Source organism: Spea bombifrons, chromosome 10, assembly GCF_027358695.1.
Source record: "Spea bombifrons isolate aSpeBom1 chromosome 10, aSpeBom1.2.pri, whole genome shotgun sequence".
NCBI classification, from domain to species: Eukaryota; Metazoa; Chordata; class Amphibia; order Anura; family Pelobatidae; genus Spea; species Spea bombifrons.
The window spans coordinates 35,087,280-35,159,368 of record NC_071096.1 but is presented as its reverse complement, the minus strand read 5'-3'; the positions used below and the strand labels follow the sequence as shown (position 1 = coordinate 35,159,368).

The 72,089-nt window shown below is 43.5% G+C and overlaps 2 protein-coding genes and 1 long non-coding RNA gene across 4 annotated transcripts; 1 reads left to right on the top strand and 2 right to left on the bottom strand.

Annotated features, from left to right (window-relative positions):
- Nucleotides 1–18,690: 18,690 nt before the first annotated feature.
- Nucleotides 18,691–24,946, top strand: ZDHHC7 (zinc finger DHHC-type palmitoyltransferase 7). Its single transcript, XM_053449203.1, has 8 exons — nt 18,691–18,792; nt 21,555–21,632; nt 22,365–22,685; nt 22,953–23,077; nt 23,746–23,842; nt 24,044–24,125; nt 24,244–24,374; nt 24,632–24,946. The coding sequence occupies exons 3-8, from the start codon at nt 22,380–22,382 to the stop codon at nt 24,803–24,805; spliced, it is 915 nt and encodes a 304-aa protein (XP_053305178.1). The 5' UTR covers nt 18,691–18,792; nt 21,555–21,632; nt 22,365–22,379; the 3' UTR covers nt 24,806–24,946.
- Nucleotides 24,947–30,240: 5,294 nt separating this feature from the next.
- On the bottom strand, nt 30,241–45,695 carry LOC128467811 (hepatocyte nuclear factor 4-beta). Of its 2 annotated transcripts, none has more exons than XM_053449538.1 (13): nt 45,516–45,695; nt 44,244–44,317; nt 43,570–43,757; nt 42,825–43,024; nt 37,266–37,437; nt 36,211–36,305; nt 33,603–33,709; nt 32,779–32,934; nt 32,437–32,524; nt 31,936–32,088; nt 31,446–31,682; nt 31,121–31,243; nt 30,241–30,694 (listed from the first exon to the last, which is right to left on the bottom strand). In XM_053449538.1, the coding sequence occupies exons 4-13, from the start codon at nt 42,937–42,939 to the stop codon at nt 30,567–30,569; spliced, it is 1,374 nt and encodes a 457-aa protein (XP_053305513.1). In that variant the 5' UTR covers nt 42,940–43,024; nt 43,570–43,757; nt 44,244–44,317; nt 45,516–45,695; the 3' UTR covers nt 30,241–30,566. The 2 variants fall into 2 exon arrangements, with proteins under 2 accessions (XP_053305513.1, XP_053305514.1); XM_053449539.1 differs by having other exon boundaries at nt 33,612–33,709.
- Nucleotides 45,696–47,795: 2,100 nt separating this feature from the next.
- LOC128467809 (uncharacterized) lies at nt 47,796–59,512 on the bottom strand. The gene is made up of 5 exons (XR_008345754.1): nt 59,424–59,512; nt 56,436–56,490; nt 54,765–54,820; nt 50,541–50,622; nt 47,796–47,903 (listed from the first exon to the last, which is right to left on the bottom strand). It is a non-coding gene; the product is annotated as an uncharacterized LOC128467809 (long non-coding RNA).
- Nucleotides 59,513–72,089: the final 12,577 nt, after the last annotated feature.

The following is a 72,089-nucleotide window of genomic DNA, read 5'->3' as shown; positions in this document are numbered from 1 at the left end:
CTGGAGCACAAATGTTCCCAATTCAAGGCCTTCTGTAACGGTGGCCTCCTATATGGGCGACGTAAAGAATGGCACATTGTCATTCACATCTGCAATATAAACAAGTCCGGCTTCACATTTGCTGTTCTAGCAGCGCAGGCACAGAATTGATATCCGGAGATTCTACCTGTAATGTTAATGTACACCGTAGTGAAGGCAGCCAATGGCACAGCAGCAACGGTCTGAGCTCGGATCTTCAGGATAAAAGTCCTGGTTGTTTCATAATCTAAGAGTTCAGCTACAAGAACGGAGGCAGAGCCTTCTTCTCGATTTACCGTCAGGTAGAAACAAATGGGCATGATAGTCTCCGGGACCAATCCTTCCTCTAAATTGTACGTCACACAAGGGTCTCCCAGCAGTGAGGAAGCTTTAACGGTCTGTAGGAATGGCAGAACATTGTGTAATTAACAGTAAATTACAGTAAAAAGAAGCCCTCAACAGCAGGAAGTCCACTCGGAAATGACAGACATTAGAAGGGTGATTAAGGCTCCTTAGAGGTGATGTCTCCATACCCCGTTCCCTCTCACTAGCTTCATATCAGGCCTAACGGGAAGCAGATGTCTCGATGGGTATGATTCCTGGTAGCCAGGCATGAGGGAGAAATCCATATTCAAATGAGATCATACACTAATGGGCGGAATCCTTCTATCACTCCTACCAATCGCTGGAAGCACTGTAAGGTGCCCAACCAATGGCTGGAAGCATTGTACAGTTCCCACCGACGGGTGGAAAAATTCCACTGGTTTCCAGGTCAGAGGTCACGTCATACCACAACAGGCGTATCTCTCATGGTATTTTCCGGAATCCCCAGGTCATATCTTTCTTTTTCCCAGACCGGAGGCTGATTCTGAGCATCTGTGATTCGAACGGCTACTTCCACCTGCGTGCTTCTATTTCTTCCGTCCGCGGCCGTGACCTCTAGTGTTTTTAATGATTTCTGATGGGAAAAAAAGGTTAAGACAAAAAAATTAATTACATTCACTTAAACCTTCTCCATTCAGCAACCTCCCCGACAAAAAAAACAAACCCAAAAATGCTCTCCCAATTGATTTAAAAGCTGTGAGTGATGGTTGAGGAGTTTCATGCACCACTCACATACTCTGGTACTTAGTGTTATTTAGTTGTATGGTACTTTTTCTAGAGGGTTTTTCATTCTATCGCCCAACCGATTTCCAATTACAGAGCTAACCAGAGGCACGTATCAAAAAAAAACAAACAAACAAACAAGAACAAAAAAAGACAGTGGACGATTCCCAGCAAACAGCTGGCTTTCTGCAATGGAGAGTCTCATTTAGCGGTAACCTCGGGGACTCACACGGGGGCCTTCCAATCAGTGTCCAGATGTCATCGTCTGGCCGTAGAGACTTTTGATTTCAGAAAAAGCAAACATGACAGCTTGACAACCCCTTAATACTATCCAAAAAGCCCCGTTACGTCCCCACTTAAAAAGCCACCAGCTGTGTTTGCAAAGCATAAAGTTGAAATATCCAAACACAAAGCTACTCGCTGTCATAAGAGATACATTGTAGTTTTGCAATATGTACATTAAACCGGTTACTTAATATTAGGAACAAAAGAGAGATACATGTGGGCCATATCTTATTATTGCATTATATATATAGCGGCTTACAATCCTACTATAAGTCATATTGTATAAAAGGGGTCTGGGGTCAGAAGGTGACCCCGCGATATTTTCATTTAAGAGTACTATCACTTGTTGAAATGTAAGGTTCTCTAAACACGGCATGTAAACGCTTGCTACGTTACCCGAGATATTGGCTGGCGAACATAAAGCCACCCCGTAGAGGTGTTAATGCTGAAGGCCACTGGTTCCTCTCCAGACACGGAGTACGCGATCGTTCCATTCACGCCATAATCGTCATCACTGGCCGCAACGCAGAGGAAGCTGGTTCCCACGGCAGCATCTTCTCTCAGGAAATCTGGGACAAGAATGAAAACATTTGAATTCTATGTTGTCCACCGGGGTCCCAAATACCCCATGGGCGAGCCGGCCAAGCTCTTGTGGACCAGCAGATCTAGGAAGACTCTTAACGCTGAATTCCACTTAAAGCTATAATTAGAATTGTCAGTTACATCGCCTCCGTGCTTTCTTTAACACGTTTCCCACGCAGGAGTCCTGACAACCCTTCAGAGCTTTGATCGGGAGAAGCAGAAAGAGTTCCCCGTCAACAGAAGAACATGATGGGGACTTGGTGCTTGTAGAGATCTCATACTCTACCCACGGAGACTCAATTACATTCGCAGTGGTTGTTCTCAAAGCTGGGGTCGTTGTCATTTTGGTCCTGGATCTGTATGTTGACCTGGCACAGCCCTATGAGAGGCTCAGCCGCCTGGTCTGTGGCTTTGATGGTGACGGGGAACTCTTTCTGCTTCTCCCGATCAAAGCTCTGAAGGGTTGTCAGGACTCCTGCGTGGGAAACGTGTTAAAGAAAGCACGGAGGCGATGTGACTGGCAATTCCTGCTATAACACGTGAAGAACATTTTCTCATAAGCTTTTGAGAAAAAAAGCTTGGCTGATTAACCTGACCTACAACCATGGTTAAAACCTGCATCGCCGAGCCTATCTGACCCACTGGTTTTAACAGAATCAAATGAAGCTCCATGATGTCACCTCTGGCTGTTGACCCTGGGGTAGAAGGGTAGAAGCGTATTCACCAATCCAGCAAAAAGCATATTAAAAACCTAGAACACAAATACACCGGGAGGAAAGTGTGTCCTCTGTCACCGTGCCGCAGCCCGTCTCTCCATACAATGTTTAAAGGGCTTTAAGGTATAGGAGGCGGTGGCACCTGTGTCCGGATGGATGCTGAATGCAGGAAGAGAGCCCTCGCGATGAACGATCCCGTACTCCACTTGACCGTTGACGCCAACGTTTGCGTCTTTCGCCTCCACCTGCAGCACAAACGTTCCTGGGGGCCGGTTCTCCAGGACTACGGCGTGGTGACGGTACTGGGCACACTGGAAATAATGTTAAATCCACACATTTCTTTTAGGATCTGGCTACATCTTGGAGCCAAGGACAGTTCTAACGCGGCTTTAGTTCATTGGCGTTCAGTAAGGGATTATTCTCCTAAGCGGTTTTCTGGAGTTAATGTACGAGGTACCTGATGGAAGACAGGCTTGTTCTGGTTGACGTCATCGACTCTCACGACAACCATAGTCGTGCTGGTGAGGCTGTGAGAACCCCCCGAAGCGTTGTCATGGGTGGCGGTCACATACAGAACATACTCGGCTCCATGATGCTTTGGAAGCAGGTTAGAACCAAGACGGATTATTCCTGTTAAATGGTTTGAGGATAAATCAGTCCCATTGTTACAAATCCTTTAAAAATGGCTTTAAAACGTATCGCGCTCCAAAGAATCGCGGCGGTTACAGACATGTCATCGTTAATAACAGGTTGAAAAAGAAAAATTGCATGAATTTGTGCAAGCGGAAGAAATATGAAATGAGAAAACCCTGAATGAGAAAAAAGGGTAACCAACGGCCATTACGCAGAGACGTCTGCTCTGTCCGGATCACACGGCTGCAAATTGAAGGAGACTGGAGAGGAGATTATTTGTGAATCCCTCGTTTAATGCACCAGGCTGGAGGGACGCTAACGCCGATCGGCAACAAATTATAGCCCAAGGCCCCTGTCTTTGCCTCCGGTCTAACGAGCAAATTGATTTTAGCTTTGACAGTTTTAAAGCTATAAAGTGATGAGCGGGAGAGAGATGGGAGTTTGGAATACTTCGCGGGAAGGTCTCGCAAGACAAAGGAGGCTTTAAAGAATAAAAGTAGGGCAACGATGTATCAGTTACAGAAGGTGCAAGTTTGTGATGGGGAGAAGAAGGGAGAGAAGAAAGATTCCGGCAATACACCGAGATGCGTTAATGGACAAAACAAAACAAACTTTGGCCCCCTCGAGACGCCTCTCTTTAAACGACCACCTCACGCTCAATAAACTGACTAGCAATCATTCTGACAATCAGGGCTATACACGGCACCCCGGGTAGAGCGAGTGCAACATACAGGACAACAGAAACGGCATTTCATAAGCCTCGCGGAGCGCGTGCACCATTACCCCGGCCTGTGGGGGGCAGTATAGATCACACATTGCTGAACGGGAATGACATTCAGGGTGGCTGTTAATTACCTGACAACACTATCCCTCTTCTAAAATGATCACCTAGCATTGTATTGTCCTCCCCTTTGGAAGCGAAGCTTAGAAAATTGCCCAATGTTTAACAATTAATCTTTGGGAAAGATTGCCCAAAACTCTCAAGTTTGAATCTGTTTTGCATCCATTACTTCCACGCTGTGAAGGGGAAAGGTTTGTCACCTACATGTCGGCCCTACCCTAACTAAGAAGAGTCTCGTGAGCTGCACCTACGTGGTTTGAGAGAACTCCGGAGCTTCATCGCTCACGTTGGAGACACGGACGGTGGCTGTCCCGGTGTTTGGGTCTTCTCCGTGGTCTATCGCCAGAACCACAAACTCGTAAAGATGGTTGGGCCTCTCGTAATCCAACTCCCGGACGGGGCTGATAACGCCCTCCTCGGAGATGCCAAAATCGGGGCTCAAAGATTAATAGGAAACCTCGCCATTCAAACCGGAGTCCCAGTCGGTGGCTGTCACTGGTTAGAAGCAAACATAACAACAATAAGCATGCGCGGCGCTCTGATACACCATATCATTACACATCAATACAGTTGGCAGCTGAAACAGCCCTATAGTAGGACAATCGTACGGTTTTGGGGATTACGGCTGAAATTGAGTCTGCGGCTGATCGCTCGACGTTCACTTTCTTTATTCCCAGATATCACTGGGTGAAAATTATTTTGAAGCCTTAAAGGGAAAATGACATTTTACCCAATACATTTATACACTTATACACACACATACATACACACGCACGCACACATACATAAATATATATACACACACACACACATACATACATATATATACACACACATACATACATAAATATATATACACACATACATACACACACATACATATACATACACAGACACACACACATACATACATACACACATGTATACACACACATACATACACACACACAAACATATACATACTCTGAGTATCTCACCGCATGGGTGACATCTTTCAGACTGATGCAGAAAGCTATATTATATTATACTATATATTATACCATACATTATACCATATACTATACTATATATTATACCATATATTATACCATACATTATACCATATATTATACTATATATTATACCATATACTATACTATATATTATACTATATAAATATGACAAAGTCTTAAAAAATGAGAGTTTTCCAATCCCAGAACGGTCAGTCTCGGTTTCTTAACGAATAATAAAATTCTACCTCCTACAGTAATTAACAAATAGATCCTCTTCTCAGCCGCTATCTCCTAATATACTAAGAAGTGAGAGTTATCACCTGAAAAGTGCATTCTATCTCGTGGGGCGTACGGGTAGAGAGCTATAAGACCCCCCCACTCCAGCAAGGACTATCACATTCTTCAATGAGAAAAACATTCAATCTGCATAACATAGCAACGCATCCAAATGTATATCACGCGGCCGAAGACATCTCAAGCCACTAAACGTCTCCTGCCGGGGTGCGTTCTCCCCAAACGCGTGCGTCAGCATTGCACGTCCCGGCACACGAGCCGACATCTTTCTGATATTCATAAATTCCACTATTTTATCTTTCATTAACTCCAGACTGATCGCGATCTAGTGCGCAGCGAAGGCTGCGATGTCACCCAGCTGATAACGCATCATTCCCCTCATCTCTGAGAGGAGCCAGTCAATACCAACGCACTTAAAACTGATAGAAGCGGGTCTTGCCAGGATCACTCATTATACGTTACCACCCGTGTTGGGAGTTTACGCCAGCACCCACTACTTTACACTGGATAGTGCAGGTAACTCTTGCCAGCTAGCCGATGAAGATTGGGAAGTTATAATTCACATTTATTTTGAGAAAGGTTAAAGTAAGAGGGGCTCCTGGTATTTAACCCTTACAGTCTCCTAACACATTGAGAAGCACATAGAGTTAATACACCCATAGAGTTAAGACAACCAAAGAGTTAATACACCCAAAGAGTTAATACACCCAAAGAGTTAATACACCCAGAGTTAATACACCCAAAGAGTTAATACACCCAAAGAGTTAATAACCCAAAGAGTTAATAAATCACTCAGATAAGTGAAGATCACCAGAAAGGAAACCCCGACCCTCATATAACTGCATTACCCCGATACCCCTCACAATGAAATATACATTAACACCCCCACAGCATCACTCCAAGCAGAGAGAGAGGGAAAGGGGGAAAGAGAGAGACAGCGAGAAGGGAGAAAGGGGGAGACAGGGAGAAAGGGGGAGACAGAGAGAAAGGGGGAGACAGAGAGAAAGGGGGAGACAGAGAGAAAGGGGGAGACAGAGAGAAAGGGGGAAACCAGAGTTCTGAATGGACCCCTTACCGGTGCCGTCCAGCACTCTGAAGAGACAGCGGTGCTTGGTGACGGACTCTCTGTCCAGGGTCCTGAAGGGGGTCACGGCGCCGCTCTCCCAGTTCACCCCAATGGGACAGTCCCCGGGGGAGACTGGCTGGAATGTGGAGCCATTGAGTTCTCCCGGTTCCAGGGCGCTCACAGCAGAGCCCGGGGCGGCGTCTTCTGCTATGGAGATGGCATAGAACGCCTGGGGCACGGGGGATGCCCTCTTCCGCCTGAAAATGCCCGGAGATGCCTCCTCTTTACTGGGCACCGAAAATGTCTTGGCCCTGGGGCAGATCCGCAACTGTAGGGGGGCGCTGCGCAGCGGGGGCTGGCCGTGGTCCTGGGCATACACAGTCAGGTTGAGGGGCTTCTTGACGTTGAGAAGGGACCCCATCAGGACCACCTGGCTGGTCTTCGGGACGATGAAGAAGTCGTCGCTGGTGGGCTCGGCGAAGAACACCAGCTCGGCGTTGGTCCCTTGATCCGGATCGTGGGCAGAGACTCTGAAAACCACGGACCTCAGCCCCACCGTCTCATCCAGGCTGATCGTGGAGCGGTTCGCGGGGGCAAACCGGGGACCATTATCATTCTCATCCAACACGTGCACGGTGAGCACGGCCAGCTCGCTGACGGTATGCCCCGGAGAGGAGCACCGCTGGCAGCACAGCCCCAGCCTGAACACATACCGGGAGCTCTCCTCCCTGTCCAGCATCTGGGTGGTCTTCAGAGACAGCTGGGCATACCTGTGGTGGAAATAGACCTCAAACAGAGACCCCCTGTTCCCAAGCAGCTCCAGATGGAGCCGGCAACCTGTTACCCTGGAGCACCAAGGCTGGGGGCTGATCCTGTTCAGGGGGATGTTTAACCCATTCACTTTAGTCCCTATGGGCCAGTTCTCGTGCACCGACCCAGAGAAGACAGGTCTTCTGAGTTTAGGTCCTTCATCAGTCCAGGTGGCCAGAGACACCAGAGCCCACCTGGAAAGGAGGATGCAGAGCAGGCAGCCCCTGAGCCGGGTCCTCATCACCCCCAGCAGGCTAGGAAAAGGGGATTCAATGGAAACGAGAAGATACAAAACCCAGCAACATCTGCGATCCTCCTGGAGCTGAAGGCAGTTTGATGCAGAAAGCCAGAGATTTGGTCAAGTTGGAGGCGTTTAGGGCACCACCTATGGGTGGAGAAGGAGACCTTCAGCCTGCTCTGTGTGTGTGGCAGAGACATCAAGGGGTCTGCTAGGATGTGATGGGAAGGGAGAGGAGGGGGCATTTCAGTTACCAAAACAAGCCTTTGATATACTAAGCGATGCGTGAGACGGGGTACGAAGAACGTTCAGAATTACCATAGAACAAGGCAAAGAACGGCGGAATTGAGATTCATCCTGTAATTAAATCAGCGAGCTTTCCATTGGGGACAATATACGATGTGTTAACTCTCGGTGTGCCAGCGCCGGTCTTTTTGCTACTTGGGTAAACAAGGTTAAATCGGAGAATGTCCCCCTTTCTCTATATTTACGTGTATCAGTGATATTATCGCAAGTCCTCAAACCAGAAAGTCATCAAAAATTTTGGGGGGGAGACCTAAAAAAAATGCCCATCCAAAAAAAAAATATTTTTCTGCCTGTAACGTGAAAAAGGGAACTTGAGGCTTTTCTTTAGTTCTAGAACGTTTTTAAAATGTTACACGTCAGGTTTTTTTTCTTTAAGACCATTTTTTCCCCCCAGGAACATTTTTATTCTTCAAGTGACCTTTGGAAACATTAGCAGATATTTCTACGCAGAAACCTAATGGACACAACATTTTTTTTCCATTAAAATTATCAAAGGAAAGATCTGGAGGCCGGCTCCTAAAACTGTCAGTGTGAAAGATTCCGAGGAAGAGTGACATAGCCCGTCTGCTTCTATAGGAGCTTAACAAGATCTGTGAGCGTTCGGCTAAATAATGTGTGGCAAACGTAATGACTCGTAGAGCCGGAAGCCGCTTGAGTTATTCTCAAGTACTATTTATTGAGGGGCATTACAGTTTATCACCTCTCCGAATGGGCTACACATTGAGATTGGCTGCCAGCTTTTAGACCACAAATCAGGCTTTAGATAACCCTCATCTTTCCTCTGCGTGCAAATAGATCCGATGATATCTACGGCAATGAAATCTACAATCCCACTCGGCGAAGTCAACGTGGGGTATCCATAAAGACCTCAGAGCGCATGCAAACTCAAGCAGAACTGTCCGTCATCAACCATCCTCTTTGTAAAGCTCATAACTGCTGCAGATCCTGAGAAACGCGACTTGTAGTCCACTGCCGCGCCATCAACATCTTAGCTTCCAAAGAAGATCTGCAGCAGCTGTAGGGTTTGTCTGGTAAATCATTACAAACTCAACAGCCAGCAGGATAAATGCTTTAGAACCCAACATGTATGCGGTGGAACAATAGGAACCCTTAAGAACCCAACCTTGTAGCCCACTGCTGCCATCAACCTCTTAGCTTCCAAAGAAGATCTGCAGCAGCTGTAGGGTTTGTCTACATCATTCACATAATCTCACCAGCCAACAGGATAAATGCTTTAGAACCCAACATGTACCCTTTTGCTGCCATCAACATCTTAGCTTCCAAAGAAGATCCACAGCAGCTGTAGGGTTTGTCTACATCATTCACATAATCTCACCAGCCAACAGGCTAGATGCTGTAGGACAATAAGAACCATTTGAAACCCAACTTGTACCCTATTGCTGCCATCAACATGTTGGCTTCTAAAGAAGATCTGCAGCAGCTGTAGGGGTTGTCTGGTTTGTGTAAACCATCACAATTTCATCACTATGAGACTAGTGGGAACCCTTAAGAACCCAACTTGTACCCTACTGCTGCCATCGACACCTTAGCTTCCAAATAACATCTACAGCACCCATAGGGTTTGTCTGCATCATTCACACAGTCTTACCAGCCAACAGGCTGAATGCTTTAGAACAATAGGAACCCTTTAGAACCCTACAGCTGCCATCGACACCTTAGCTTCCAAAGAAGATCCGCAGCAGCCGTAGGGTTTGTCTATTTTTCTTTGTACATCATCACAACCCCAGCGGCCAACAGGTTCCATCACACTGGCTCTTGCTCTGTCCCATTAAGATCACACAGGCTGATGAATGGTTCTCCTGGGCAATTTTCTTGTTTTTGGAGTGGGTTTCTGACTTTGCACATCCGAGGGCATCTCTGAAACCGAAGCAGTATTTCTGTAACTCATTATATGAAACTTAGACAACAGATTGCGGCAGAAATAGGAGTTCATTTATAATGTGCGCGGTGCTTATTCTCATTGTGACGGAGAGAACATAAAAATGATCTTAACTATTAGACTACGCAAATAGAACAGGGAAGCCGTAGCCAAAAATATGCTGCTATCCCCAGGGTATCGTTGCTACAAAGTGACTTTTATTACTACGGGGACAATTTAATGTAAACTTTACACCATTAATACTAATCAGAGAGAAGGCGCAGAGCATACACCGTGAGGCTCTGTACTTCATGCAGAAGGCTAATGCACAGAAAAAATCCCCATATATTCAAGTGAACTGAGGAATGAGATGGTAGGGGGCTAAAAGAATCCAAAATTACATTTAAAGTGCCAGGGAACCATTAAGGAGGAATTGATGATTATGGGTGGAGAATGGGTTTGTCGCATTTAAATGCGAGTAGGTCGCTAATCTATTATGGTGAGGGCAGCAGGCCTTGAGCTGGAACATCATTGCAGTATGATCCATGAAGTAAGCCGGCGCGTTCCACTGCTGCCAAGTGCATAGTTTGTTGTTTAATGGCTCTCCTAAAGTCAATGGAAACGGCTCTCATAGACAGTTTACTATCGAGCAGGGAGAAGAGCATCAGAGACAGTCATCAACGCATGGATGGCCTGTAGCCTAATTTAGGACCCTCTTGGATTGCCCCGTCTTCCCGTCAGTTATTTATGCAATATACTATCTTGTTACATTTGGGAACGGGATGTGAAATGTTACTCTAAATACTTTCAGAGATGGGCCAGCTCAGGCTCACATACAGCAAATACTGAAATCAAGAGAAATGGATCTCGGATTCATCTGCTATAGAATCACATGCAAGCGCAATCTCCAAAAATCCCCACCTTCTGGCGCAATCACCAAGAAACACCACCTTCCAGCGTAATCACCAAGAAACACCACCTTCCAGCGCAATCACCAAGAAACACCACCTTCTAGCTCAATCACCAAGAAGCGCCACCTTCCAGCAGAATCACCAAGAAGCGCCACCTTCCAGCGCAATCACCAAGAAGCGCCACCTTCCAGCGCAATCACCAAGAAACACCACCTTCCAGCGCAATCACCAAGAAGCGCCACCTTCCAGCAGAATCACCAAGAAGCGCCACCTTCCTGCAGAATCACCAAGAAGTGCCACCTTCCAGCGCAATCACCAAGAAGCGCCACCTTCCAGCGCAATCACCAAGAAGCGCAACCTTCCAGCGCAATCACCAAGAAGCGCCACCTTCCAGCAGAATCACCAAGAAACACCACCTTCTAGCTCAATCACCAAGAAGCGCCACCTTCCAGCAGAATCACCAAGAAGCGCCACCTTCCTGCAGAATCACCAAGAAGTGCCACCTTCCAGCGCAATCACCAAGAAGCGCCACCTTCCAGCGCAATCACCAAGAAGCGCAACCTTCCAGCAGAATCACCAAGAAGTGCCACCTTCCAGCGCAATCACCAAGAGGCGCCACCTTCCAGCGCAATCACCAAGAAGCGCCACCTTCCAGCGCAATCACCAAGAAACACCACCTTCCAGCGCAATCACCAAGAAGCGCCACCTTCCAGCGCAATCACCAAGAAGCGCCACCTTTCAGCGCAATCACCAAGAAACACCACCTTCCAGCGCAATCACCAAGAAATGCCACCTTCCAGCGCAATCACCAAGAAGCGCCACCTTTCAGCGCAATCACCAAGAAACACCACCTTCCAGCGCAATCACCAAGAAGCGCCACCTTCCAGCGCAATCACCAAGAAACACCACCTTCCAGCGCAATCACCAAGAAGCGCCACCTTCCAGCGCAATCACCAAGAAGCGCCACCTTTCAGCGCAATCACCAAGAAACACCACCTTCCAGCGCAATCACCAAGAAATGCCACCTTCCAGCGCAATCACCAAGAAGCGCCACCTTTCAGCGCAATCACCAAGAAACACCACCTTCCAGCGCAATCACCAAGAAGCGCCACCTTCCAGCGCAATCACCAAGAAGCGCCACCTTTCAGCGCAATCACCAAGAAACACCACCTTCCAGCGCAATCACCAAGAAGCGCCACCTTTCAGCGCAATCACCAAGAAGCGCCAATCGCAGACAGCAATGTCACAAATTCACCCAAACAAGAAAAGGACAACCCTAACTTTGTTTCTACAGACATCCCAATTATAGAGGTTAATACAGTGCGTGAAATTTAACATGCACGTCAAAGGCGTTCTGCTACCCAGAACATGAGGCTTGGAACGTAGAATGACTATGTAGCTCTTATCTGTCTCTATCATCTGCAATTACTGTTTGGGCTGGCCTCATAAAGATGATGTCATCAATCGCACTTAAAGATATGTATGCAAAAACCGTTACCCATAAATAAGGATCCCTGCTGTGTGTATTCTGCGGCTAACGTCTAACAAGATAGCAATCGGTAACGTCCTCTGCGATGACACATAAGGGTTTCCAAAACTAGTAACTTGATTGTATTAAACATGAGCCAGGATCGACCGGCCACATATGGATACACCAGCAATGTGCACCACAGAACGTTCACAACTCTTTGAATCCATCCCAGATTCCAGACCATGCGGAACACCACGTGGTACGGAAGAGAGGGACACTGGGTGCTGAGCTAACCAGGCGCCCATTCTATTCCACTCTGTTTCAGATGGGGGGAAAAACCGAAGGGAATGCCACCCAACACCTGAACCTCCTTTCCGAAAGTTCTGAAAAACCATCCAGTCCCAGGCTGAGCTCTCTCGCCCCCAGGTGCTCTTTAGAGATCCAGGACTGCTCTGCATGGCTGTAGTTTTATCGTTGGCTAAACTACTCTTGTTGCTGGATGATGGTCTTGTCAGTAACCTACTGAGTGACAAACTCACCATCTGACCTGATCCACGAGGAAGGTAGGGCATCCACCGCGCCCCACCCATCGAGTGAATGCCCATCTTGGGCAGCTGATGCTTTTTATGTCACAAATTGCCGTCTACATTGTGTTTTTCTCTCTGAAGCCACGAGGTTCTCCCAAACGTTTGGAGCAGCTTCTAAACGTGTCCTATTTCTTCAATTTTCTGCGCAGGCTTTCTCAGGGGTGTTGATTTCTGTCCATGCTCTGTCCTCTATAGGCTGGTAGATGGGCAGCGGGTCCATGGGCAGCGGGTCCATGGGCAGCGGGTCCATGGGCAGCGGGTCCAGGGGCAGCGGGTCCAGGGGCAGCGGGTCCAGGGGCAGCGGGTCCAGGGGCAGCGGGTCCAGGGGCAGCGGGTCCAGGGGCAGCGGGTCCGCAGGTAGGCGCGCAGGGGCAGCGGGTCCGCAGGTAGGCGCGCAGGGGCAGCGGGTCCGCAGGTAGGCGCGCAGGGGCAGCGGGTCCGCAGGTAGGCGCGCAGGGGCAGCGGGTCCGCAGGTAGGCGCGCAGGGGCAGCGGGTCCGCAGGTAGGCGCGCAGGGGCAGCGGGTCCGCAGGTAGGCGCGCAGGGGCAGCGGGTCCGCAGGTAGGCGCGCAGGGGCAGCGGGTCCGCAGGTAGGCGCGCAGGGGCAGCGGGCAACGGGTAGGCGCGCAGGGGCAGCGGGTAGGCGCGCAGGGGCAGCGGGTAGGCGCGCAGGGGCAGCGGGTAGGCGCGCAGGGGCAGCGGGTAGGCGCGCAGGGGCAGCGGGTAGGCGCGCAGGGGCAGCGGGTCCGCGGGCAGGCGGGCAGGGGCAGCGGGTCCGCGGGCAGGCGGGCAGGGGCAGCGGGTCCGCGGGCAGGCGGGCAGGGGCAGCGGGTCCGCGGGCAGGCGGGCAGGGGCAGCGGGTCCGCGGGCAGGCGGGCAGGGGCAGCGGGTCCGCGGGCAGGGGGTCCGCGGGCAGGCGCAGCGGGCAACGGGTAGGCGCGCAGGGGCAGCGGGCACGGGTAGGCGCGCAGGGGCAGCGGGCAACGGGTAGGCGCGCTGGGGCAGCGGGCAACGGGTAGGCGCGCTGGGGCAGCGGGTCCGTGGGCAGGGGCAGCGGGTCCCTCATTACGGGCAGGCGCGCAGGGGCAGCGGGCAGGCGCGCAGGGGCAGCGGGTCCGCGGGCAGGCGCGCAGGGGCAGCGGGCAACGGGTAGGCGCGCAGGGGCAGCGGGCACGGGTAGGCGCGCAGGGGCAGCGGGCAACGGGTAGGCGCGCAGGGGCAGCGGGCAACGGGTAGGCGCGCTGGGGCAGCGGGCAACGGGTAGGCGCGCTGGGGCAGCGGGTCCGTGGGCAGGGGCAGCGGGTCCCTCATTACGGGCAGGGGCAGCGGGTCCTCGGGCAGGCGCGCAGGGGCAGCGGGTCCTCGGGCAGGCGCGCAGGGGCAGCGGGTCCTCGGGCAGGCGCGCAGGGGCAGCGGGTCCTCGGGCAGGCGCGCAGGGGCAGCGGATCCGCGGGCAGGGGCAGCGGATCCCCGGGCAGGGGCAGCGGATCCGCGGGCAGGGGCAGCGGATCCGCGGGCAGGGGCAGCGGATCCGCGGGCAGGGGCAGCGGATCCGCGGGCAGGGGCAGCGGATCCGCGCGCAGGTGCGCAGGGGCAGCGAGTCCGCGGACAGGGGCAGCGGGTCTGCGGGCAGGGGCAGCTATAAAGTTACGATATAAAGAGCCAAATCCAGTGAAAGTAACGCGTGGCCGAGCCAACTACCCACAGCCATTAATATCACATTTGTTGCACAAAGTCTGAATTATCCGGGCAATTAAACACGGAACGTCCAGAACACGGCAGAGAACCGAGGGGCATCTAGGGGCGTGCGGGAGGCTTTAAATAACACATAGCAAACAAAAATGGCAGACGGCGTTATTACTATTATTATTATTATTACTTATATACACAATATATACAACGTATCAGCACCAAGAACTTGGAACGATCAGCTTTACACACATGAGAGGGTAACAGCGAGTGAATCAAACCCCAGAACATGGACATAAACTCTGCACAAACAGTAAACAGCGCTACAATATTAACCCTCTGTGTGCCACAGGGGCGTGAGGCCCATCGCAAGGCAAACACAATCGTATCGTTAAAGACATATAAGCGAGAGGCAAACATCTCAGATGCTTCATCACAACAGCATAAAACACAGGGTTTAACCCTTTCGGCCCAGTTTGTATTTAAAAAAAAACAAAACAATGTATTGATAAATAAAACCACATGCTTGTTTTATAAACAAGCCACTCACCGGCCCTCCGTGTCCTTACTGTAACAGTTCAGCCGGAGTCCAAACAATCCCTCCAGGGGGCAGATTTCGGTGTAATAATCCAGTCCCCAGAGCTCCGCCGATCTGCAACCAATATTATATTCCAGGGCCTTGGCCTGCTGCTTGATTGAGCAGATAATTCCCCAATTCACCCCAAACAGGCTTTTCTGGGGGGGCAGAAAGTTGACAGCAGCCCCCCACGCAAACTTGTGGGGTCTTTTGGGTTTCCATTTCTGTAACAGTTCAGCCGGAGTCCAAACAATCCCTCCAGGGGGTAGATTTTGGTGTAATAATCCAGACCCCAGAGCTCTGCCGATCTGCAACCAATATTATATTCCAGGGCCTTGGCCTGCTGCTTGATTGAGCAGATAATTCCCCAATTCACCCCAAACAGGCTTTTCTGGGGGGCAGAAAATTGACAGCAGCCCCCCCACACAAACTTGTGGGGTCTTTTGGGTTTCCATTTCTTAATAGAAAGAGTGGATTAAGCGGCAACATCAAAGCAGCTCTTTGGAAATCACTGAACAGCCCAGCAGTCCTGACCCAGGTGGATCAATCAGGGCCGCCCTCTACCTGCAAGATCCACCTCCATTCCTACCAGGAGATCCTGACAGCCTGCGGGGGGCAGACCTCGCAGTAACAATACGTGAATAAACCGTGATATTCATCGGAGGACAGCTACAGCATGGAGAGGGGCAATAATAATCATTATTATGTGAACGATGTATAACAGGGCAATATCTGCGCTTTATGCTATAAGATTGGACTATAGCATGTGCTATATAAGGTTTCAGACATGGCGTCTGTTCATCCTCACCCCAGCCTCAGGGGGCACCGGAAAAATTATTGGGGTTCATTGTCAACCAACATATTCAATGATGCAACATAAAGATGCAAAAGTTATAATATAAAAACGCAAATATAAAGGTATAATATAAAGACCCAGATATGCAGATATAAAGTTATAATATAAAGACGCAGATCTGCACATATAAAGTTATAATATAAAGACGCAGATATAAAGTTATAATATAAAGACGCAGATCTGCAGATATAAAGTTACGATATAAAGAGCCAAATCCTTATCACATTTGTTGCACGAAGTCAGAATTATCGGGGCAATTAAACACGGAACGTCCAGAACACGGCAGAGAACTGAGGGGCATCTAGCGGCGTGCGGGAGGCTTTAAATAATACATAGCAAACAAAAATGGCAGACGGCGTTATTACTATTATTATTATTACTTATATACACAATATATACAACGTATCAGCACCAAGAACTTGGAACGATCAGCTTTACACACATGAGAGGGTAACCGGCACGCCGCGGCCCAGCGAGCGAATCAAACCCCAGAACATGGACATAAACTCTGCACAAACAGTAAACAGCGCTATTGTTAAAGACATATAAGCGAGCGGCAAACATCTCAGATGCTACATCACAACAGCATAAAACACAGGGTTTAACCCTTTCGGCCCAGTTTGTATTTTTTTAAAAAAAACTACCTGTATTTTCTCGATTATGAGACGAGGTTTTTTCCAGAGCAAATGCTCTGAAAAACACCCCTCGTCTTAAAATCGGGGTCGTCTTATAATCAGACCTCAAATAGGTCTGACTATGAGACTGAGATCCAGAACACCCGCAGCGATGCAGGGGACCTGGATCCTCCTGTGTTATGCCCCCCCCCAACTTACCGGTGCTTCTGAGCCCCCGGTGCTTAGTCCGGGCAGCGTGTAGAGCTCTACGCGATTTGCGTAGATAACTTCCGCTGCAGCGGAATATAGTGGTATATAGAGGATGACATTGGGTAATGCACATTTTTGTGCCCTAATCTTGTTGCTGCTTGACCAGGGAAACCTTAAATATTTTAATGGAATTATTAACCTGATTTTTTTTATATTTGCATGCGTGTACATTGTTTATGGGGTTAATTATAGTGGTACTCTCAGAGTCCAACACCAGTCATACAACCTCTAAAAATGCACCAAACTTTCTAAATATTACCGGATTATTTTAGAGGGGCCGATAAGTGAAGGCTTTGTCATAAATAAAACATATGTACATATGTATCAATGTTACACATTTCTGCAATATACAAAGTGGAAAGGAGACGGTTCTTTTGGGGGCTGCTTTGTTTATGTGGAAAAATATTGATATTACAAATATTTATTTCACAAAAGCCCCAGCGGGTTTCTTATGAACCAAGAGCGTCCCGACCATGCAAGCAGTGAGATTGTGAACATTGAATGCTGAATAATAGATGATCCCCCGTGGGCACTGAAAACGGACGGAAAGATACTGATACATAACTGAAATGATAATAGTTATTATTAATAGATTGTCAGCTCACAAGGTGGGCTCTCTATAACTAATGTGTTGGTTTATCTCAGACCGTTTGAATGTACGGACTGTAAGAAGCACTGTGGAAACTGTGTATAAAATAATAATAAAAAATATTAATATGAATGTTGAAACCATTACTATGTGTCGTAGTTAATAATTGTGTGCTAATATTATATTGTATTATATCTGCTCACGTTTCTGCTTATCGTTGGCTCATCTTGTGGCGTTAAGATATTGATTAGAGCCGGGAAATATGTTGGGTTATTATCCCCAAATCTGATTTATGTCTTTTATGTCGTGCTTTGTGAAGTGGAGTCGTGGAATGGTGTTAAAGGTTAGTGTGTTTATCCAAGGCTACATGCCCCTTATCTATATATTAATGTTTGACTGGGATTCCAAACTCCATGGCTCTTCCACCTACATCAGTCAGTGGAAAACTGACACTTTATGCTGGGAATATACTATAGGAATTGGGGAGTTATCTATCGCTCAACCTTCAAAGCAATAAACATTTTCCAACCAATCATAGAAACATCGAATTTGCCAGAGATTGGCCCCATTCGGCGTGCCTAGTGGCCCGTTTCTCCTGGTGTAAGGACTCAGACTTTAATCCCTATCCCATTTGTGTCACTGTATTAACATTTGTTGCTTCCATACTTAGATGGTATCCCCATAAATATTGTTTAGTGACGTGTCCAATAATCTATTCTTACATGATCATGTTTTATGCATACAATGTAATTATTTAGGATGTCTTTGCTTTGGGTCATGGCGGTGACACTCCCGGGAGCTTTATCTGTAACGTGTTTACTCGATGGATGGGTTACTGATGGGCATCACCATTGTTAATGATGGTTTCTTCTTTAGGTTTTTAAGTTACGGGGATCTGTCCCAAAGAGCCAACAACCCGCCCTATAAAAGTTGGATGAGACACCAAAGCTTTTGATCTGTGTTTTTGAGGGTATGAAGGGAGCAGCCTCAACCAACCCATACATATACTGCTGAGTGACTTCCAACGTCAACCCTGAGACGTCTATCCGGTGCACTTAATTATCTGTATACATTTACTCTTGGTTTAATGAACATGATGTGTGCGTTAAACATTGAGGATTCATTTGTTAATGTTCTTGTCTTTATCTGTTTATACTTGCTTTCATTGAGTTAATAATGTATCATTTATTTATTTATTTATTTTTACTTCAGAAAACATTTGCCACAACCAGTATGGCAGTAACGTTCCCTACCTTAAGCAATATGGCCGACGCAGCTTCACCAGTGTGAAGTGCCGTACGCATGCGCACACTCTAGTGCCGAAAACTACCGAAAGACCCTTGATGCGTCTCCGGAAAGAGCCGATCCCACCGACCCCGGAAGTAGCCTTTGGATGGTAGGAGAGGGGCTGTGGTTGTCAGCATCTGCAGGGACAATGGATGAGGGCGACCATGGACATTAGGTAAGGGGCGCACACGTACCCGGGATCGGGGTCTGGGTGAGGGCAGAGCGGCGTGCGCATGTGTCAGCTGCGGGGTGGGTGGCAGGTCAGTGCAGCTCCACGGCCTGTCACCTGGAGGCAGCTTGCCAGACATGCCAGCTTCCAGGGATCTGCCTACGTGGGGCAGGGCAAATAATAAACCCACGGGTAAAAGCGCAGGGGTAACAAACTGCAGGCTTTTTAATATGACAGGAGGTTAGAGAATGTAGTGCAGAACAGATCTGCCTCCCTGTCCGAAGACAATGCCCTGGGAGGCTTCCTCAGCACAAAGAGCAGTCCTTTAACCCAGCGGGCCAGCTACTGGGCAAAGGAATCACCACAAGAGCTAGCAATCATAGACCTAAGGCTCCTCCGCCTGAATCACAGCCCTGACTCAGATGGGCTCCAGGAGCAGATGGCCGGATCGTTACAATTCGTGATATTTACAAACAGCGTGGGCTGTGAATAGTTTATTGATTTATTTTATAATAACAAATAATAATAATACATGTATATAATAAATAATAATATGTAACACACCGACATGTATGTGTATGTGATCTTTTGCGGCTCCCAGGCTGGTTGGCATTAGATTGCCCAATGTTGGCCAAGACTGTATAGTGTGTGGCATGGAGTGTTATGCTTGTGCCCTTGGCAGGTGTAGGTAGAGGAATGAGCTACTTGCTGTAGAGGAATGAGAGCTTCTGTCATGCTCGTGTTTAATAGAATGTTGCGTGTTCTTGTACTACATTGTCTCGGTTGTTGCAGTGATCGGGCTATCGTACTCGGTTCACATCTGAAAGCATCCTGTGTTTGCTGGTCTACGGTCTCGGAACTCATTTATCCGTGGCTGATAAGGCGTGAAGGCATGTGGGAGCCGCAGGACTGTCAAGTGACCCCAATGTGACAGTGTCTTTGAGATTAAGCCAAATCTGAACGACATTCTCCTTTTTTTTCCGCATTATTTTGTTTGCTCTGGGTCTCCTGCCGCTTGTTACAGTAATTCTCCGCTGGCTTTTTACCCCTCCGGTAAAGCTGGCGGAACCGGCTTGAAGAAGAACCGTCCTCATCGTCATTGGGCTGGATGTAGTCAAGTAATGTATTAAAACGAAATCATACGGGCAGAAAGAATTTATCAGTGCATCTGTTGGCATAGCCCGACATTATTATTATTATTAATAATAATAATATCTTTTATTTAGATAGACATAACCTAAGATATTAGGCACCCGGAATCAAATAGCTTCCTGCTTCTTGGGTGCCACAGTAAATGCCACACCGGTGACACTAATAGGATTCCAGTGGCGCTATTACAAGTCACAAATATTCCGGGCAGCTGTAATTTGATTGGTTAGCTGCTGATATGATATATTTTACTATAATGTTCATATAATCACCGTATTTGCATCTCAGATATAGGAGTGCTGACCTCCTTCCACCAACCGAGGGTTCATTCTTTAGAGAGCTGCCCCTTCATACATGAGGTCTGGTCACATGTTAAGAGATGGCATGTTGTTTAAATCCAAATTTGTATCCACCGGAGATATTTGAACGTTTTCATATCTTGACGTAGATCTGACGTCTCCGGGTTGGAGGATCGTTCATCGCCCCCCCCCTTTGCGTCGTGTTGGGAGTGATCACTTCTGCGTTCTTCTGATGCTGACTCTTGTTTATGTACGTTTGATTCATGTTACATGCTCTGACACCTTTCATTATTTTTGACAGTTCTTTGATTTGGGCAGAACCGACGTCCCAGATATTTTTATTGTTCTAATTGAGGCAAGTGACTCAGAAGCTTGTGGTCTACAGGGCAGGCTGATCGATAGTCCAATGTGACGTGTTATCTCCGTGTCCAGATAGGGCGTCAGCGTTATTATCTCTCCCATCTACTAGTGAACTTTAGTATCATTTTTTTTTAGCTTTGTGTCGATCCTTCAGCATCGCAGGCAAGAGCGCCAAGCCAGTTGGGTTACATTCCTTCTAGAAGAACCTTACTCATCGGAAGCTAATTTTGCTCTTGTACTCTGAATGTTTCAAGCAAACAGTAATTACTTTAGTATTCGTGTTAATGTATTTTAGCACCAGCCACATTTATTTCACTGTAATCATCATCATCATCGTAAAATGTAGCTTTCCAAACCACGGCTGCCATAGCTCTCCTTCCCTGTGGCTGTGTTGCTGTATTGTGTTGTGGAACAGTTCCAGGACGTCCTCGGTGTCTCTCGTATCTCAGAGTGAATTTGTATGCTGAAGGAGATCAGTTGAGGAGGTTGCTTAGATATTTGCTTCTTTTGTGGAGGACAAGTATTAAAAAGTAGTAAAGCTTTGTCTGCAGGAGGTTCAGCAACTTTTTAACGGGGCCGGTAAGTCCTTCAGAAGTTGGCTGAGAAGTCCCAGGAGCTGGAGTTCGATCGGTTCATAGTAAAGAAAGTGAATGTAAAACGTGTGGAGATCGGGTTGACCTTTTTTTTTCTTTTCTCAATGAATTTGTGGAATTCGGTTCCCATGCGTATTATGAATCCACGCCCTGACACTTATAGATAATTGGTGCTTCCCCGTTCAGGCTGCGTGGGAATGTTTCACAGATAGAGGCTCGGGTTTGTCAGCCCAGCGGCCGATCGTGCCGAGTAGTCTGTACAGGGATGCTTACTGAGCCTCGGGAGCGATATTGGGCATTGTGATCGGGAGGGCCGGTCTTGGCTCGAGGAGCGATGCTAAGCTGTTCCTTTACGCTGTCTTTCTAGATCACGACAGACGTGAGTAACTGTACTCCGGGAGTCCGAAAACAGACTGCGATGTCAAAATAACACAGAATTTGTGAGGTGAGTCAGCCGTTTCTGGTTATTTTCCCTAATCCGTGCCTAACGGAACTCCCGGGTGAAGAGCCGTGTGGAGCTTTACGTATCTCTTATTACACTTTTTAGGAAGTAGCGTGTTAATCGCTGCAGCTTCAGAGTTCAGGGTTAGCGTGAAACGTTGCGTTATAGCGTGTTGGCGTTGGGCTTCCACGCTCTATCTCGAGACTACGCTGAGGTTTTAAATCCAGCCGAGTTGATTCATCACAGACCTGCACTTTAATTATTGAGGGCTTCGTGCTGACGAAAGCCGATGATATAGAAATAATGAACTCGACGGGGCTCTGAGGAAGTGTTCTTGCCAAAAGTGACAGCCGCCTCTTACTGTTAGCGAAAATGACAGAGTCTTCTTCCAAGAGCGAGCATCGTCAGAGCGAAGCGGGGCCGGCGTGACTGTTTGGCTTTTTTTTTTCTTCTCCCTTTGCGTGGCCTTAAGGCTTATGGCTCATGGCCAGGTTTCCATGGTTCTGTTTCCTAATCAATAATCCTTGAGTTGATGTCTCCGTATCCAATTTCAGATCAATAGCAGTTAGTCAGAGTCTCAGGCTCGGCTTCTGAGGTCACATCTGTCTCTCTCTCAGAACCCGCCTATTAACTCTACAATAAAGCGGGGCTGTTTTAATAACCAAAAATAATGGATCCTTCTTTTTGGATGTGAAAGTAACCAAGATGATATATTTGGGTTTCATTGTCTGGCAGGACACCCCGGGCACCATGCAGTCCTCGGGTCACAGATTCCGCGACGTCGAGCACCATCCTCTTCTTAACGAAAGCGATGGGTACGACTCTTCTCCCCCGGAAGGAGAGCTGGCCGACAAAGTATGGTTTATCCGGGACAGCTGCGGCATGGTCTGTGCCGTCATCACTTGGACGCTGGTCTTCTACGCCGACTTCGTGGTGACGTTTGTCTTGCTGCTGCCTTCCACAGACTTTTGGTATTCAATCATCAACGGGATCCTCTTTAATTGCCTCGCGTCCCTCGCGCTGACGTCCCACTTGAGAACGATGCTGACGGACCCGGTAGGTGTCACTCGGTTTACACAAGGAAATAAATATATATATATGTGTGAGAGAGCACTCAGCAAATATCTGGAATCCATGCGTTCGTTTTAAATGCAGAAATATAATAAACCTGTCCGTCCCGTATCTTTTTTTTTGGAGAGATGATTGTGTTCATTCATACGCAGCATGTAAATTGACATGGGTGACCTCTGGCACATCGCAGCACTTTGGATTTCAGGCGCGTGCTGATATATTTTTGTGTCTTTTAATCCGGAATGATATCAGGGAGCTGTCCCGAAAGGTAACGCCACCAAAGAGTACATGGAGAGCCTGCAGCTGAAGCCGGGAGAGGTGATCTATAAGTGTCCAAAGTGCTGCAGCATCAAACCGGAGCGCGCTCACCACTGCAGGTAACCCGCTGCTTCGCTGGACCACCATTAGTCCTACCTGTTAACCCTTTAAGTATGGCAGTAAAGCCCCTGGAAATCAAAGCAGAGTATTTCATAGAAAGGCACATGTCAGAGAGAACTGTATATACAGAATGTATCAGATTTGATATAAATAATTGCACAGAGCGGAAGCTTTGAAGGACTGCAATGGCTGGTTCAACTAAATCATGTGATCTGCCTCCAACATTGTGTCTTCTTGTTCATCTAGATCAGGGGCGTCCAACCTGCGGTCCTCCAGCTGCTGCAGCACTATATCTCCCAAAATAAGGATAAGGGGGTGGCTGAGAAGGATGGCAGATGTAGTCCTGCAGAAGCTGGAGGGGCGCTGGTTGGACGCCCCCGATCTAGATGTTGTTATGATATCTTGATATTGTGTTTGGAGAATTACACCTTTATCCATGGTTCTGCCACGTGCCTCCCGTCTCTTCCCTCTGTCCCCTCTGTCCTTATACGAAGGATTCTCCTTGTCGCAAAGGGTTGTAGTGTGACCCTTGTCCGTCCACCTCGTGGTATGATCCCTTGTCGTGTTACATGTGTAAGAACATACTGATCATGGCTTATAGAATCTGAGAGGAGTTATTACAGGAATACTAAGAGTTTTCAAATCCATCTGTTTTGTTTGATGTCAGTATTTGCAAGAGATGCATCCGGAAGATGGATCACCACTGTCCTTGGGTGAACAACTGCGTGGGAGAGAAGAACCAGAGGTTCTTTGTGCTTTTTACGGTGAGTTTGCCTTAATGTTTCCGGTATCACACAAACGCATCGCGGTGATTGTAGTCCGTGCCAGGGCTGGCCTGCCGGGGTATGAAGCGAAGGGATGGAGATACGCGTGTAGTCTTTTCCGTTGACATTTACCTCTGTAGTTATTTCATTCTCTTCTGATCTAACCCGATGATTTAACGTGGCTTTCCCTTCCGCTTCCAGATGTATATAGCTCTGATCTCTGCCCATGCGCTGGTGCTGTGTGGGATCCATCTGTTTACCTGTGTGAAAGGACAGTGGAATGGTAAGGGGCGGAAAAAAAGCTTCCTATCTACTCCGTCGTGCGTCTCGGGGCTCCCTCAACAGCATTTATTACAAAATGATTTAGTACATACATGACGCGGCCGTTCCTTGTCTTGCAGCGTGCAGTAATTTCTCCCCACCGGTTACCGTCATCCTGATGATCTTCCTGTGTCTGGAGGGACTGCTTTTCCTGACGTTCACGGCGGTTATGTTTGGCACCCAAATACACTCGATATGCAACGACGAGACGGTAGGATGCATTGATCTCTCGTTTTTGGGGGGTTTTCAAGCAAATACTTGTTTAGATGAGCGGATTAAGGCACCTGTGAACTTATATGGGGTAAACATGTAAATAATAATAATAATAAATGAAGCCCGAGGAGCAGCCAGCCAATAATAAAGCTTATTGCACATTCGGCAAAAAAGAAAGACATTTACTCTTATTGTGTAGAAACAAAATATTTCTGTTCTTAATATTATTTTTTTTTCTTTCTCGTGCGTTTGCAGGAAATCGAACGGCTGAAAAGCGAAAAACCCACGTGGGAGAGGAGGCTAAGGTGGGACGGCATGAGGTCCGTCTTCGGGGGTCAGCCGTCCTTCCTATGGATTAACCCTTTCGCTGGATTACAAATCAGACGCTTAGTTAGGGGGAGGAAAGGGGGCTCGGAGTTCTCCGTCTAGGACCTTCTCGTTTAACTGGAATATCACGCATTGCTGTGTTTATTGGAGCCGGAGGAACAGTCTACAGACGAGCTATCGAGCCTGAGAACTGTTTTTTGGTATTGCAGCAAAACTGTCTTTTTTTTTTTTGGTCTTAATTACTGAAGTAAAGCAGGATGCTGTCATGTGGTTGCAGACCCCTTCGGAATGGAAGGCAATACGCTGAAATATATGGACCACTGAACAAGGCTGACACTTCCAATTGCTGTAATTTATTCTTATACAGGGTTAATTTTTTTGCACCTAAATTGAGCCCCCTCGTTTTTTGTAAGCGGGTAATGGACAACGTTATGGTGAATAGTGATTCCCCCCCCCTCTTTAACGAGCCAAGTGACTCTCGAGCTGGAACGAGACATTCAATTCGCTGATCTCGTCCGGGGTGGCTGTTGTCCCGTATCATTTATTACACGTGCTGGAAGTCCCAAAGCCTGCGGTAGAATGTTTACAGCGCATCCGCATGCCGATAGCTGAGCCGACCACTGCGCATGTACATCCATGAGCTACAGTTAATAACAATATTATAATAATTATGACGTGTCTTGATTTTGTGTTCATTACCCTTTTAATATTTTCATTCTCTTATCCATCAAACCCCTTACATCCTCTCCTCCTAAGCGTGTGCGTTGGTTTAATGGGGTCTTCCTATGAACAAGATGATGTGCGAAGAGGGAAGCCTTGGTCTGTCCCGGTGCCGCGCAGCACCTCTGACGATATATATTTTATATTTTCTTTATCTGTAACAATGTAGTCTGCGGTGGCACTCAGCCAATCAGAGGACTGCGTCGGCTCGATATTTCCCACTATATCGCTTCCTAAATACTGCAGTCATTGTAATTGCTGACTCTTTTCATGGGGTTTGTGTGTTTCTTTGTCTCCTTTGATCAAATGTATGGAATTGTCTAAAAAGAAAGAGGAAATGTAATTCTTTAAAGCACTGATTTATGAAATAAAGGATTTCGTTACTTTCACACGACGTTCCCTCGAAGCGTAGAACGCCGGCGACTTGCGCGGCCAGGCAGCGGCTTTTTGGGTTACTTTCTCTGATATTAAGGCAGCTTTCGTCGAACCGCTGTCTCCTTACGAAACAAAGAACATGATGTGGTCGGTATATGCTACAGATGTCTTTCGGTCTCCATCTATTAGTTCTTCCAGGTTCCTCCCGTGACATTTGGAGAGAACGGTCATGTGATGGAAAGCGGTCCATTTGCCGAGTGCACCATTCCATTGGTTGCTATGGCGATAAGACCACTTTGCACTATAGTCACATTGCATACATCATTTCCAACGTGCTTTATATGTCTAGCTCGGATTAATGGCTCCATGTAGCTCAAGGCGCAGTGAGAATTAGGAATACACGGCTTGGTGGTTGGCGGGGGGTGGATGAAATAAACTGTAATAAACATTTTATTACATACATTAGATGTCTTCTCCATTCTCTGATCCACTTTACCTTGGGGAATCACAGAGTTAAATGCTATTGAATCTGTGACCGGATCTGGATTGGGACAGAGTCACATTTTACCATCCGGACCAACCGGTTCTATGACATTACCGATTTAATAGGGTTTGATACATCGGGATGTGAATCTTTAAGATCCGTGAGCCATCCGATGGGTTGGGAATGACGAGATGTTATGGGAATTGTTGACCTTAAAACTATTGATGACCTTTTATGATCATATGTAACCACATACGCCATGGAGGACGCGGGACTTACAGCAAGTACAGTCACAGCGCTGTCAGAAAAGGGAATCGTCTACTTAATGCCCATTTTATTAAATACCCATATTTAGTTAAAGATAACTTATTGCACCAAACTATTTCAGTGGTTGGTATCGGCTTGTTATATGGCTTTATGTAATAATACTTACCTCTGTGTCATTGCAGGGGGGTCACAGGAGAACGTTTTCCCAAATTGCTGCTTTTTTTACGCAGTTTAACGGACATGATTCCTTCTGAGCACATCTGGGCCAACCCCAGCAGCCGGGTAGCCTGGACTCAAATCTATCTATAAAGCTTAATGTTCCATAGCACCTGAACATTTCTGGATGACTCCCAGGTTCTGCATCGGTTTGGCCAGCTCTGCCTTGAAGACGTCACTTGTGCCTTCCGTCCAGCAGAGCACTTGCCCTCTCCACTGGTATCACGTCATTCCTGCTTTAAACCAGGTGATTTGCAATAAAGCCACGCAGCCAAGCTTCTGTGTCTAATTACTACAGATCTCCGTCTTTATCGGGAGTCCCATCTTGAGTCTTTAACGCCGTTTCAATGTCATTAAACTGGTTTTAACCGTCATATAACAGCGGACCCCCAAACAGTCCAAATACCCGCCGCTCGTTCATTAAAGCTTGTAACTGCGATCCTCTAAATCCTGCTGTTATTGGCATGTGTGCTACTTGGAACTAATTTAATTTGTATGTCCTTAAACTGTAATTTTGTAATTGTTTTGTTAGTTTGGTTTGTTTTGTTGTCCTGGTGTTACAGGTGTTATATAGACCACATAAACGTATTTATTCCGATAAAAAGACTTTTGTTTATTTGGCAGTGGCGATGAAGCACAATAATTGTAGAAAATTGACATTTCAACCAGCAACGAAGTATTTTTCACAGTTGTAGCTTCATAAAAGATCACAAAGCTTTAAACCTCCGGCTCGTTACTGGAAACAATACGGCTCTTCCCAAATTGACGAAATCAAGGTTGGTCCTGTCTGTTCATTCATCCGTTTCATCTCGGGGAATTGGCTTGTTTTACCCTTAAAGCTGCCACGTTTCGGGCTAGGTGGACACGTGCCGAGGTTAGTCAGCTGGCACCTATGGTACCACCAGTCACACGTCGGTGGAGGACCTCTACTGGTTGTGCTGGAGATGGCCTGATGTGACACCACACGTCCCATGATGGGGGCCAAAGATCATGTTACTTAGTGGTTCTACAACAGCTGAAGAGCTTCACATGGCCACCACTGGACTAGATCAATAAAGAAACACACAACACAGTGCAGCTCACGATCAAGATAACGAGGTGAACTGAAACACTACCTATACCTCAAGTGGAATCAACATATGGAAAAATACTAAAACAATTGTATCAGTCCTCAGTAAACCACAATGACATTTGGAAATGGCAGTTTAGGGAAATAAAAAAAATCTAGAAATATATGTGACCGTATAAAAAAAAACACTTTTAATAAAATCACAACTAAGTCTAAGTAACCACAGGGCCCTTGTGGCTAGACTCAGTTGCTTAATTGACCAGAAAAAAGAAATACCAAAAAAATATATATAATAAAACATATAATAATATAACACTCCTAATCAATATTGGTACACGGTTCAGGCTTAATGAGTATAAAGTCCCATATAAGAAAAACCTATAAAAAAAATTGTATCCAACTGAAAACTTTGTAGCAATTGTCCCGCAACATGAATTTGTATCAACAGTGTTTCAGCACTGAATAATTCAAAACATCGTGCGGATGGTACAGATCCCTTGGGGTAGGCAGTAAGCACTATATATTAGCACTATATATTTCTATGTCTTTATAGAATCACCGGCCGGTGCCTTATTTAGTAAAACAGATGTTCTTTTTCTTAACGGATCATAAAAGGTGGTACACTGTACCGCTCACCATGTTAAACCGGATTTTTGTCGGTAGCAGATCTTTTCCAGTACAACGCTCCAACCGGGAGATACGGCTCTGGATGGAAGGTAGCCTCTCACACAGGCGAGCGCGCCGGCAATCACCGGCGTCTGACGTAACAGCCAGATGATATCCGCCAGCTGTTAACTGTATGTGGGACGTTCCGGACGATATCGCAAACACAGACCAACTCAGTGATGGTATTCGCTGGGTGTTCGCGTGGATTCCACAGTCAATCAGCATACAGGCAAAAACTCCAAATAGTGCCTCCCAAACTTTCACAGTTGCTGCCGGCTTAGCAGCCAGTATCTGAACAGTGCCCAATATAATAGTGTGTTTACAAACAAGCCAAACGCGCTCCGGGGTACAGTAGCTGTTAGAGCAGTCCTTCCTTCAGTAGCTGTAAATTTAGAGGTATCTGACCTCTCTTTTATACTAACCATAAAAGTCACATGACAACAATAGAACACAGGTGGAAATGATTAAGAGAGAAAAAGAAAAAAAAATTACTCTCAGGTGGTCTCCCATCCAGGTACTAACCAGGCCCAACCCTGCTTAGCGCGCAAGCTCAGACGAGATCGGGCGCTTACAGGGTGGTACGGCCGAAGACAAAACAGAAATAAATAAATAATAAAAAAAATACTAATAGGTGATAGGATCCCTCCCGGGGGCCACTCTACCAATTATTCCAGAGTGGGTCACAGGTAGGGAGCCCATCTTTCTACATAAAACCAAAAAGTTCTATACTTGAGTTCAAGCCATGTGGCTCCAAAATTGTGGCAAAATGAACAGATAATGGATGTTTTAAATTTCCTTTTTTGATATTTATAGACATGTTCTGCCACCCTTGTCTTCAACGATCTCTTTGTACGCCCTACTTATTGTTTATGGCAACTACATTGTAATATATATATATATATAACTTCTTTAGTATTACAAGTGATTAATTCTCCAATTTCCCACTTAAAATCATTGACTGTAGACTTAACCATAACCGTTTTTTTCTCACCCTGAATAGATAGCCAATTTGAACAAGACCCACATCGAAAAAAATCTTTTGTGGAAAGCCACGACTGGCTTACTTCGTTCGGTGGAGGCCTTTTAATAGATGGAGCCACCAGAATGCCTAGATTTGGTGCTTTAGTGTAAATGATTCGTGGGCGAGATGGTATAGATCCTCCTATCACTTTGTCCTGTTTTAATAAATACCAATGTCTTTTTATCATCTGTTCCGCCTTTTTATAATCTCTGTTAAAGGGCAAAATTAATTTCACTTCTTGTGCTACTTTCGTCACAATCGCGAACCTCAAAAAAAGATGTCCTATCAGCACTTCTGATTTCGTTTTTTTTGTATGTATTGCATATTAGTGTAGAGTGGATGGCCTTAATCTCCAAATCTAAACATTCAGTTTTCTCCTTGCTTATTGTGGACGCGAATACCAAATTGTGCAAATTCATATTTACATTTTCAACAAATATATACAGGAGATATTTACTGTCTCCTATGGTGAAGACTTGTCCTGTCCACGGTGGCAACCGGCCTGCCTCTTTGTTACTCTGCAACCTTTAATAACCGATACAACCAGTCGGCTGAGATACATTATTATCGTAAACATAACATATATATATATATATATATACATTGTTTCTGCGCTCTGTAGAGTGGTGGCATGGTTTGCAAGTGATGGTAATTAAAGGGACGTTTGATGTTAAGTGTTACAATTTAAAACCCATAAGGACAGGCAGGAACCTCTAGGCTGGAATAGTTTTTTCTTAGCATTTTATTTTATGAACAAAGCAGTTAATATTGTGATTAGTAAGGAAAATAACCTAACTCCAAGAGAGAACACAAATCCTGCATAACTATACAAAGGGTCCTCAGGAAGATGAAACGGGATTAAACGGGATTTGTTTTCAGCGGACGTTAACGGACATTTAGTCGCCGACTCATAGTCTCCATATACTTAAAGTTCTGAAGGTTTTCTGGGTACGGGAGACGAGGAGACGAGAGAGGCTTGTATCCAAAATCCTCATGTGCAGCGGTAATCAGCGGCACTGAACGTGGTTGCCCAGAGTGGTGCACTTCATAAGATCTCCTTTTTGGCTATGACAGTGCGTGGCATCAGCGGCATGGAGGCTTCTGGGCCGGGGATAAACTTGTACTCCTCGGTGCCAGCGCTGGCAGGAGGCGAAGGAACGCTTTCGTTGGAGGCTAAAAAGGAGAAAGCACGGTTAAAAGTGATCTGAATGTAGATAAAGGTAATAAAATTGGGCAGTATCAATAAAAAACAGGGTTCATACATCAAACGCAAAGACTGAAAGTCTCGTGGAATAGGCCCCTGATATAGAGCACGCACCCCAGTAATACCTTTAGCATCCCGGTTTAGTAAATCTAGCCCAGGAAGAGGTTGAGATGGAGTGTTGGGAAGCGCCAAGAACACGTTGGGCCGGGGGGTCTAGAGGTCTTATGGAGCCATGAGATATTGGCCAAAGGGGGCGGCCGTTATCAGATCCATAACACCATGATATCTGCTACGTTATTGGAAATCAACTCTATCGCTTCACATTTGGCTCCTGGTTTCGAGCTCTCGTCGGCTCTGACGGCGCTAATGATGTAATGAATGTGTCAGTCACTTACCGGATGACACCGTATGTATGACAGAATGGAGGTTGATGGGATGAACCGTGTGCCCTGGGATTAATTCAAGGCTTAGACTGGAATTAGCTGCATGTATGTACTGCCCCCCATCCTGGTTGGATCCTACAACAAAAATAACGATTGTGTATTTCTTTAAGCCGTTATGCTTGGCTTCCGGAGTCGATGCGTAGCTGGAAGCCTCGGAGAAGAATGGTAACTTGTACAGGGGCTTATTGTTGGCTAAGGGAAGCAGGGCGTGGAGGGCACCTGTACTTCTGTAACGTACCCCCAGTGTCTGTTGCCGGGTATCGCCGTTAACCCTTACCTCCCAGCAGCATCTCCTGCAGCAAACTGTCGATCCTGGCTACTCCGAAGAGCTTGGCAAACTGCACCTGCTCGATCATCTGCCACGTGATGCTCTGCAGAGGGGGCAGGAGGAGGAGGATATCGCTGAATCTCCCCCTGGAGTCGTACTGCCGGTCGTTGATATAATCCTCCAAATTCACCTGCACCTGGAAGCGCATGTTCTTCACTTTCATTTGTTCACTGAGTCCTTTGCAATCTGGGATTAACACAGAATCGTGTGAATCGGTGGGAATCGGCGACACTGAAGGCATTATCAGAGAGCCGGGCAGCAATTTTCAGAACTGGAAACACTTTGCTGGTGGCCACAGCTCGGGGGCATTAAATTAACCCATGAGGTCTCTGTGTCGCGGAGCTCCTGAAGCGCCAAACCAGGAACTGAAAGCAATGAGCAGGTGGTCTCCACGTCAGCTCAACCTCACTAGCGATGAATGCTGTGCGTCAGGACTCACCGGGATCGAAGAAGATAATCGCTTTCAGGCAGGCGTATTCGCTTTCATCTATCTGGATCTCTCGCAAGGGCTTGACCAGCTCATCCAAAATCCGTGTGGCAACGCGGGCTATTTCAAGCTCTGGGCAGTGCATCGGAATAATGAAGTCATTGCCTGTAACGCGCAGAAGGACAAGTCTTACTCCTTCATTCACACACGTTCAAATGAACTAATTCGTAGTACTTGGGAGTCTACCAGTTTGCGTGACACTAATGGTGCGTGAATGAATGAAATAGAATAAATACATCGGAACATACAGGAAAGCAGACCATGCATTCCTACCGACAAAACAGTTCCAGGAGGGCTTTCACCCTGACTTCTACATCAATCATTCTCACCATCCTTGGGATGGCAATGCGACAATTGGCATAAACACGTTGGAGGGGTTAGGTGTGATACGAGAGCTTAAATGTGTGCTCGTTTTTATTTCTGATGTTTAGGATCTGAGTATCAGACACTTACCCAGCAACAGAAAGTCCTTGTAAGGAAGAGAACGTTTGGCGACTCCCAAGAGAAGATGGGCGCCCGCGTGTGCTCGGAGCAGGGCAACCTGCGAATAATATATAATAATAATATATAATAATATATGCGCTAATCCTCAGTACTCAATACTCTGGAATGGTAGGCAAAAGCTTAAGTGGTTTTACTGATAACTGGGTTGAAGGTAAAGAGGTTGGTAGTAATAATAAAGAATGTTTCTTAACGGCACAATCGATAAGGGAGTTGCATTCACGTCTCGGACCGACGACCCGAAGAAGCCTGGGGGATTTTGTGATTCATTTAAGGAGACGGGGTGTTCGTTACCTGGTCGTCCAGAGGAAGTTCGCAGAACGCCGGGATGTATTTAGCCCACTCTACCAACAGGAGGAGCTGTTGTTTCATGGACTCGCACACGTCGCTGATGGTGGCGATTTTCTTCATTGCAATATCTGTCCCGTGAAGCGGACTTACTGGGGAAAACTGGAGACAGAGAACCAGAAGCCGGTTAACCCTTTACATGGCCTGGATTCCGTCACTTTTTACAGGGACTGGTTTTTGCGTGCTCTGCATTAAGAATGCTGGGTACAGGTTAGGTAACAGGTGCTTTGAAACAAATGCAGATCTAGCTTGGGAAATAGCATCTACTTGACATATCTGGGTTAAGGACTAGATGGTTAGGTTAAGAGACATGAAGGCAATGCACGTCATCTGAAATGCAGCCACAAGGCGGCGCCGTTCCCTTCATACACTAATTCTGTATGGAGCCGTCATCCGCCTTTCTTCCTAAAACCCATTGACATGCCAGGCGCGGCTTTCTGCCATGCGCTCTGACGCTGTGCACATTACTGGAAAACCTCTTCACAAGTGACGAGTCAGATTTGTGACATTTAACCCATTCCCTGCTTGAGGGAACTCTCCGCACGTTGAATCTTGAAAATGAAAACCAGCAATCCATTGAAAGCACCAAACCCTATTTGCAGAGAGTGGGGCATGATAACGTGTAACTCTGCCTTTATGGGTTAACTCCCATGATCCTCAGCTACCTCTTTTCCACAGCTTCAGCAATACCCGATGGAACTCGTACAAGTTCCAATCCCTTGGCAGCTACTTCTGTATCCTTAGTTTAAACAGTGTAATAAAACACGTACCTGACGTACCATGGCTTCGGCCTGGGTTAAAACGCTGATTGACAGAGATCCGTTCTCCTCGTAGCTGCTTCTGCGCATGCTGATCCGGTCGCGTTCATTCTGCACAGCTTCAGAAATAACATAAATTAATGTTCCGCTTGTCCCGCACAGAGGATGATGCAGTTATGGATCGACAGAGCAGTGTTTGTTTCACGGCGAGTGCTGCCAAAGCGTGTATTTCTACCCATGGTCACGCCTGCCAAAGCGTGTATTTCTAGCCATGCTCACGTCTGCCAAAGCGTGTACTTCTAGCCATGCTCACGTCTGCCAAAGCGTGTATTTCTAGCAATGGCCGCGTCTGCCAAAGCATGTATTTCTAGCCATGGCCACGTCTGCCAAGCCATGTACTTCTCACCATGCTCACGTCTGCCAAAGCATGTATTTCTCGCCATGGTCACGCCTGCCAAAGCGTGTATTTCTAGCATGGTCACGTCTGCCAAAGCGTGTATTTCTAGCATGGTCACGTCTGCCAAAGCGTGTATTTCTCGCCATGGTCACGTCTGCCAAAGCGTGTATTTCTAGCCATGGTCACGCCTGCCAAAGCGTGTATTTCTAGCATGGTCACGTCTGCCAAAGCGTGTATTTCTAGCATGGTCACGTCTGCCAAAGCGTGTATTTCTCGCCATGGTCACGTCTGCCAAAGCGTGTATTTCTAGCCATGGTCACGTCTGCCAAAGCGTGTATTTCTAGGCATGGTCGCGTCTGCCAAAGCGTGTATTTCTAGGCATGGTCACGTTTCCATGATATTCCCCCACTTTGTGAACAAAACAAAGAACGCTCCTTGTTATTTCAGCACAATGTCTGCAGAAACCTCCGCAGGGTCTCGCTCCTCAACAACAAAAATACCTTTAAAAACAAATAACCCGTGTGACTTCGGCTTTAAACGAATTAGTTTTCTGGCAGTTTCCATCATCTTAAGTGTAAGCGGTTGATTTATTGGCTCCGCAGCCGTCTTATCTGTGGCTGTTCTGATGTTTCGCAATGCTCTTTGCCACATTTCACTCAAGTCTAATGAGGATTAGGTTTAATCTTTGTGTATAGGAGGCTCTTAATGAGGAGGGCTATTGAAGTCTATTTTTAAGCTGTGATTCTTTGAAGTAGCAGAACGCACGCTGTCTGCCTTTCGGTTAAACATTATCTATCTCTGTGTACGGTTCTAGGGATATTTATTGCACCTATAAAATAGAGGATAGGTCAAAATCATCATTACAACAATAATGCGCAAGAACATAAAACACATATTGATAACATTATACCCATACCCAAGGGCATTTTACCCTTGCTCTTCAATGAATTTGGGTTTGTAACTAAGTATAAGGAGTGAGATAAGTATAAGGAGTGAGATGAGTATAAGGAGTGAGATAAGCTCAGTACAGCCATGGGGTGGCTGGTGGCTCCAATGTTCCTTCATGGGAACCTGGTGGACCCTCTCTGGCCTTTCACCTCACCCCTAGCCGGTTTTAATGAAACGCTACCAATTTGTCATATGGATATTTTTGTACGGTGTAAGGCATCGATGATGTATGTCAGACGACTGAAACTTAGGAGAGTTAGTATGGAAGACATAAAGGTCATTAAACTACACAATGATGGCACAAAGAAACAACACTGGGTGATCTGTGAAGCAAACCTTCCACTACTACGCCTCTCCTTCCGTCCTTTATGTTGCCAGCGTGTTTGCACGCGCAGTAATGTTAATACGGAAAGCCAGCTGACCCCACGGAATCATGCGTTGTGCTCATTACCTCCCACTGTGCCCGGAGTCGACAGTAATCTATCTCCTGCCCGTTCTTCCAATATGAGTGCCAACAATAAATACATCGCTGCGTACCTAGTAATGGGGGTCATTAAACTGTCCGTTTCACTTGCAGTCAGTTAAAGAGCTGTGCTCTAAAATTATTTGAATCTCTTCTGTTTCCATCATGAACAGTCCAATGCTTCGAGGACAAGCTGTAAATTGTGTGTCTGGACAAGTCCAGAGGGTGATGGCACGTGTTCTATACAACTTCTGCAACGTGACCTGGCACACAATCCATTTTAAACTGGACACCAACCCACCTCTAACGGCTAATGCTTTCGTCTCCACATTGAGTAGTTTGGAGCGTGTGTGGAAAAGTATTTTCCTCTGTCTGATTACAATGGGTTACATTGTCTTTGCTAAGGACTCCGGGGGTCCACCGAACCACCATCCAGGCCACGATGGCCAAATGGAGGTGGACAGTAGTGAATCTTTCCAGACTGGCAGAAACGGGCAATTCTGCTTTTCAAGGTGCCGTATTTTAGAATGATGTATTATTTTTACTTCATTCTGTTTGAGCTGGCATTGCCTATGTTCCTACGAGAGACACAAGGCAATCCACAAGCGCTGGCCCTCACCCCGGAGTTCTTCTTCTCCTGTCGCCAGCTAAGAGTCCTTTCCGATGAAGAGTAAAGCATGACTCAGACGCGGAGACAAGCGGGCATGTTGTCTGACACAGCAACCTTTGTGTTAGGGATTTCTACGCAGTGGATTTATTTGGTAGCCTTTTTTGGACCCGTTTTACAAGAGAATTTATCTGAATGTACAAACCTTCCTTCTTCATTCCAGCTCGGAAACATTTGCGCAGGCGGCAATAGCGACACTGGTTTCTCTTATCTTTGTCTACGATGCATTGCCGGCTGAACCTTTCGTGCAAAAAAAAAAAGAAGAAAGCGACACAGAATTACCAGTTGTATGTGAAAATGTGATCTTATTGTTAGGCTCCCACTTAACCACAGCCAAGGGGTAGAAAAGGGATTTGTCATGGGAAGAAAATCAGTGGTGCCATGCGGTTACCCAATAATTATAACGTGTTATTCATCCTGAACCGCTGGGGAACACAATAATTAAAGGGAAATTATACCAAAATGTAAGTCTTTGCCTAATTATCCTTAAACAGCTTAATTCCGCCTTCCGTCTTCAATTATGATGTTCACAGCTACGAGCGCACGATCTACTACAGCAAATTTAGCTTGAATAACTTAATATATGTTTTGCCGTGCACTGTATACGTGGGAAACGATGCTTTTGGTAACCTACGTAGATGGCGCGTGTGTTTAGAACAACGCTAACTTTTTTTGTTTTCTCAGGTTTGCAGAAAGTGGTCCTATGGCCCAGACTTTCAAAAGTGATGGAGTATCCTTGTGGACGTATTTGAAAAGCGACCAGTAATGAATGATTGGAAAAATGTAAATCAGGAAGCTATAGTCTGGCAATAGTTCTATAACGCGTGGGCTGGGAGCCATAACATCCAGCAGGAACATGCATGCGCGCTATGATGGATGGAATTCATTTATATGTTAGTTTTCCAACGAATTTTGCCAAATGTTTCCTACAAAAATCAACGTTCTCTTTACTTCTGCATGGAGTCCCACGTAAGTAAAAGCATAACACGGCAGTGGGGTCTGAGGAGGTAAGACATAAATTATCCTTATGCCACTGTTGGCTCCCACCGCTCCTCTCGTAGCTGCTCTAGAACATCTTTGGGGGCCAAACTGTTGGTTTCCTTTCTGCTTCTGGACATTGCCCATGTAAATATCATTGGTACAATAAAAAAAAGCAGGGTTTTTCTTAACGTTTTGGCCTCTGTCTCTGAAATCGCTTACCTGCATGTGTACACGTGGTTCTTGCGGACGCTCCTGCGGAAGAAACCTTTGCAGCCGTCGCAGCTGGAGGCTCCGTAGTGTTTGCCAGTCGCTCGATCACCGCAAATGGCACACAGCGAGCTCACGCCGTTCGTCAGCAAACCAGGACTGGACGATTCAACAGAAATGATTTCTACAAGAAAGACAAAAGACGCGAATCTGCTTTACTTAATATGTACCTACAATGGCACTCGACCATCGCCAGTGTTAAAGTACATCGGTCGGTGGGAGGGGACCTTTAACGAGAAGAATATGTCTCGCTTTATGAGATCCGTATTTTAGGAAGCGACTTAAAAACCATAACTAGAAGAGCGAAGACTCAACAAAAGTCACTTCCACCAACGCAATGCTGCAGGCAGAATTCTCTAACCTTTATTTGACCTGCGGGTGAATTACGGGTAATGTTAATGAATTACACCACATGCCATCATTTGTTCACATGTACCTTTAACAGATATATTGTTTTAGGAATTATTTCCCCCCCCAACATTTTAAAAATACTTTACGTCTTCATTTTATTCTGAAAAATAAAGGTCAGTAATCAGCACCTCTTCTCTCCTAAAATGTAAATCTGCCGACAACCGGCAGTAACGCGAAAGCAACTTTTAAACCCGAAAAGGGGCATTACAGCAAGGCTGAATGGGTTAGCAGGGGAAATTTCCTGGTAGGCTGCCTCCCCTGGGGCCGTAAGATCAGGAGCCGTGCTGCAGCGTGGTGTAACGGTTAGGTGCGTCACCTCCCGTTTCTCTTGTTGTTGGTTCTAACCCCCTTAACTCCAGTCGGTAACTTGATGTTGGCTTGAATGTTTTTTTTCTTAAGTGTTTAGAGTGGGGTACATAAGAGTATTTGGGGGACAATCAGTCAAGTCATGATCAGCCGCAGTGGTAGGTTAGGTGTTTGGTGCATTATCTACCATGCAGCGCTTTGTTGGCTCCAACCCCGTGATCTCAGTAAACAAACGTCTGGTGAATGTGTTTTTTTTAAATGTTTTTAGAGCGTGTGAATCTAAGTATATGTTTATCATGCCATGGTGTGGTGTAGTGGCTGCGTGTATTACCTGTAATACAACAGGTGAACTCGCTGTGTATAGTGTGGCTGTGTTATAGTGAGTGTTATAGTGCGTGCGTGTGTGACTTATTTTATATTTGGTGCATGTATGTGTATCAGGCAGCCGGCGAGCTCCCGTTCATGCGGTGGCGTAAAGGTTGGGTGCGTTATTCATGTTGTGAATGATAATTTTAGTCCCTGTGAATGTGTGGTGCGGTTGTGTTGATTGTTATAGTGGATCTGTGTATTTGTATCATTTTATACTTGGTGCATATGATTATATGTGGAGCAGGCAGACATCATATGCATTACTAACCATATAAAAGTATTTTGGTTCTAATCTCCATGAAAGCTGGATCTACGTGTGTAGCGCGTCTGCATGTTTTCTTATGTTTTTAGAGGGGGTCCGTATGAGTAAATGTAGAGCAGGTGGGCGGCCGACGCTATGTCATGGTGTGGTGTAACGGTTAGGTGTATCGCCTAAACGGCGACTGGTTTATGGTTCAAACCCGCTTCGCTCCTGTAGGGAACTATATAGTGCTTCTAACCCCCTTCGCTTGGTGGCTGGGTGCTTTTTCTGCGTTTAGAGTGGGGTACATAAGAGTATTTGGGGATCAGTCAGACAGGGCTCACCCAGTTGTGGTGGTGGCACTGAAGTTATGTCTGTTGTGCACTGTGCAATGCGTTGCTGGTTCTAATCTCCACGGGACCTGTATGTGAGTGTAGTTCTCTCCAGCTGTTATGTTTTTTAGAGTGTTTGTGGATTGGACGAGCTTTATCAGTCCACCACTAGAACGTCTGCATGTCGTTATGTGATGCGGCGTGGAAGGTAAGTGAAATGACTAACGTGTAAAGGTTTGCTGGTTCTAATCCCCTTTGCTTCGTGGCAAGTGGAGTAGGTCAACTTGAATATATGTGGAAGGGACGAAAGCGGCCATTCAGCTGTGAGCGTGGCACAAGTGTTAGGTGTATCACTCACCATGCGTAAGGCTCCTGGTTCTGATCCCCGTGAGGCCTACACATAAGTCTGGATATTTGTAAAATTATATTGTTCAAGTGGGTGAATTTGTGTATTTGTATTACCGATGAGCAGCTTTGTTTCATCTTGAGGGTGGCGTGAGTGGTATGTGTATCACACACCATGCTGTGAGCTCCTGGTTCAAACCCAGGTGAGTCTCGCGGCAAAGAGCATTAAGTTATGTTTTTAGACTCTGTGAATTTGAGTATAAGTATTACGGACGAGCAAATTCAGTCTGCCACAAGGGTGGCGCAGGTGTCAAGTGTACTTACTTACCAAGCGGTTTGGTTTCTAGTTCTAATCCCCGTGAGGCCTGGCGAGTGGTTGCGGTGCGGTATGGTCGGTGCGGTGTGTAAGACGTATGAGTATGTTCGGTGCGGTGTGTAAGACGTATGAGTATGTTCGGTGGTGTGTGAAAGTGCTGTGCGTATGTGCGGGTCAGGATGATTGGGGGTTAGAGCCAGTCGGTAGTACACAACACCTTTTATGCTTTTTTCTATAAATGCTAAAAAAAATAATAATAATACAGCAACGCACATTTTTTTTTCAGGGTAAGACCGCTGTACACACAGAGACATTGTCAGTAGCTGCAACGAGCCACACAGAAGCGAGCCATCAGCGCATCATCTCATAGGTAACACACCGAACCTTCAAGCGAAACCAGACTGGGACCGCAGCATCGAGTACGCAACACACCGAACCTTCAAACCACCGCATGGCTGGATGCTCCCCACGGAGCTACAGGGAATCGAACCGGGACCGCAACATATGGCAGGCAGGGCACCTAACCATTACACCATCGGATGATTGAAGGCTCTCCGTCGCCATGAACATATGATGCCTGCGTGTGATGCACAAATACACATAACATCTAACATAATGCACACAATCTAAAAGGTGCACTACCTATTGCTTAGTGTGTCTAACTGCTTAGTGTGTACAATTATGGTTTCAGAGCAAGCGAATTTGAGTATTTGTATTACGGACGAGCAGCTATGTCTGTTGTGAGGGTGGCGCAAGTGCTAGGTGTATTACCCAACATGCGAATAGCTCCTGGTTCTAATCCAAGTGCGCCTTCTGTGTAAAATTATGTTTTCAGATTGGGCGAATTTGAGTATTTGTATTACGGACGAGCAGAACCATTCATCCAAAGCGTGGCGCGCATGTAAGGTGTGTTACTCGCCATGAGGAAAGTTACAGGTTCTAATCTCATTAGAGCATCTGTCTCGGTGTATGTTATGTTTTGCGAGTGGGTGAATTTGAGTATAAGTATTTATTATGGACGAGCAAATTCAGGTCGCCACAGTGGTGGCTCGAGCGTTAGGTGTCCTACTCACCATGCAAAAGCAGCTCTCCATGGACATCTAATGCCTGCATTGGACTCATGCACTCATAGACACCTCCATATTACTACATATGGGGCAGGAAGGCTTCACATGTATTTATGCGTGGTGGCGTGAAGGTTACCTGTATTCCCCCTGATACAATAGATTGCTGGTTCAAATCGTTGTGAGTGTATACTTTGGCTGTGTGTTGATAGTAGGCGCATTTGAGAATATGTGGAGAAGGCAGACACCATGTCCAGCCGCTGTTACTGAATACAAGTGTATAGTGTGGCACAAGGCGCCCCTATATTGTTTTATTCTTTGGTGCTGAACAATTAGAAACATGTCTATTTCTGTTTTAAAGGTGAATATGCTCCGGTCACTACCCAAACGCACCGGTTTCTTTCTTGAATCGTTGGGCACTTGCTATGCTTCTTCCTTAGTTTTATGGCAGCATTAAAATACTGCCATAAATATGGCTAATGGTATCAAAGGTTAGATCAAATTAAGTTATAGAGAGGCTGGAACGTGACGCTCCAAGACGGGACACTTCCAGATCTCGTTTAAGAATCAGTGCATCTAAGGGGAATGCAATTTAAGCAAACAATTAGGGGTTTTATGAGGCAAAAGTGTCGAAAAATGTCTGCGCTCTTGCCTAATATTAAAAGTAAAGCGTCATGATGTCACAATGACCTCTTTCCAACATTATCTAGAATGCTGTCAATTTTCGGTTAAAACACGCTCTGTAATAATAACATCATCTGTAACAAGATTCTGCGGGATACAATATTTGCTTTTTGTATTCCGCTAGACACAAAGTAAACGGCTGTGCAGTATGAATCTGTGTATGACCCGACTCGGTGATATGTTTTCAAGGCTGTAAAAAATGCGGTAATCACCCTAGATAAACAAGTTGTTTTCCAAACAGCATGGTGTGATGGGAGTAGGTAACTGATTAACGAGAAAGCAAATATTCCAGGCATGACCCTGGTACCATTGCCTTCAATACACACACAGCCACCAATTCTAGAAGACAACAAGAAGCGTGTTTTCTTTCATGTACCTGCCATGGTGTACCCAGGATGAAATCCTTGTTTAACCTTTTAACAGACTACTCAGTTCCTCCATATTCCAGGAACAAAGAGGCCGAGATTAGTAAAAAAAATAAAACACCAATATCCATTGACAAAGTTTTTTGAATAGTGACCTAGAAAATAATACTATAGAAGATCATTGTTTGCTATACTATTTATTTGTGCAAAGATACACATGACGATACAATACAAGGGCCAACATATTCCACAGCGCTGTACAATGCGAAAGTTTTTAGCCTTTTTACAGATCATTGTGTACATTAAAACTAAAAGGTATAAACAAAAGGTTCTCAATAGAAATGTTCTAATGGATTTCCAGAGATAAGATCTATCCAGTTAATGGGTCAGATAAAATGTATCTTACATAGATGGTAAGTACATACATAGATAGTACAGTAAATGACCAAAACCCGTGCAGATGTCTGATAAGTACCATGGGTAGAAACGGGATTAAACAAGGCTCCAACCAGACACACACCCACCATACATTCCTGCCTCCTGAAACCAAGTTGGCTCAAAAATGTTTCATCTTGAGTTCTACATAGATGTGCCAACCAAGCACCCATCTATTAATTAGTACATAAAATCCAATCTTGTATAAATATTTAGCATCTCAAAATGTGGCTGATGCAACCTGTATGTCAAATTCCACTTGATTCCTTTCGCTCATCATATAATCTTGCATTGGAGCGTTTATTTTATAACCAGGATAGCAGCCAGATGTTTATACGGGTTTATCGTTACATAAATCTGGCACTTCTAACCTCTTGTACTCTAGGTGAATATATTAGTTTATACGTCCTGAGTATAGTGTATATAATGAACAGAGGAGTGACGGCACTTACATAATTCTTCAGCGTTCCAAAAAAATCAAATAAAAACACAGTGCAATGTATTTAAAATGAAGATCATTTGCATAAAATGTTAGAAGCATGAATCTGAAATGAAGGCACATGTCCTCTTAGTGTAATCGCAGAGGACAGAAGAGCACCATCCCAGAGATCTATTTCCACGGAAATAAAATGGGAAAACTCACCGTTGTTGCTCGGTAATACTCGAATACTGTCAAATTCCAGCATGGTGTACGAGGAGTCCAGAGTTTCTGTATAATCTGGCATTTCCATATCCATCATGGCTTCACACAGCTTCATTATTAGTCATTAACCGCAGGTCAAACCAAACAGCCTGACTGCCAATCACCCCGGTAGGCTCCTCTTTGGAGGGCAACGCGAGTTACTGCAAACGGGAGAGGGAAAAAAATCAATGAAGGCTGTCCCAAAGTGTGAGTGGCAGAAAAAAAGAAAAGAGGAGACGCTCCCTCGCCTTGCTCTGAAAGCCTTAGGCACCTACAATCTATGTGTCATATTATGGTTATATGATGCAGATAAGGCATTGATTATACTTTGCTCCATCCTCAAACCAGCCCAATACCGCTTAATGTAATTGTTGAGTAAATACAGTGTGGATCACGCTCAGGTTTGTCACTTAAAGCTGTAGAGCCCCGAAGACATAGTCAAAGTTATCATAGGCTCATAGCACAACATGAAAAAGCATTGTAAATGTAAGAGATAAGCGAGGTTCCCATGCAGCGTTTTCTAATCACAGCTTGAGTTACAGGTTCTCATAACAGACAAATGCACTTATACTGAGCATTTTGCCTTAGTGTTATAAACATTTGTACACTTTAGATATAAAATTAAAATACCTGTTTAACTCCTTCGCAACCAATGCCGTACCAGGTATGTCAGAACAAAAATGTCTCTTGAGGACCATTGACGTACCTGGTATGTCATGGATTAAAACTACCCCCACGTCGCCACAATCGTCGCATCAATGGCAATGTCTGTCCTGCTGTCTTCCCAGAAGTTCAGGCAGACCAGGAACAGCAAGCAAGCCAGTGCTCCCTATCTCGTGTGAAGTCTTAGTTCTTGTCATCAAGTTAACCTGGCACCCGGGGTTTGTCGAGCCCCTGTTTAAGATCAATTTAGAAGAGGGGATAGAATTCTTGAAAATGCTCACCAAGTGTTGCAAAGTTGTCAAAAAGAGTCAGTGGCGCTCACACTACAAGTAGATGGGGGGGGGACAAAGTTATCTATCTTTATGCAAAATCAGTATATCGCAGCAAACAGTCAATACAAAATCTACACAATCAAATAAAATAAACTTCATATTTCATACAAACCTAGTTTTTAATGTTACAAATGTTTTTTTTATAGTTATATTTTTTCAGCCCTAAACATGACTGGTTTTCCATTGCTTCATGATATTTATTCAACAAGTATTAATAAAATAAATGTTAGAACACATAAAAATGCACGTTTTCACGGACAGGGTTACCTACCTTTGCCCTACTTTGTTCGACAAATAATCTAATTTTAACAAATTGTGTAATAACGTTATACTTCATAAAGCAATGACACTTTAATCAGATAACGGACGAAGTCTTTATCCTTACCTTGGACTCTGCCCCGAGACTTCCAATAATGCCAGTGTCAGCCCAATTACGATCTGATTAGTGAAGGCAGAGAACTGGGGAGACATAACAGAAACACTTTCACTTAGATTGCAAGCTCTCCTGGACAAGCAAATGAGTTCAAGGTGTCTATTGAGTGGTAGCAAGTCCCTACAGCTCTGCTGTCGTATATATGCACAGGTCTGGGATTGCTGTCAGGAACATACACCATTAGGAACTAAATAATAATATGCCAAGTAATCCACTAGCACTGTATATATATATATATATATATATATATATAATGTACGCATAAAGGGATGCTAAATGCTGTCCCACAGAACCCAGCAATGTTAAGACCATTTTACCTTCCTAATCTATGTAACGTGCCGTCGTGGCTGGTATATATACCCGACCCAATTACTGATAAATCACATGTAGGTGAAATACCCTTGAACCTTTGGTTTGCCCACAGCTTTCCTTCATTTTAAAATCCCATCCTTACCCCCTAAGGCGGTATATATATTCCTCAAACAGCCCCGCGCATGGATGCGAGGAAGCGAGAATACCGGATTCCCGTTCTGTAAAAGGGGTAGGAGGCATGGGTGGTTTCCCTCTTCGGTTCAATGAAACCGCAACGGCCACGCAGCACACAAAACGCGCGCCCGGTTAGACAAATACCCCAACGCCTTCCTGTCGTGTAAACATGATAACATTTTTACAAGACACCTCCAGGAAAGACGGATAGGTAATCAATGCAAGGTGTGTTGTTAGGGGGATTGTTCGAGTGACTGTAATATCTTCCCACATGGTTATTTAAAGGGTTGTCATACAAGACGTTCTGTTGGCTACCAAACATTAGTCATCTATGCGGCTAACACTGCGGGGCACCATTATACCCTCATAAATCAGCTTACATTGCACAGGGATTTTCCCATGGTTTAATAGGGGGATGGATTTCATTCTCACCCTTGCCAGTGGCAAATTGGCTTCATCAACGTATTTGTATAGCAGCTGAGTCATTTTTCATTATTAAATCAATTCATATTTCTTCGTTTCCAGATGTTTTATGCAATCAAATGTTGCACAGTTGTAAAAGTATCTTTGCCGCGGGTAGGGAGTAACTGCTGACGTTATCAGATTATTCAGAGGTTGGTAGAAAGACGTTCCTTAGTCCTCCGGTAGGTAGAAGGTTGGGATTTGGGAGGCTGATGAGCCCCTGGGCAAACTCTAACCCAATGCAGTCACATCTAGGACAAATACCCTCCATAATACCTCTTTGACAGTAACACTAGCAGTGTGGCAGATAACCAGCAGGGTGTGCTGATCCCACGACTTTTCCCCTCCACATCCAAAGGAGAAGATGACACGCACGCTGCGGGTAATAGAACCACACCTGGGGTTACAATGCGGGGTGAAACAAGAAAATGAAGCGAGGGAAAAAATCCCTTGACTCATACTTACAAGGGCTGTGCGGTTATTTTCAGCGTCTGATGTAATCTGCAAAGGAAAAAATAAAGTATTTTTATTTAAAGGGACAGTAAAGAGTAAAAAACAGTAGCAGACAGTTATTCTGGAGTAACAAAGTTATCTCACAATATTAGCAGTCTACACAGTTCTATATGCAGCATATTAACGAGCACTATATATACTGTATACTGTATTTATATAGTGCTCATTAAATTTGACTTGGATTCAAATCTATTTCAGACGACAAATCAAATCCTCACCTGCACGGTCTTTCAGATCTATTTGCCAAAAAGATCCACGGCCAGTACAGAGATCACTGGCTTTTCTAGCTGCGTAAAAGACAAACAAAAAAAACAAAACATATTTTTGGAAAACGTGCAAAGGTTTATCAGCCAGCGTATCAAATATTTGGCGCTTAGGATCTCATAACTCAAAGAAACTCAATTCATTGACGAAAAGGACAAACATTTTCCACTTGGAAAGAACTGCTGCAGATTCTATAAACTATATCTCTGATAGACAGGGCTAGACTGCCATATTGGTTTAATAAATAGCCAAAAGGCTATAAACAACCTCAAAATGAAAATGAGATGATTCCTTTTGTATAAAGCAGACTCTGTGTATAATATATAGGTACAAATGTAGCCTAAATTTTTAGGAGAGAATTACGTACACATACTTACATATACTGACACTTATGTACAACCCGGTGACAAGGATCGGTAAGCAATGCCACCATCAAAGCCCTGTCCATAGGCGTTCCCTCTGTCCCAGCACGCCGAGTGTGATTGCCGGGATATGGCGTCATTCCCCGGCGCTCTGACGCAGGCGGCGTGTAAAGATTGTAAGGGGAATGACACAGGTAGTGTTGCAGGTAAAAGGTAAGTCTGTATTGAGTACCTCAGGTGTAATAAGCATCCCCCTTTTCAAGACTCTTAAAAAAAAGGGGTAAATTGTGCGTATTATACCAGAGATTTTATGATATAGCTAGATATGAGCTTTATTGAAGCTCAAGAATGCGACTCAACTTGCCAAATATTTTCAAAAAGAACATCAATCACTTTAACTTCAAAGAAAGTAAAAAAAAAACAAATCACTCTATATATATATATAAAACAGAAACATTTGCAGGCACATCAGACCCATTCGGCCCGTCTAGTCTGCCCATGTGTCCCGCTGTAAAGACTCAAAGCCTATTCAGTCCTCGGTAGGTTTAAGCCTGTCCCATGCATGTTCAATTCAATGAAACATAGTGCCAGCGAAACATGGATAAGATTACGACTGCAAACAAAAGTCACAGCCAAAGAAATATCTCTCTCCGAATAAGACCATTTCACCAATTAAAACAACATTACGGATTTTATCTCTGTGTGATTTATACCTCAGCAACTAAGGGGAGGTGAGACGCGCGCAGAAACCCCAGTCCTCTCTTCTCTGACATATAGTGCAAACATCCGTGATATTCTAAACATGAGATATTTTTAGTTGTGTCCTTTTTAAAAATACATTCTACTATTTCTAGTTATACGGAAGGGGGGCAGCTTTTCCTCCCCCAAAGCGATCGATGTCGGGGTAAAATGTATAGTTGGAATACACTGTATACGGGGCAAGCCGCACACAAATAGGTTACCGTCTAGTTTTAATATACCGTATATCATATCACAGAGGACATTCTCATCCGGAGTGTTAAACAAAAGCAAAGTGCCCAAAATGAATCATTGGTGAGGGTCTGATACTTATCTCCTGCAAGGCTTCATGTTTTGACTGCAGAGCTCATCTGTTGTAGACACCAGTGGAGGTTATGTTGGGGAAATGCATGATGTATAACAGATGTATAAATTAATTTTCTTTATAAAAGACAAATGACAGCACGAATATTAGCCACGATGCCACGATCGGCTCATTTTCTCCAAAACAAACATCATATGATTAAAAAAAAACAGCAAGTAATGTAACCAGTGAACCTTAGAGATAATTATATAGTTATTTACCATGGATTTTAAATAATATTTTTAAGTATGTATATCAGTTGGGATGCTATTGGTCCCCCTATCTGCACCCACGACTCCCTAACATGTTACATACCTGCTATTTACAGAGATGCATACACCGGTGTGGCTTTGTTTCCAGATCCTGCTAAGAAGCCATGGAAGCCGAGTCCTTCTACCTTCAGGAGCAACCTGGGTCCGGAATCTACATGGAAAAACAGAGAGAAAGATCAGATCTGTGAGCAGATAGCGCTGGGATCCCCTGGCGGTTGGTGAGGTGGCCCTGGTATCCAGGTAGCTGCCCTCTCCCAGTTGTCCCTACCTTCTAACCCCTTGGCCTTTCCCCTCGACCTCCTTCTGTTTCCTTCCCTCCCTGTAACCCATCCACCCACCCGATCCGGCTGCCCTGGGGTCCTGTGGCTACAGAGAAAACATTGTTTCTAACTAATAGACTGTTTTCCGCCATAAACCTTTGGAAGTTGGCAGCAGACTCTTACTATAAAGGTGTGCTACACGCACGTATGGAACAGAGTCGCAGGAAACGCATTCGCAATCTCATACATGAATGCAGAGGGTTCCTCAATGAATAGAACCCTAAATACCTAAATACATTCTGATGAATTGGGGCAGAAGTGTGTATTAACAGTCACAAGAGGGGTAAGCAAATAGAGTCCATTCTTTGGCGGCGGTAATGTGGCCTTCCCTCTGCCTAAGGTTTCCAGCAAACACCCTCTACAGTTCAGTTCAGGCCACAAATAGGCACTAACTTTGTTGTTGGGCTTGGCATGGGCATATGGCTGGGTGCCGGCATACCCCTCCGGTGACGCTATCGGTCAATGGCAAGCACTGATTTTGTGGACAGGGTTGTACTGAGGGCTGAATGGGGCTTTTGCCAGGTGTGCGGATAGGGAAGGCCGTTATGATAATGCCCCATGCTCAGGGGTACATTGCGGGGGCATACACACCTTAATGTTTTGATCAGGTTTATAGTAAACCTTTTCGCAATTACAGTAATGCTAAAAATGGAAGGTAGGGAAAACCTTTCCGCCAAAAGACACTGCCTGGTGTCTTCCGGTATGCAGTGTCGAAATTTAAGGGAACAATATTCGGATTGAAAACATGAAGTCAAACTGTACATCCTACACAGCTGAAGATTCTGATTCTCCCCCAAGGGATACACAAATATGTGCACACAAGGAACACAATCAAGGGAAAGCATATAAAAGGATGGGGATTTAGCAATCTGCGTCAGACTCGGTTTTGGATGATCATTTCTTGTCGTTTTTATGGGGTTTCAAGTGACTTCTCACAGAGATGGCCTGTCAGGAGAACCAACAGTGCATCGTAAATTTAAAAAACAGAAAACAAGGAACTCGGCTGAACTTAGCAAACACCAACACGTGGACAGAAGAAACCCCAGCATCACGGGCCAGCGGACTGGAGCATGGATGTACACATACATACATACACACACATATACACATATTTACACTCACAGCTCAGTTTGCATTTAGATACCTTTGCAACTGATTATCATGCAATTGTATCCAGCAATACCGAGAAAAAAACCACATGCTGGAGCTTGATTGAGACGGCAAAGAAACGCTTGTGACAGCAGATAATAAATGGAGAGGTGCTGTGTGCAGACATGTGATGTCCTAGAAAGAGAGTGGAAGCGACGAAAGGAAATATTTCTTTTTTTTATCTAGAAATCTATTTACCTAATGTATCGTCTGTGTCAGTCTGCTAACTTCAGCTTTGTCAGACCCTTTCAATTTATGTATCATAACAAGCACTGTGGAAATTGTTGGCGCTATATAAATAAAAATTAATAATAATAATACTAATACTATCTGTCTGACTACCATCGTAAGTGGTAGAGTCTAATCCAGTGAGGGAATTTAAACATGCATGGGATTGGCATAAAGATATCCTAAAACTAAGACAAGATCAAGGACCGATTAAGACCCGAGTCTTACATCAAGAATAATGGGTGGGATGGGCCGACATGCAAGGAAGAGGAATAGCCCTGGGGTAATACACCGGCTTAGAGCCAAGACACATCTCATGCTTAAGATGCCCTTAAGCACTGGTTTCCCACAAGGCAAACTAAGATACCCTCTGTGGAGGTGCCCCACCAGGGACCACAGTATGAATTACAGGGTTTTACCTCCGGACTGTGGCCCTCATTTGAATTGTAAGAGCGCACCAAGTTTGGAACCCTGGTTTACTGTATATAGAAGTCCTACTGTATATAGAAGTAAAATAAGAGAATAATAGCACAAAAGAAAACATGTACAGATTAATCCAGAATACCGTATATCTTTCCATTTCATTTTCCCCAATAAACTCTCCTTAATAATAAATAAAGTCTCCTGGGGCACTGTAGCCAAATCATGGCGCAGATTAAATAGCTGGGATTCTCAGAATCCAAGCAATTGTTGAAATATCACGTAAAAGTCATTTTTCTTTTTAGTCACCCAAAAGGTTACATGATTAAGTACACATTAAATTGTCTCATGTCAATCATAGCATTATTAATTTCCCATGTTCCTTGATTTGTATATTATTGCAATTGAATACCATGATTGCTATATTCTGGAGAACATGCAGCTGTATGTTTTGATACCCCTGAATCTTCTTATATTTCGAGAAGCTATTCATTCTTGCTCTGTAAAAATGCATGAATGAACTTCTAGGCAAAATAACACTATTTTGTGTGTGTGTGGGTCTACAGGGGAAAAAGGCCAGCAGGCTGGGACAGTTGCAATGACAGGGACAAAAGAGGTTAGTTAGGTGAGTTTTTAAGGAGGACCTTTGTGTCAAGCAAGTTATTACTTACCATTTTCTTTGTTTTCTATATCCTGTTAAGAAGCCATGGAACTCGAGACATTCTACCTTCAGGGGCAACCTGGATCCAGAATCTACATGGAAAGAAAAGAGAGGAAGATTAGATTTCTGAGGAGATAGAGCTAGGATCCCCTGGCGGCTGGTGAGGGGGTCCTGGTATTCAGGCCACACTGTCGACCCCCCCTGCCCTTTCTCCTTCATTCCTAAACCTATTCCCGCTGACCATTCCCAGTCATCCCTACCTTCTAACGCTCTGCCTCTTCCCCTTCTTCCCTACGCGTAGCCCATTTACCCACCCACCTGATTAGTTGTCCCATTACCAATCCGGCAGCCCAGGGGTCCTGTGTTTCTATCTAAAAGACTATCTTTCCCATCACCCTTTGGAAGTTAGTAGCAGACTCTTATCAATGGGAGTACTTTCGTGCCTCTGATTGGCTGCTTCCTCGATCCTACCTCAGTTATGTGCTTTTTTCATTCGGAAGAATGCATATTAAAGTACTCACGGAGTACTTTAACACAGATTGCCCTTTAGTGGGGCGGTTAGGGACCGTTAACTGCCCCTTTAACAAAGCTTACAATACAGTTTGTGAATACAAAATATACAAACCATTACTTTTAATTGCAGATAAAAGACATCTCAAGATTTTATGGTGAGATTCCTACAAAACCATAAAAATGCAGAATAGATATTTCCACTGTAAGGATTAGTAGGGTATGCGAGCTGTTATTGGATACTCTGTGCTAGGTTTTGTAAAACTGCCAGATTATAATTGCATGTGGAAAGATCCAAGCCTCCCCTGTAGAATAAGGAGCGTCCCCCGCTTGGGGCCCATAGATTATTCCTGGTATGGCGTTTCTAAGAACTGACAGTAATCATTCTGGCTCCTCCAGCAAACTTTTCACCACCAAGCTGATCGATAGAGGAACTTTCAGCCATCATGAATATAAATAAATGAATGGGGTTTTTTTGTTGTTTCAAATATATGGTGAATAAGGTCTCTGCTTTATTCTTTTCAGTGTAGAATTGATACATTGATACATTGATACGTTTGATACAAAACCTACACCCGATCATGGGATGCCACTAACGTAAAAGGGTTGGTACAAGTATTCCCACTGCGTAACAGGCAAAATGAACGCTATATAGTTAGAATGATGGTTATGCCGAGGACGGCGACGCAGACTGTGTAATAATGGTTACAATTTCTACAAGTAGTGCATGGCAATTTATGAGAAAAATGAGTTTCACACCTATCATCCTATTATTACACAAAGGGTACCGACCAAATTACATCAGGTGGCTTTGGTGGGATATGAAACAGATGCCAAAGATAAAGAATAGTTAACAATACAGACATGCATTACAACGAACCCCCCATTCAACATTTGTAAAACTGGCCAGTAATTGTAGCATGTTAAGTTCTTCGCATGCACCCTTTTACCCTTTGTGCTACTTCCACCCCCAGGCATGAAATTTAGGGATGAAGCATTTCAGCGTTAAAAGCAAAGGACGCGTTCCCCGCTGAGTGAGTTGTTTCAGAATATTCTATTACGGAGCGAAGAAGCTTAAATAAGTTCTAAGCAAACCCACGTTTAACTGCAATCAAGAGGCTCATCAGTATTTCACAATAGTTATTTAGACTCAAGCTTTCCTTTTCCCATTTTTCATATACACCCTCAAGCCATTTTTTTTTTGTTATTTGTACAACTATTGTGAAATAAATGTCTTTTCTAGCACATCGGATGTTTGCAAGGAGGTCACCTGGAAATATTTTCTGAGATAAAGCGTGTTTTCCCGTCCAGCCACTGAAGCAAGGCATTCCACAAGCTGACCATGCTTGGTTATACAATACCACACTTGGTATTGCAATGTTGAAAAAACATGTTAAAAATAGAGATTCTGGCCGTGTACCATGCATATGTTGCCAATGTCTTGCCAACCTGATCCAGTTGAGCTACGCTTCAGAAAAACATACTCCCCCCACCCCCTGTATTTTAATATAAAACTCCATGTACCATCACACATACTGTTATGGTCTATGAGGATAAGTAAACGAGAAATGTTCCCAACATCTTACTGTTTGGGGCTGACTCACCAGGTGAAATCTCTAAAAGGCAACTTCTCCACATATCTGATAAAAGGGTCCTCATACCAACGATACAAACGTTCAAAGGTTTGGGGTCACCTAGCTGTTTTAATGGAAAACAAGGAAATTTCTGGCCGTAACATAATTGCAAAAGGGTTTTTGTAATGATCAATTAGCCTTTTAAACTTAAACTTGGATCAGCGAACACAACGTGCCGCTGGAACACAGGAGTGATGGGAGTGATAAAGGGCCATTGGAACACATGATTGATGGGAGTGATAAAGGGTCATTGGAGCACAGGAGTGATGGGAGCGACAAAGGGCCATTGGAACACAGGAGTGATGGGAGCGACAAAGGGCCATTGGACCACAGGAGTGATGGGAGTGATAAAGGGTCATTGGAACACAGGAGTGATGGGAGTGATAAAGGGCCATTGGAACACAGGCGTGATGGGAGTGATAAAGGGTCTCTGTACACCTATGAAGATATTCCATTGAAAATCAGCCGTTTCAAGCTACAATAGTCATTTAAACATGAACAGCGTCTGCGCTAGATTTCTAATCCCTTTCAGGTTATTTTAACGAATAAAATTAGCTTTTTGGTCATAAACAAGGACATTTCTAAGTGACCCCAAACTCCGCAGTGGTGGAGAAAAATAAAACTTAAAAATCAAAGATCAATATTTGGTGGGTTGGTTGGTTGGTTGGCTGGGACCTTAGAAAGTGGAAATGCGATGGCATGGTTCACTAGGATGCTCTGAAACAGATTGGGCTATAAACAACTTTGGAAAGTTCTTTTATCTCAAGTGTGTTCTTTTATCTCAAGTGTGATAGGTAGTATTAATATATCTGCCCATCAGTAAAAAAAAACAATCTCAACTTGTCTCTGCTTGGAAATTGTATCTTAAATCCTTTACATGTATATTTTCACGGACTGAGGCCAATTCTTCGAAAGTCACGCTTTCCCTTGAATCATGACAGCACGGGGTGAGGCTGTCCATAAATCATCTAAGACTACGATTCCATCAGTAAGTTCTCTGCCTATCTGTCTTGAGTATATACCCCGCTCTCATGATTAACAATGTGAGGGGAGAAATACGCTGGAAGGCACGTCTAAGAGAGGCCACGTCTGACCTCCTGTAATTCTAATAAAACAATTATGACTTTCCTATATAAGCCACTTAAATCTGGCCAAAGTTTCATTTGGAGGTGCTGCTAATGCATCTCTCTAGCACTTTATGTTTGCAAATAACAATTCCTACTGCGCTGGTGAGATGTTTTTGAACTGGTCTCGTCAGGTGCCAATGAGGAGGCGAAACGACTTAACTCCACATGCCACATTCATTATTTGACTCGATTTTCCATTGTTGATATTAAAGAACTTCCAACATTCGCTTTGTATAATGTGGTTTATAATTTGCTCCATTTGTACTACGGAGGAGCCCAGCAGCTGCAGCAGAGCACTGAATACCTTTTTTTAATCGGGTCTGGTACAGAAATCTGCAGATTATATACATAAAGCCTCACACTAAAGGATCGCTACGCCTACTGCCTTGGCAAAAGCATTGTAATTATGACATTATATGACATAAAATACACACACAAAATAATGGCTAATGGGAAGGGGCCATCACTGCTATGGCTTAGACTTCCTTGAAGAATATGAAAAAGATGGGGCACAACTGCCAATATAAATTCATGCACATACTCCGCTGTCCACCATTCATTCTCCTAAATCACTCCATGGTTTTTAATGTCAACATAAATGGGCAAAGTGGTGGCGTATTCTAGGGAAGGTTGGCAGGCATGCGGGAGGGCGTGATAGTCTCCCCGTCTCTTGTTTAGGTTACACTACCGTGCTTAGCTGGAACAGACCCCTGTAGTATCTCTTCCACTGCACAGAGGACACACGGCCTGAAGAAGAGGACTCAAGGTGGATCATGGTAGCCGTGCTCTGCGCCAGACCTACAACACCACCCCACGCGAATACATCAGCTGGCCCACCAAAGATGGACAAAACCTACAAAAATTCTTCTTTGGGGGGTCCTTTTTTGATTATCCACGTGATTTCTTTTGCCATAATCACGTTGTATACATAAGCCCAAAGAGCGGTATTATATGTTTACTTACGGTTAAGATAGACACGCGGCCACATTTTCTTTTTTTTGCACCGTTCACAAACAGCCCTAGAAAAAAAAAGTAATATAATTAGCTGTACTGAGGAAAAGAATCGTCTGCTGGTTAGAAACATAGCATAAAACCGAGAACAGCAGAGTAAAACATCCCCATCACCAGGGACTGTATCTCCTATCCTTAGGGAAAAAGGTTTTCCATCTAAATATTTTGGGAATGTGTTTTTTTCGGGTTTTTTTTACACATGGAAGAGCTTGCAAAGCAGCTGAGAAGTTACTGGAAAATGGAAGCAGTGAATCATTCTTAATACACATTGTTATAGCAAAGACGACGCTTGTTTAATCCAAGCACTTACTGGAGACGGTTCAAGTTTCCATATTTTGATATCACTTTGTGGACAAAAAAGAATTAATTAATCTGTGCCCGGGGAGTCCTGGTTACCAACAAGGGACCGCTTTTTTTGGAGAGGTGGTGGGCAGGGTATAAACCATCTGTACTGGATTCCATGAATAGTTTTCCCATTTTGGGTTCTTGCTTTTTCTGCTGCCCAGGGATATGGACCAGATATTTTATCATTCGGTTATAGAAAAATATACAAAATGTATCAATGATACCTCGTGCAGAGATACCTTGGGAGCCTTGTGCTCTGTGTTTATTATTAAGGGAAAAAAGATAATCGTCTTTCCAATTTCTGCTTAATAGTAAACTTGCATTTAAGATGCTATCACAGAAGAAGGATATTGCGTAATACTCAGCTTTTGGTTTTATTTGGGAAGAATGAACATTTTGAATTCCTACAGTGACTGGGACTGGGCTATTCAACGTATACATGTGTATGTATATATATATATATATATATATATATATATATATATCCACAGAATGGGGCACTCACAGGCTTCAAAGATAATTTTTTTTTTACAATTTATTTATATACATCTAAGTGTATTATTATAACTATATTACATCTAAAAGGCATAGCTTAAGTAAATTTATTTAGTTAAAAAACACACAAGGACTGTAATAACACCCATGTATTCTCTTCCAAGTAATATAATATTAGTGAATTTATTATTATTATTATTATTATTATTATATTATAATATTATTTAGGTGCTTTTCTAAAGCCTTCTCAAAAGTACTTTATATGGCATGCATAGTAAACAGTTTTAATACAACTAGTAAGAGATCCAGTCTAATGTTTATTCTCTGTGACAGGCATAAAATAGCAGTAGACAAAATTTGTTACTGTTTACTCCAAGTTTCCTTTAAAAGCCTGAGAGTTTAAAGGCTGTCCATGCGCTCTGTTAGTGGAGTAAAGGTTGTTTTAAGTTAAAACCCCATCCTTGAGCCAGAGATTAAAAATGAAAATAAAAAGCCAAATGAAATTCCTGGATGGGATGCGTGTTTAAAGCACGTGTGTATACAAAGACTTTTCATCTACTACACGTGAGAGATGTCAAAGCAACATGTTGGACACCATTTGCTGGTTCACAGAAATGACACTGTGGATTATCAAGTCTATAAAATCCACATGCTGTATTTCGGGGGGGGGGGGGGAGATTTAGTCATATATATCCACTGTATCTGAGGGCTCAGGGTATATACAAACTGACACAGGTCCGTGCATATATAAACCGACGCATTAACATCACAGTTCGTTCTTACCTTTTCAGCAGAATGTCGTGAGATAACCACGGTGCGTAGACGCTTTATCCTGTCTCTGAAATTACAGTAATAACTGATTAATGCGAAGAAAGGTCAGGAACAAAAATAACTTCTTCGTTTATCTTAATGTACTAAAAAAAAAACCATAAAATACGTGGTACTCGACATATAAGATGGTAGACTGATATGGAAGATAGTGATATTTAACCAGAAACTAATCCTATTCTTTTTCTGAGACAGACCCAGAGATAACAGAGTCTTAAACTCTTAAACATAAGTCCTCCAGGACCACCAACAACCTGGGATTTAAGGATAATGCGTTTGGGTATATAATGGGCAAACTTTTCACAGAACCACTAGTCCAGACCACAGAGATGGGTGATGGCTATACCCTATATATATATATATATATATATATATATTTGTGTATATATATTTCCAGGTAAATTTGGGTGAGGCGAGCCGCACAAAGTTTTGGTATCTCTTTGGCAAATAAGATTTATTATTATCAATCATGACTAGAGTGGTTTTAACGCAAGCTTGGACGGCTATGGTGGGGTTTCTGCAAAGAGATATGTTCACGTCTAACTAAACATGTACATAAAATCAAGAAAGTTAAATCCTCTTAAAACACTAACATTTACATTGTGAAATCACTCGAAGACATGTAAAAAAACGCTTGCACAATATTTATGATACAATGGGATGTAAGAAGATGTAAAATGTTTAGAACAGTAAACTAATAGTTATTCATTTCTAAAGTACAATGGCTGTAAACACAATTATAATCCGTACTGTGATCATCTACACGGGTGACCTCGGTGCTGAATGGACAGCTCTCTATTTATCAATTTTAAATCAGAAATAAACAGTAACCGGGGCCAAAACATGCTTAGGGTATACTAGACTTCTTTTTACATGCTGCATTCATTATTATTATTATTTATTTTATATAGCGCCATCAAATTCTGTAGCGATGTACAGTGGGTAGACAGGACATGACAAGTAGTATGTAACATAACAAATTGACTAACAGAAACAACAGGTGAGGAGGGCCCTGCTCAAAGGAGCTTACAATCTAGAGGATCGCTGATACACTTTAATAAAAACTATGTCATATCACGTCCATGTTTTCATATATATTTTGTCATTTTAGTCTCCTGAATTGGAAAACCGGACACTTTCTTTACATTTAAATTCATGTAAATTGGGTTTGGTGCTCCGCGATTACATTTTGGTGCCGGGAATGAAAGCCGTCGGAAGCCTAATGTCTTTGGTCAGTGGACACATCAATGTGGGTTCGCCGTTTCAGAACACGGTTCTAAACCAAGAATAATAATACGAAGCTGCGGTTTTATTCCTAGAGAGACATAGGCTCTGCTGTAAATTCCGACCCTACCAGCGAGCCGTGATGTTAACTAAGATGCTTTAATCTTCTGCCTTTTAAAAGTATTATCTGGACGCAGGTCAGACAGCAGTCACTCCTGATAGATGTAGAACGCCTTCACCACTTAGCTGGCTGGAAACTATTATACATGCAGGCTTCAACCCGTTATGGAAAATGTGGATGCATTTAGTCATATCATTCACTGGCCGCCCATAGCTGGAAAATCCACTTAATATCAGACGTGTAATTTGAAAGAAAAATAAGCTGCGAAATGACTTTTTACTACTGATTCACTGATATATATAGTATATAACCCAAATTCCAAATGTAAAGCATGAAAACGTAACCAAATATCACTCTCGACTCAACAAAGGCAAACCATGAACTGGGTCATCGCTAGTCAACAAAGAAATGGTATATATACGCAAATAAATACTCACGGTATGAGGCCATGAAGAAAGAAATTAGACAATACGCTTGTGAGGTATAGTAAGTTCACCCCAAAACTTGCAAACTCAGCCCTTAGTTTGTCAAAAAGAGTCTCACAATGTCTATCAGGGGTGTCCAACCTGCGGCCCTCCAGCTGCTGCAGGACTACATCTCCCATAATGCTCTTTCAGCTAAGGGGCTGGCTGAGGAGTATGGGAGATGTAGTCCTGCAGCAGCTGGAGGGCCGCAGGTTGGACACCCCTGATGTCTATCATTGTATTTGATGCTGCAGAACGTACTAAAACTATATATATATGGGACAATAATAGAAATGTTTTTGAGTCCTCTATATTACAATAGGTCATGTGACGATCTGTTTATTATTAAGAAATATTGGTTTTGAAAGGATGACTGGGTCCATTCCCTAAAGCGGAGCACACAGTTCCTGACTGCATGCTCACGAAACGCACTGTATGTAACCCCCGGGGTTGTTGTTTTTAACGCTCACCCTGGATTTATTTATTGCCAATGTCAGCTCGTTGCCGATCAGTTCATCTCGGAGCTGGAACCGGTTAACAAAACCAACATCAGCCATCGCAGGGATTCTTTAATAGCCATCTCTTTTATTGATGGAAAGTCTTTGCTAACACAGAAAAGATGTTTCCAATCTGTGTGTACTATTTAAAGAAATATTTGTCTATTGGTCCAAAACGAAAGCTCTCGGAATGATTTGTAACAAAAAAAAAGGGTTGTCAGCTATGTTTTCCAAATGGGTTGCTGTGTTAACAGTGGACATGAGATTCCCATCTCGTCCAGGAATCAGACAGCGGAGTGCTATTACTCCAACTGAGCTTTTACCCCTGGAGGGCCCAACATGCCTGGAATCAGTACAATTCAGCCCAGGATTAATAAAATACGGCAAAATACCTTCCTGACCCATGCATATCAGGATAACTGTAATAGAATCCCTAATAAACTTTTTCAGAACTTCATTTGTAATCCTATAATACCTGGAGCAGATTAAATTTGAGAAAGAGGCTTCGTTTCTCACAGCTCTTGAGATATGGACAATAAACACGCTTAATAATGCACCTATACAAATTTTAGCGTTACGAGATGGACCTAAAAAGCATATTATTTGCACGTATCTGTTTTACATGAACAAAGCTAACCTCTGTGGCCCGTGTAGAAAGAAACCCACGATAACGAGCTGCTTCCATGTCCCGAACTCAACTCTGTTCTTCTTGTTCTTGGGCGATACGATTCATCATAAGGACAACAATAATCATGATGGACATGCAGCACAGACTGTATGTTGGTTGCTTCCATACGCAAACCAGATGCCACTGAATCTGAGAGATAAAAAAGAGAAACCTTATTGATTTCATTACACAGGGCCCCCCAGGGACTATTTTTTTTATCAGTAGAAACTAACTGGCGTTTGATCGTCATAATACAGAGTGAATGTGGGGAGTTCAAACACTTCATCTTGTTTTCTTTTGCCATTTATTGAATGGTAATGGGTGGACATTAAAAATAAACGCTGAGCCAGTCAACTTGGGGAGCCTGACATGATGTGAATTTGTATTGTATAATTGGTAAATCTCCTATTCCCCGCAGACATAAATTAAACCTGGTTGTAAAAATACTAATGGTCCTCTAGAGTCTGGCAGCTGTTCCATATCTAGTTGATTTATAGGGCGGCAGGATCAAGTCAAAAGCTTTCCGGGGTTCTCAATTCTAAACACGTAATGCACGACCCGCACCTTGCGCAGATACAGAACCAACACCCTTTGTGTGTAAATGGTGTCGGTTAAAGGACCGCAATGTTTCACACGGAAATTCATCTTGTGGTCAAATAATAAATTAATAAGACACATTTTCTGTTTTGTTTTGTTTTTTTTCTGTGCGGAATCTTCTATGTTTGTACGAGTCGTGGTTTGGCAACACTTAGAAGCGTGAAATCTGTGCGGAATAAGAATTCAGTACTAGCTAGAATCTTACGCCAGATGCCTGATGTATGTTGTCCTGAAATAAGATTTGTTACTTATTTTTTTTCTCTTTTATCTCTTTCTCCCCAATTTATCAGTGACATGTAGCGTCAATGCATTCAGTATTCTTAAATAACACTTGGCACTGGCGCAAGTCTCAGGATATGAGGATGACTTATACAAATTAGGGTGCCATGCCACCAGTCGGAGACGCTAAGATCCTGGAGGAAAGTTATTTCTTAAATCAGTACTCAAATAGGAAAAAAAAGGAAGCCTTCAAAAGAAGGATAATAACATTGGAAAACCACTCAAAAGATAGACAGCGTCCCAGCGTCTGTCAGCTTTATTGGCCTGGCCTTCAACCTTCATGGCGGATCTTGAAATCATAAACTCTTCAGAATAAGCATTTAGAATGACTAATTTGTCCCATTTCTTCAGTTTTCAAATTTACTTTTTGACAACCGACCCCAAAAAATCAAATTCTAAAGAAAACCACATGATTCAAAAAAAAAAAAAAAAAAAATCAGCAAAGTACAAAATGTAAAAGAACATGTTATGAAAGTTTGGGTAGAACTGGAAGAAATATTGGATGAATTAAATAAAGAAATGGTATCATACATTCCTTTACTCTAGTATCATTTATATTTGCAGTATGTACATTTCATATATCAGCCAGTTCCCGTCATGCTCACTCACCTTGTAGCATTCTGTATATGTTACATCAGAGCGTGGCCAGACCACGGAATTCATATTTCACCCGCATCTTGTTCAAATACAGCCGATTGTTCCTTGGCATCAAAGGGCATGTGATAAGTGCTCAGCTGCAACAAGATTGGTTGTTGCCTCGAGTCCACTGGCATTTCCTACATTCAATAGCACATGAAATATACCGCAATATTAATTTTGCTACATGTTTATGTACAAAAACCACACATATATGTATATATATATATATATACAGTATATAATTGATACCTATAACCCCCAATGTAGCCCCAATTAACTGACCTGCTAAGGTTAAATGCCAGCCTATGGTTTTCAGACAATATCCAGCAATAGGGTTCACTGATCCAGTCAAGCCCAGCAGTGCCAAACCACATGCTTTCTACAACAAAAGACCACAGCAGAACAATTTGTTGATAGCTGGCATAAACAGGCTTCATTAAAATATAAAACAGATGGTACTAGAGTAAATACATCAAGATGGGAATAATTCATACAATTGGTTTCCATTTTTATCCAAGGCTGTTAAATTCAGGAAAATAAGTCATTTGGACAACCAGATCTTAGAAATCTATGTATAATTTGGAGTTTTTCAGATAATCCTTAAACGGTCACAGCGTGGCATTAATTTAATGGCAAACTTTGGACATTCGTTCAACTCTTTTCTGCGTAATTTCTGAAAAATGATGAAACCATAAAAAATAAATAATCTCAATAATCTACTGACCTCCCGTTACCTGTGCACCGGCTGTACTGTCAGAACTAAAACTGGATCGTGGTCATTTTTACGTTAATCCTTTTACACTATTTTACATCTTGACATTAGTGCGGTGAACCGGCTCATACCGTCATCCAAGCTCCATGGCCCGTCATATCGGTGACATTCCCACTACAGAAGAATGTGTATTAAAATACCGCATGAGTATTTTAATAATAGATTCTCCCAAAACAATAAAAATAAAATCAAAATAAGGTACTTACCCGTCGGAAAAGTCAACGCTGCAGCAGCTGCCCTTCTCCTTGATTATCCAAATGATTGGATGCTTGAACTCAACGGCAAAACGTTCCACAGATGCAGTTGAGGGTCAGAATCGCAGCATTCGTCGAGCCAGACCTGGAGTTGACCGGAAGAGAGTATATTAATAATAATAATAATAATAATAATAATAGTCACCTAGCAAAATAATTATGGGCAGAATATACTGAGTTTTGCACAGTCTATTAAATAATAAGTACATTTGTATCTATGAAAAGATTGAAGGCCCACTGGAGGTAGCACCCATTTAATTAAAAAATAAAAGAACACCAAATATTTGCAAATATCTGAGGGAAAGGACGATTTTAGTTACGAGGGAATGCTTACATTATTGAGTTTGTTTATACTGTCAACGAGGCGCCAACAAGGGCATATGATAACTATATAATCAAGGTCAACACAAAGTAAACTCTGGGGACTTTTTCGTCCAGTCAACCAGATGACGAGAGCTTATCCTGCCATGAGAAAAGAAAGCCTCGCAATAAGGACGAGGAATGTGCTACCGAGCAACAAATAGTATTGGCTGATGCAGAAGAAATAACCACAAAACTGTTGTGTACAGACAGGATACAACAATGAGTGTGAACACGCATGATGAGCAAAGCCAAAACCTAAGAACTATTTTTTAAGCCTGAAAGGATCCAACCTCACCTTTAACCAAAAATGTACAGGATGCTTCAATGAAAAGATTACCCAGTATAAGGTTTAAAGGAACATGGTCAGTTTATCATGAATACTAAGGTCTAATTTGAACAATTTAATTAATAAAAATGGCACTTCTTGCATTAGCATGAGGTGAGGGGCATAATGTTAAAGGGTCCACTAAGCTAGCATCACATCCAGAGGTTCTCTCTACCTTTCCCAGTCAATCATCACCTTCAAGAGTGCGACCAAGATTTCTGCAGAAGATGGGTAAATGAGTTTGTATCGTTGTGATACAAAAGCTTTAGGGCTTTGGGCCACCAAGCAGTCACCAAGAGTACATAGGACTTTAAACAACCCAGAACTGCAAAAGAAAGATACAAGATATCCATTGTGGCATCACGTGGTCTCTTCGAGGGTATACCAAGTAGGCAGAAGCACCTCAAGGGTATACTTAGGGTACCTCCGACTGTGTGGTAATGTCCCCTCCACAGAACGGCGAGGAAGGACATTTCTATTATCTGCTGTGGTTGATAATTGAGGGATTCTGTCTATTATTTCTCCTGGGAAAGGTTTGTTTGCCGCCCCACAGCACATATTGCGATTAGTGTCTATGTGGCGCTACAGTTAATGACCATATTAAAGTCATTAATAATCATATACGTAATGTATCATTGATTAGAAAATGGATGGAAAATAGATAAAGGGGTGGGTGTGATATTTACAGAGGAGACTGAGTTTTATGTGTGTATTTTTTACGACATACGCATAATAAACACATAAACATTAAAGAAGCTTTTTTAGTTACCATAGCAATAGCATATTATTGCCTTCTCTTGTGTCACATGACAATTGAGCGTTCCAGGCAAACAGTTTAAGTAAGCCAAAGTTTTAGTTGATTAAATAATTACTCCTGCGCAGTTGTTGGCCTTTATCAGCACTAGGAATGGTGTTTCTAATGCTTCTAATTTAGTTAGATAACCAATCAGGCTGCTCCGTCAAACCACACGCATTCCAAACACGAACAGTCCGGTACAATCTATGCCTCGGCACATGTTTTTCTTTAATAGGCCCCTATGATCTTTAGCCAGTGACTGCCTGAGAAGCACGGAGTGGACTGAACCGTCCCGAGGAACAAAAACTGGTCTACCAAATACACAGAACAGTCAAAACGTTATTAACGAGAAAAAAAAAATCTGTTTTCCATAAAACTAAATGTTTTCGTTCGGACAAACGACAGAATATTGACACCACCGAGCTGCACACGTGGAGAGATTTGTAATAAACCCAAAGATATTAAAAAGTGAACGCGTTTCTGTCAAGTTCATAGTTGACACATATTTATACAGTCAAAAAGAATAAAAAAATAAACCCACGATCAAACTCAGATAGGGCAAAGCAGTTTACCTATTAGCGGATATTAAAAGAAATTCTAAAGTGCTGATCGATGCATTTAAACTCACTAAATCTCAAGACAAAGCCATTGATTATTATTTTATTATTGAATGAGCGTTCCTATATATCGTAATGTGTTCAAAACACAGAACAAATACATAAACGTGTGAAACGATATCACGCTGGCCAACATGCTTTCATTCATATCCTACACTAAACCAAATATATAATATGGGGAACACGTGATTAGCACTCAAGGGGAATCCAAACAAACGTATGACATATGATGAACGCCCGTAAAAGCCAAACTTGTAACATATCTCCCAATTATTATATTAAACTGTATGCAAAACCAAAATAATTAAATGCAAATGAGGTACTTGCGCGGCACAGAAAAGGCAGCGCTGCAGCAGCTGCCCTTCTCCTCGATTGTTCCGACGGAAGAGAGTATATTAATAATAATAATAATAATAAGTAATCTACCAAAATAATTATAGGCAGAATATATTGAGTTTTGCAGAGTCTATTATATAATAATTACATTCCTTTCTTCTGCATTAAACACAGACTAAGGATAGCACACATTTCATTAAAAATAAAACAACACAATAAACCGAATACGTGGTATTGGGAACCCAAACAAACTTAAGACAAAGGAATGTCCACAAACGTCAAACTTGTTACATATTTTCCTTTTATTATATTTGACTGTGTGCGCACCTGTTGGCAAAGGGAACCATTTAAAAAGATTATTTAGTGTTTTGACAATTACAGTGTAGCAATCAAAGGTCTCTGAACCATTATTTATAAATAAATATATCATTAATCGTGTCCCCATACCTCAAGGTATATAAATACATATATTTATATATATACATGTATCTATATATATATCTATATATATCTATATATAAATATATTATAAATTATATAATAAATAATATATATATATATTATATAATATATTATATATGTGTGTGTATATATATATAATAAATAATATATATATTATATAATATATTATATATATGTGTGTGTGTATATATATATATATATATAAGATATATACATATGTGTGTATATATATATATTTATATATATGTTATTTATAATATAATATGTATGTGTGTATATACATTATATACATATGTGTCTGTAAATATATATATAGATATATGTATATATATATTTACAGACACATATGTATATAATGTATATACACACATATATATTATATTATAAATAACATATATATATACACACATATGTATGTATGTATAATAACAATTATATATATATATAGATATAGATATATATATATAGATATCTATACATATATCTATACATATTTATTTATATATATATATATATGTGTGTGTGTGTGTGTGTGTGTGTGTGTGTGTGTGTATACACATACATACTGTTGCCGTCCAGCACCCATACGTTGTCATGGTAACTGAGAGCTCCTGGTCCGCACCTTAAATCGTTCCTGACACCTCACACTCTGGAACATGAACCTCAGCGGTGCGTAAGTTTAAAAACCCCGCCACGGATTGGCTGCTCCGCGACACATCCGCTTATCGTTACTGTTTGTTTTGCTGACTACAAGCCCCAGAATGCTTTAGCAGTCCCGCCATGTTTATTCCCCCCAGCTCCTCGGTATCGTTTTCAAGTTCTTTGCCATTTATGATGCATCATGCAAGCCAGTGACTGGACACCTCATGAAACTACCATGGAAGACTTTTACTAAGTAAAGTGACTGACAAACAGTAAGATGATTTCTTTATTTTAATTAAAACAATTGTCATAATTAAGAAACTAATGTATAGATGTTCACTGCCTGAATTAATTCTCTGTGGTGAATCCATCTCTTATGATGGATACCTTAATAGCTCCTAGGCCACCATTTTAATTTGGGATCTGTGTAGATTTTTATGTAACAAGCGTGCTGGCATTGGGAACGACATCTGTGACGTGTTTTCGGGTTACTATTACAATAACTGTGTTTTTGACAACTTTCTGCAGTTTTATTTTAATTGTCCCAATTGATTTTAAGTTAGACAAAGCTTTACAAAATAGGGTATGTATATATATGTATATAGCTATATATGATCCGTACACACAAAAGATTTGGGCCTCTTACGCCGGTGTTCATAACAGAAAAGTACATTTGTCCATTAATATCATATGCAAGGCATCAGAAACAAAGGGCAGTTGGTGTCGTAAACTATTATTGTAGCTGGAAATGGCTTATTTTTAATGGAATATCTTCATAGTCATACCTTTATCACTCCCATCACCCCTGTGTGCCAATGGCCCTTTATCACTCCCATCACCCCTGTGTGCCAATGGCCCTTTATCACTCCCATCACTCCTGTGTGCCAATGGCACATTGTGTTCGCTGATCCAAGTCCAAAAAGCTAATTGATTGTTAGAAAACCCTTTTGCAATTATGCTACAGCCAGAAATGTCTTTATGTTCCATAAAAACAGCTAAGTACAATCAAGCTTGGTTAGTATTGTGTATGTATGTACTATATAGAGATATACTATGTACACAAAAGTGTTGGGACTCATGACCTTTACACCAACAGGCACTTTGATGACATCACATTCTCAATACATAGACATTAATATAGCTGCAAAGGGGACCTACTTCATAATGGCTTCCACTCTTCTGGGAAGGCTTCCCACAAGATTTTGGATCATTTCTGTGGGAGGTTTTGCCCGTTTACCCAGTAGAGCATTTGTGAGGTCAGGTACTGATGTTGGACGAGACGCCCGGCTTGCAAACTCCGTTCCAGTTCATCCCAAAGATTTTTGATGGGGTTGAGGTCAGGGCTCTACGCGGCCAGTCAAGTTCTTCCACATCAAACTCATCCAACCATGTCTTTATGGACCTTGCTTTGTGCGCTGGGGTGCAGTCATGCTGGACTTTGAAAGTGTGGTCCCCAAACTGTTCCCACAAGGAAGCAGAACATTGTCCAAAATGTCTTGTATGTCCCCTTACACACACGCACACACACGCACACAGACACACACACACACACACACACACTCACATGCACCTTTCAGCCATTACATTATGACACTGTGAATGGAACAACAGTGATAATCTTGGTATCATGGTACCTGTCAGTGGGTGGGACATATTAAGCAACAAGTGAACATTTCACCCTCAAAGTTGATGTGTTAGAAGCAGGAAAAATGGGAAAGTGTAAATATCTGAGCGACTTTGACAAGGGCAAAATTGTGATGACTAGACAACTTGGTCAGAGCATCTCCAAAATGGCAGCTCTTGCGGAGTTTTCTTGGTCTCCAGTGGTAAGTACCAAAGCGGTCCAAGGAAGCAGTCCAAGGAAGGAAAAGTGGTGATGGCATTGGCCTCTTTCCTCAAGATAATGCACCCCCTACAAAGCAAAAAGGGTAAAGGAATGGTTTGAGGAACAAACAGTTCAACATGTTGACTTGTCATCCAAATTGCCCAGACCTCAATCTAATCAAGCATCTGAGGGATGTACTAGACAAACAAGTACGATCCATGGATGCCGCACCTAAGAATTTACTGGATCTGCTTCTTACATCTTGGTGCTGTATGCCACAGCGCACCTTCAGAGGTCTAGTGGAGTCCATGCCTCGACAGTTCTGGGCTGTTTTGGCTGCAAAAGGGGGACCTACACAATACTGTGCAGGTGGTCATAATTTAACGACTGATCGGTGTATATACACATACATACACGTATTAATCTGGTAGATGACCAACCCCAGAGCTACACACAGAAGAGAAAAAAAAGTTGCTTCCAAAGAGATCTTTGTAAAAATATTTATATCCAGGTGGAAATACCATTTATACGATATGGCAGCCTACAAGGAATTTTTTACCCAAACATTCCTCTGCCACTTGTCACTCCCAACGTGGTTCCCATCGCACCATCACAACGGTTTGCATCGTTAAACATCAGATATTCTCTACTCAATGTGAAGAATGAAAACAGTAAAGGAACTTCAGCATACAGAGCCAGCAGGAGGATTAACGTTATTGTCGAGAGATCCCTAGAGCACTTGCCTCAGCGTGCAGCTGCTGTTAGGGAAGCAAACAGGATATTGGTAGCATTGTGAGAGGAATGTAACATGAATTACTTTACATAATATGTCCCAGCAACCTGCGATCATTATCGATGCGTAAAGTCCATGATGATGCACATGCACAGGTTATTATGAAAAGGAATGTACTAAAAGGTCGAGTAGGGCAGCAGGTGTACACCCTTCCAGATGGGTAGAGTGTTGAGATTGATAAACACGCTATTAAGTAAATTCTAAGAAGGAATCCTGAAAACCATTTGGCTCTCTTTGGTTTAACCATTGCTGCTTGTACAGGAGCTAATCTTAATTGTCTTTTCAGTGTCCCCAAACAACTAGTTAGCATCATCAAAAGGCTTATCTGCACAATCTTTGTCCCCAAACTGGTCAGTGCCCCCAAATAGCCTGTCTGCACTATTTGTTTTTCATAAAGTGAAGCTCTATAGTTTATACAGAGCCGTCCCCTTCACAGGCCTTCGTATAGTAACCGGTGGAAAGTCTTGCTGCGGCCCAGATCTGTCCAAACACGTTTCAATGCTACATGCCCTTTTAGTTTGGGAAGAATGTTTGTCTCCCTATTGTTTACAGCACTAAAGAGCCACTGGTTTATGCTGTTTGTAGTGGGGAAGCCATAAGGTAAACAGTATTAAAGATTTAGCGTGCATAAGCACAGAGAGTAAGCAGAGGAAGGAGAAGACACGGCCCACGCTACCAGAAATGCTACATCAGCATTCACTGATGTCTATAAACTTAAATTAAAATAAACTTACGCGTGTGTACACTTACGTGCGGGGCTCTCTTGGAAAGGGGGTCTTCTCTGCGCTGCAACTTGTAGGCCGCCCCTGACACCAATATCTCTTTAATAGATGCCTCACATACATATAGGTTAAAGAGTTGTAATAAAAACGCAGTTCCATGCTTCTATATATATGATAAAACTACTTCATTTCACTGCAAAAAAAAATCTTAAATCATTTCATATCAAACATTTGACAAGATAATCTCTTTTAACACAACTATTATCACTATGTTGTACACGCAGCAAGAAGGAGATAAACTTAACACGGCATTATTTATGACCGGAACACACATTTTGCTCGTGTAGTAGGGTTGTCCCCATCTTCTCTACTTTAATTGTGATTTTTTGTTAACTACCGTGATGTGGTGCTCTTTTTAGTCGATGCACTTCTTTTCGGTGGTGCGAATGCCCAAAGCATCGAGACACGAATGTTCTTCCTTTAGAGTCACCACTACAGTCTCAAGAAAAACAAAAGCTTTGAACCATGGGCACATGATTACAATTACATCTCCAAATTATGAGGACATCTGCTCACTGTTATTTCACAACAACAAAAAAAAAGATCCCTCTCTAGCACTCAACATAGCAAAATAAATATTTTGTTCTCTTTCATCTATTCCTTTGATCTGAAACATGTTGGCATTTTCTTGGAGTGGATTTCAAGCATTTCATAAAAGGTTATCTGTAAATCTGCTAATATCTACATTGAAAAGATGGCTTATCGACCACAAGTCGTGGACTATTCACAGACCTGGGTGACTAGTTTTTCTTTGCCGCGCATTAATTACCGCCTCTGGGACCTATTTATAAACAAATATTTTTCAATTTTATCTTCAACATAAACTGGATATCATTAGTCGCAACCCATCTTTGGGAAGCCCTGGCTTAGATAAATGCTCTGAACTCCGTACGTTACTTTAGCCAAACAATAGACATCTTTGACTTGCACAACAATCATTTGAGGGTTAATCTGACCTTTTGGCAGAGGAATAACCTACTCCTTTCTTTAAGTCACAACTAGGCCTTTAAATGCCCTGTATTAATTAGGAATTACTATAACTCTTCTCCAGTGCGTGTGCATGACAGTGCATCAGATTTTCCATAATCCAAACCTCCTTCAGAGCCACCGGCGCTATGAACTTGTAAAAAGAGCCTTTGGACATTCAAAGCCCCAGTAGGGTTGAGGTAAGAGCAGGTCAAAGCCACTCTATGCTCTGCACACTTACTAACACTGCCCTGCCAATGTTCTCCCGGAGCCGAGTAGGCAAAAATGTTTATGCAAAATCTCACACTGCGTCTTTTTTTCCCCCCCTTCTACTTGGAATTCATCCAGTGTCAAACAGAAGCCATCTGTGGAAGTGAAGAGGAGCCTCTGCTTCTCGGAAGGAGGCTACCACCTGCCTGAATTTTTTCTTTTGAAAATATGATAGAAGAAACAAAAATCAGTCTCTGTCAGCGATCGTGAATTTGACACCTAACCTGTTTATGCATGGCAGTTATTAGCGTTTCCTCTAAATATTAATCATTGCACCAACATTCTGCTTACTCGGCCAGTATTTTAAAAAGCTACAAATTGTCTAATTTAGCGAGACCCCTTTTTGTTTGTGCAACCCCTCCCAATTTGCTTTCAAACACTTTTACGGTCTTGAAAAAGCAAGAAATAAATGAAACCCACCAGCCAAACGTCAACAGTTCTACAATACTGGCCTCACTTACCTGCTGGAAACCGAAATAAGACAAAAGCAGAACACGCTGCCTAATTTGTAGCCAAGAGAGTCTCGAATCTTAAACCAGACGTTTGATGTGACAGAGGCACTTTGGTGTGAAGGCAAAAACAGACGCTGCTCCTTCTCTTTATGTAAAGGCTGAAAGCTATTCCTAATATTTAGATGACGGAATTGCTGAGTTATGGATTGCTAATATTTATACGACTGCCGAGGCTCGGTAGTGTTTACTTTAAAAACTCAGTCTGAAAAGTACCAAACTTTGAAAACAAAGCAGAAAAGGGTAACTCTACAACGCAAACAAATATCTCGCTTGGTATGGAATTTAAAATGTCGACCCCACTTCCCATGTACATCTCATTGAAGCTTAATACATCATCGCAGGAAATTGACTACTTATTCATCCTAAGGCCACTCGAAGGATCGCTATTAACGGCGCTGTTTAGCTAAACCGTTTGATACAACCAGCGCTGTGTCAGACAGGCATAACTTACCAATCTCGTTGGTGAACCTTTTTCAATTTCCAGAAGACCTTATTGTCTTAAGAGGCCAGCGCAGGTTCTTGAATTGGGCTGCCTGGTGTCGCTTCAACAGAATTCTGAAAGTCAGACAGATCTTCTGGAGAACCAACATGTTGTGAATGCAGAAAACCCTACCATGCTTCTCGGATAGCAGACCTGACTTCTACAACACGTGAAATACAACGTGCTAAGAATATTATCAACGCCCGGCATAGTCAGTCATGACCATATGATTTTCCCACTCCATTAGCTAAAATCTAAATTTGTCAGTATAAATCTGTTTCTCCGACTCGTGTGACCAACGTGAAAAGCTCCACAAAGATAATCCACTTAATTCTTTTCGATTGCATTTGATCTCCTACTGCTACACAGAGCTGGCCATTAGAATATCTAATTATCCGAAGAGGATGTTTACTTCTGGAGAGCCGTTTGTAAGGAGTGTCCCTATTTGGTTTGGCTTGATCTTCCAGCCAGGATAGATGATTTCTATTGGAAGCAGATGTTCTCTCAGTCACACCTTGGAACCCGTCCATTGTTGCTCTATGTGTATCCGCTGTCTTCTAGTGTTGCCTGTGATGAAATGAGGTTTGAATAGAGATACATTTGGTTATCCAGCTTTTCAGCTCTTTAGCTTTTGGTGTCAGTGTATCTTATTGCAGTTAAGTGAGCTAAGAACCTCCCCAACATACTTTTAGGTAACTAATGACGTGCATCGAAGGCTCACATTCGCAACAATGTTGGGTTGGTGTGCCACGGTGGTGGTTAAGGTTTTTTTTCCAAGGCAAAAGACCAACTAGAAGATAAATAATCCATTTTTTTAATTTGGTGTACAGCATAAAGTACTCCATATCCATACTGTTGGGAGCTTCCATCGATACCTTTATACATGTTACATGTGTATGGTTATTATTGTTTGACCAAGGGGACC

Coding starts and splice junctions, on each gene's coding strand:
- ZDHHC7 (XM_053449203.1), top strand. CDS start 22,380: ATGCAGTCCTCGGGTCACAGATTCCGCGACGTCGAGCACCATCCTCTT. Junction 23,843..24,043: donor GGTTCTTTGTGCTTTTTACG/GTGAGTTTGCCT, acceptor TTCCGCTTCCAG/ATGTATATAGCTCTGATCTC. Junction 24,126..24,243: donor TGTGAAAGGACAGTGGAATG/GTAAGGGGCGGA, acceptor CTTGTCTTGCAG/CGTGCAGTAATTTCTCCCCA.
- LOC128467811 (XM_053449538.1), bottom strand. CDS start 42,939: ATGAAGCTGTGTGAAGCCATGATGGATATGGAAATGCCAGATTATACA. Junction 31,244..31,445: donor GCAGGAGATGCTGCTGGGAG/GTAAGGGTTAAC, acceptor TTTTTGTTGTAG/GATCCAACCAGGATGGGGGG. Junction 30,695..31,120: donor CATACATACGGTGTCATCCG/GTAAGTGACTGA, acceptor TCTCCTTTTTAG/CCTCCAACGAAAGCGTTCCT.